Genomic DNA, 63,961 nt, shown 5'->3' on the forward strand with positions numbered 1-63,961 from the left:
TATCTCAATTCCTGTTGAAGATAGAGTGATTACAACAGACAGACGGACGGACATGGCTAGATCGTCTTAGAATTTTACCCTGTTCAAGAATATATATACTTTATAGGGTCGGAAATGAATATTTCGATGTGTTACAAACGGATTGACAAAATTAATGTACCCTCCATACTATGGTGGAGGGTATAAAAATTAAATATCTATGAAGATCCTTTAAAAATCTACTTTTAATGGAATTTTTTAATAATATTTCTCAAAAATATATATTTTTAAAATGGAAAGCTATGAAGGTCTTTGAACAATATTTTTTCAAAATATAATGTTATGGAGGTCCTTGAAAAAAATAATTTTTTAATACAAGTCTATGAATGTTATTAAAAACCTTGTTTTAAAATGACATATGTGAAGGTCTTTCTGTTATTCCACACCTTATAGAGCATTTAAAAAATTAAAAAGTATTCTTAAAAAAATTCACGCCTTATAATCCTAAAAAATATTCAATACAAATCCCTGTCTAAATATTTGTTTGTAAAAATATTCGTTAAAAATTCACACATATGGAGGTCCTGTGGATGTCATTGAAAAAAAAATCTTTAAAAAATCCACTTCTATATATGTTTTTGATTTTTTTTAGGTCCACTCATTGTCTGAACCCTTATCCTCAAAGCTCAGATTTGTTTTAATTTAATTTTTATACCCTACACAACTATGTTGTCAGGGTATTATAGCTTTGTGCAGCCCCAAATGTTTGTAACGCCGCGAAATATTGGTCCTAGGCCCACCTTTAAGTATACCGATCGTCATATCTCGACTAGCTGAGTCGATCTAGACATGTGTGTCCGTGCGTCCGTCCGTCTGTCCATTATAATTTGTAAACACGATACAGGCCACAGTTATGGATCAATCTTCACGAAATTTTGCATGTAGGATGGGTTCTGTTCAATGAAGACCCCTATTGTTTTTGGGAAAGATCGGTTAATATTTAGGGGATGAAATGGACCAAATACTAAATTTTTGTCGGTTTTTCTGGTCGCTCCAGAGGTCCGAACCAATGGTCCGAACATCGTGAAATTTTGCATGGAGAAGCGGATCGGGCCAAAGAATAAGCATGCCTGTTTGGAGAAAGATTGGTCAATATTTAGCGGGTCAAATGGACCCTGACTTTTGTGTGAAAAATGACAAAATTTGTATTCTATGGCGTATATATTTACCCCTGAAGGACATATACCCGAAAAGTTGATATTATATCCAAGAGGAGTGGTTGACCTTTAAATTAAGACCAATTATATTGTTGTATGTGCTCGGATGTGGGAGTTACACCTAAATATTTACAGGTACACCTAAATATTTACAGGTGTTATTTTCGAGTCGATCTATAGACCTCAAATGAAAGCCGAACATCACAACACAACCCACGGTGAAAGGAATCTGGACAATAGCAGTACTGAATACTCGTAATATTCGGAAAATATGTCAGTGTGAGGAAGAGGTGCTGTTTACCTCTAATCGGGCAAGAGGGTGCAAATATCATGAAGTATTGCCCAGTCTCGAAATAAACATCCGCAGAAAATTTGAGTTCCGTGGTAGTTGTGTAGGGTATCGTATGGTCGGCCCCGTCCGACTATACTGCTCCGCTCACTCGTTTTTATTTTTTTTTTTTTTTTTGAAAAAGTAATACCCTCTTTTCCCCTTTTGTTAACTTGCCTCGAATGAGTACACTACAAAATGTTATTTTAAATATTTTTTGTTTTGGTATTAAAATATCATTTTCTCTTGTCATCAAGCCTTCGTCGTTGTTCTTTCTTTCGATTTATTGTGGAATTAAGCTGTTGCACGAGTTCTTCTCTTCATCTCTCCCTGCTGGGTAATTTTACAAAATGTTAAATGCATTTGTAATGGCAAAAACACAGTGGCTTTCCTTCCTCAAACAGTACGTCTTTTGTCTTCCCAACAGCCAGGCAGCGAAGCTGGCAGCTTGTGTGCCAGTCACCTTTGAGCAACGCCCTCATTGTGTGCCAACAATAAAAATTAAAAAAAAAAAGTTAACGTTGTCAGCAATTCAAGAAATAAAAATGAGAAAGAAAACTACAACACGCTGATGAGAGTGTGCTTGAATAATTATACAATTTTCATTTTAATTTAAGCAAAAGTTCCGTTTTTGTTCTTTTTGTTGTTGTTGTAGTTGCTGCTGTTCTCCATCCATATTTTGTTGTAGAATGTTTTTTCGTCCTTTCATTCCTTAGAGAAATTGCAGACAATTAAGAGCCATGTTTTGGAGGTAATGTTAATGGTGGTGGTGGGGCGTGAGTGTGTGAGGGAGGTCTGTGCTGAGCTGATGCCGCAGCGGAAATAGTGCCATAGGTCTTATTATTTTGAATGGCTCTGAAAATGGCTGTAATTTAATAAAAACGGAGGACGTGTTTTGGTTGCCTGCTCTTGTTAAACATAATTGGATTGAAGTGATTTGTTTTTGTTTCGTCTTCTATTTGCATTTTTTCTGTTGTTGTACCAAGGATTTAATGTTTTGGCGTTCTTGCTGTTTGTGTTAAAGCTACAAATTAAAGGTGGTTGAAAAAATTGGCCTATTAACCGGCGTGGATTTTTTAAAAATATTTTTTCAAGTCCTATAAACAGGCGTAGAGTTTTAAAAATTGTTTTCAAGGTCCAGATATAAGCGAGCATCTTTTAAAACTATCTTTTCATGACCTACATACAGGCCTGGATTTTTTAAAACTATTTATAAGGGCTTACATGGATGTATTAAAAATTTATTTTCGGGGTCTATACAAGGCGTGGATTTTTTTAGAACATTATTAAGGCCTAGATTTAATCGTGATTTCCTTAAAAATATTTGTTTAAGGCCAAGATTTAGTCCTGATTTCCTTAAAAATGTTTTTAAGGTCTAGATTTAGGCGCGGATGCCTAAAACATATTTTTTTAAATCGTAGATTTAGACGTGGATTCCTTACAAATATTTTTATACCCTTCACCACACTGTGGTACAGGTTATTAGGTCTTTGTGCATATGTTTGTAACATGCAAAAGGAATCGAGATAGACCCATGGTTCATTTTGAGAATATGCATAGAATCACTTTCTGAGTCGATTTAGACAGGTCCGTCCGTCTGTCTGTCTGTCCATGTAAAATTGTAAACAAAGTACACGTCGCATTTATAACCTGATTTTGCTGAAATTTAGCACAGTTTACTTATTTGGCCCAAGGACGAACCCTATTGAAATTAGGAAAAATCGGTTCAGATTTAGATAGATCTCCTGTATACATTTTTGTCCGATTTAAGGAAAATTGTCCATCAAAGTCCCCATATATCTTTCGATTTGCATGAAATTTGGCATAGAGATCTGAATTAGGTCCAGAATGATGTGTGCAAAGTTTCGTGAAAATGGCATCAGATTTCGATAGAGGTCCCATATATAGTTTTCTACGATTTTATGTAAATGGTGGACCAAAGACCCTATATATCTTTCGATTTGAACGAAATTTTGCATAGAACATTGAATTTAAGCTAGAATGATGTGTGTCAAGTTTCGAGAAAATCCGTTCAGATTTCGATATAGCTCCCATGTATATTTTCGTCCGATTTAAGGTAAATGGTGCACCAAAGCCTCTATATATCCTTCGATTGGCACGAAATTAGGCACAGCGTACTGAATTAAGTCTAGATAGGGGTGTGCTAAGTTTCGTGAAAATCGGTTCAGATTTAGATATAGCTCCCATATATATGTTCGTCCGATTTAAGAAAATGGTGCACCAAAGTCCCTAAATATCTTTCGATTTCCACGAAATTCGGCATATCGTACTGAATTTAGTCTAGACAGAGGTGTGCTACGTTTCTTGAAAATTGGTTGAGATTTAGATATAGCTCACATATATATTTTCGTCAGATTTAAGGTAAATAGGACTCCAAAGTCCCCACATATCTTTCGATTTGCACGAAATTTTGCATAGTATACTGAATTGAGGCTAGAATGATATGTGTCAAGTTTCGAGAAAATCGGGTCAGATTTATATATAGCTCCCATATATATTGTCGTCCGATTTGATGTAAATAGTGCACCAAAGTCCCTATATATCCTTCGATTTGCACGAAATTTGGCACAGCATACTGCGTTAAGCATAGCATGATGTGTGCTAAGTTTCGTTAAAATCTGGTCAGATTAGATATATCTTTCATATATATTTTCGTCCGATATAAGGTAAATGGTGCACCAAAGACCCTATATATCTTTCGATTTGCATGAAATTTGGCATAGAGTTCTGAATTAGGTTCAGAATGATATATGCAAAGTTTCGTGAAAATGGGTTCAGATTTAGATATAGCTCCCATATATAGTTTTGTCCGATTTTAGGTAAATGGTGTACCAAAGTCCCTATATCTTTTTCGATTTGCACGAAATTTGGTATAACCTACTGAATTAGGTCTGGAATGTTGTGTGCTAAGTTTCGTGAAAATCGGTTCAGATTTCGATATAGCTCCCATATATATTTTAGTCCGATTTGAGGTAAATAGTGCACGAAAGTCCTTATATATCCTTCGATTTGCACGAAATTAGGCACATCGTACTGAATTAGGTCTAGAACGATGAGTGTTAAGTTTCGATAAAATCGGTTCATATTTAGATATAGCTCCCATATATATTTTGGTCCGATTTAATGTACATTGTGCACTAAAGACCAAAAGTTTTCTAAGGCCCAGATTTAGGCGTGGATTCCTTAGAAAGTATTTTTATATGTTTTTTACTAATCTTAATCCACTCCTAAATGTAGGACATGAAAAATATTTGAAAATAAAATTACGCCTATTTCTAGGCCCTGAAATCATATTTTTAAAAGATCTACACCAATTTTTAGATCTGAAAAAAATTTATATTGTCATTAATTTTTATTTTTAATTGATTTAGTTTGGCTAGCATTTACATCATGTTCTCTCTCTCTCTCTCTCTCTCTCTTCCTATTTTCAGAAAAATTGAATGTCCTCTATGAACGCAACTGGACAATGTTGGTACACGAACAATTGAGACGTTTCGAGGGTACAATAGTGGCTGCCACACGCAATGGTGGCAATGCCGGTACCATAGCAGGTGCAGCTGGAGCATCCTCGTCCTCCGCATCCTCCTCTTCGTCACTGGGCGGTGGCAGTGGCGGTCTAGCCACAGATATATCAACAACAACATCTGTGGGTCGTTTCGGTGGCAATTATCCGATGGAAAACAATGATTTTACCGCAACGAAATGGTCGTTCAGTGAAGCATTGCTGTATTCCGTAACTGTGATAACAACTATTGGTGCGTAAAAATTGAAACCGTAACAGAGAAAAAATTCAACAACAACTACAAAATATGAAACTGAAATGCCAGCAAACGAAGAAAAAATCATAGTTAGCAAATAGCAAAATTATAATGCATGACGTTTCGAACGGGAGAGAAAAAAATTCTGAAACCATAAACCCATTTTTTTCTTCCCAGTTATAACCATGTTGCTATGCTTTGCCATATTGTGGTTGGCAAAAATTCGCGCGGAATGAAGGGCAGGAAAAACATGGAAATGAGAGAAAATAACATGAAGCTAATTAAATTTTTATGATTTTTAATGAAACAAAGTTTTGGCGAAGAATTACACAGTCGTCGGATTCTTTGTTCGCAGTCGCTTAGTTACTTTTGAGGGATTAGGATTATTAATAATAGAGGAATATGAGGACAAACAGAGGAAGGAGATAATTTAAATAAAATAACTGACTGAAAACTGAGGTTCCAGTAATTTTTTTTCTTTTGAAAAAATAGGAACTGAGGTTCCACGAATTTTTTATAGCAAAAAAATCGGAACTGAGGTTTAGGAATTTTTTTTCTATTGGCATTTACCCTTAGATTTTTTATACTCGCTGTGTCTTGTTTATATATTTGTTTATCATTCTCCTTTGTTTATTTAACCTTCCGCCATAAAATGAAATATGAACTAACCCTCAGGCAAACTATTTAATCTTTATTCTCCTTGGCTAACCTTCGGAGCCTTTAAAGTCCTTAGCATCTCATCCTCAGGTTTCAAGAAAATCTCCCTTCTTCTTCGTCTTCTTCTAAACAATTATTTACGCTTCCTTAGAAGCCGTTTTGTTGTTTCCTCTCATCTTCTTTTCCTCTTCTTATAATTTTCGATTAAAATCTCAATGTTATTTATCCATAGCCTGTAACTGTTATACTAGCTTAGATAAAAAATAACAACAACAACAATAACAAACATCGCTTGCTGTCTGCTATAAAAAAATATTTTTATTTTCTGCCCTGCAGCATAAAGAAGAAGAAAAAACTAAAACGTTTCATTTTGTCATTTTTTTTCTATCCTCTATTTCTTTCTTTTCATCTTCTACCGACTTTGATGTAAACCTTTGAACGAACGACAGGTCATGGCAGTCTAACACCGCGTACCACTGGCGGTAAAATTGCCACGATCTTTTATGCTTTAATTGGAGTACCACTAATGCTGATGTGTCTCTCCAGTCTGGGTGCCATCCTGGCCGAGGCACTACAGTGTACCTATGCACGGCTGTGTTGCCGTGGGCCACAATATGTTCACGATAATGGTGGCCATAGAAGACATCGTGATGGTGGAGGTGCAGGTGGTGCGGATGGTGAAGACAGTGATGTCGACGCCGATGTTGATGACCACATCGCCAATGATGGATGTGGACAAAAATCACAAAAACACAAACAGGGCCATTTGTCGGAGAAGGATGCCAGCTATGGCCTAAGGGATCATCATCATCAGCATCAATGTGAATTTGAAAATCAGCATAAACATGGGGTAAGTTGTTAATTTTTTATGGTTCTATTTTATTTTAATGATAATTTGATTTAGGTTCCAGGGATTTTTTCCTATAGAAAAAATTGGGAACTGAGGTTCCAGGTTTTTTCCTATAGAAAAAAATCGAGAACTGAGGTTCCAGGGATTTTTTCCTATAGAAAAATTTGGGAACGGAGGTTCCAGGGGTTTTTTCCTATAGAAACAAATTGGGAACTGAGGTTACAGGGATTTTTTCCTATAGAAAAAAAATTGGGAACTGAGGTTCCAGGAATGTTTTTCTATAGAAACAAATTGAGAACTGAAGTTCCAGGGATTTTTTCCTATAAAAAAATATTGGGAACGGAGTTTCCAGGGATTTTTTCCTATAGAAAAAAATTGGGAACTGAGGTTCAAGGGATTTTTTCCTATAGAAATAAATTGGGAACTGAGGTTCCAGGGATTTTTTCCTATAGAAAAAAAATTGGGAACTGAGGTTCCAGGGATTTTTTCCTATAGAAAAAAAATTGGGAACTGAGGTTCCAGGGATTTTTTTCCTATAGAAAAAATTAGGAACTGAGGTTCCAGGGATTTTTTCCTAAAGAAAAAAAATTGGGAACTGAGATTCCAGGGATTTTTTCCTATAGAAAAATTTGGGAACGGAGGTTCCAGGGGTTTTTTCCTATAGAAACAAATTGGGAACTGAGGTTCCAGGGATTTTTTCCTATAGAAAAAAAAATTGGGAACTGAGGTTCCAGGAATGTTTTTCTATAGAAACAAATTGAGAACTGAAGTTCCAGGGATTTTTTCCTATAGAAAAAAAATTGGGAACTGAGGTTCCAGGGATTTTTTCCTATAGAAAAAAATTGGGATCTGATGTTCCAGGGGTTTTTTCCTATAGAAAAATATTGGGAACTGAGGTTCCATTGGTTTTTAGCAAAAAATTGGGAACTGAGGTTCAAGGGATTTTTTCCTATAGAAATAAATTGGGAACTGAGGTTCCAGGGATTTTTTCCTATAGAAAAAAAATTGGGAACTGAGGTTCCAGGGATTTTTTCCTATAGAAAAAAAATTGGGAACTGAGGTTCCAGGGATTTTTTTCCTATAGAAAAAATTAGGAACTGAGGTTCCAGGGATTTTTTCCTAAAGAAAAAAAATTGGGAACTGAGATTCCAGGGATTTTTTCCTATAGAAAAATTTGGGAACGGAGGTTCCAGGGGTTTTTTCCTATAGAAACAAATTGGGAACTGAGGTTCCAGGGATTTTTTCCTATAGAAAAAAAAATTGGGAACTGAGGTTCCAGGAATGTTTTTCTATAGAAACAAATTGAGAACTGAAGTTCCAGGGATTTTTTCCTATAGAAAAAAAATTGGGAACTGAGGATCCAGGGATTTTTTCCTATAGAAAAAAATTGGGATCTGATGTTCCAGGGGTTTTTTTTCCTATAGAAACAAGTTGGGAACTGAGGATCCAGGGATTTTTTCTTATAGAAACAAATTGGAAACTGATGTTCTAGGGATTTTTTCCTATAGGAAAATATTGGGAACGGAGTTTCCAGGGATTTTTTCCTATAGAAAAAAATTGGGAACTGAGGTTCAAGGGATTTTTTCCTATAGAAATAAATTGGGAACTGAGGTTCCAGGGATTTTTTCCTATAGAAAAAAAATTGGGAACTGAGGTTCCAGGGATTTTTTCCTATAGAAAAAAAATTGGGAACTGAGGTTCCAGGGATTTTTTTCCTATAGAAAAAATTAGGAACTGAGGTTCCAGGGATTTTTTCCTAAAGAAAAAAAATTGGGAACTGAGATTCCAGGGATTTTTTCCTATAGAAAAATTTGGGAACGGAGGTTCCAGGGGTTTTTTCCTATAGAAACAAATTGGGAACTGAGGTTCCAGGGATTTTTTCCTATAGAAAAAAAAATTGGGAACTGAGGTTCCAGGAATGTTTTTCTATAGAAACAAATTGAGAACTGAAGTTCCAGGGATTTTTTCCTATAGAAAAAAAATTGGGAACTGAGGTTCCAGGGATTTTTTCCTATAGAAAAAAATTGGGATCTGATGTTCCAGGGGTTTTTTCCTATAGAAAAATATTGGGAACTGAGGTTCCATTGGTTTTTAGCAAAAAATTGGGAACTGAGGTTCAAGGGATTTTTTCCTATAGAAATAAATTGGGAACTGAGGTTCCAGGGATTTTTTCCTATAGAAAAAAAATTGGGAACTGAGGTTCCAGGGATTTTTTCCTATATAAAAAAAATTGGGAACTGAGGTTCCAGGTATTTTTTTCCTATAGAAAAAATTAGGAACTGAGGTTCCAGGGATTTTTTCCTAAAGAAAAAAAATTGGGAACTGAGATTCCAGGGATTTTTTCCTATAGAAAAATTTGGGAACGGAGGTTCCAGGGGTTTTTTCCTATAGAAACAAATTGGGAACTGAGGTTCCAGGGATTTTTTCCTATAGAAAAAAAAATTGGGAACTGAGGTTCCAGGAATGTTTTTCTATAGAAACAAATTGAGAACTGAAGTTCCAGGGATTTTTTCCTATAGAAAAAAAATTGGGAACTGAGGATCCAGGGATTTTTTCCTATAGAAAAAAATTGGGATCTGATGTTCCAGGGGTTTTTTTTCCTATAGAAACAAGTTGGGAACTGAGGATCCAGGGATTTTTTCTTATAGAAACAAATTGGAAACTGATGTTCTAGGGATTTTTTCCTATAGGAAAATTTGGGAACTGAGGTTCAAGGGATTTTTTCCTATAGAAAAAAATTGGGAACTGAGGTTCCAGGGATTTTTTCCTATAGAAAAAAAATTGGGAACTGAGGTTCCAGGGATTTTTTTCCTATAGAAAAAATTAGGAACTGAGGTTCCAGGGATTTTTTCCTAAAGAAAAAAAATTGGGAACTGAGATTCCAGGGATTTTTTCCTATAGAAAAATTTGGGAACGGAGGTTCCAGGGGTTTTTTCCTATAGAAACAAATTGGGATCTGATATTCCAGGGGTTTTTTTCCTATAGAAACAAGTTGGGAACTGAGGATCCAGGGATTTTTTCTTATAGAAACAAATTGGAAACTGATGTTCTAGGGATTTTTTCCTATAGGAAAATTTGGGAACTGAGGTTCAAGGGATTTTTTCCTATAGAAAAAAATTGGGAACTGAGGTTCCAAGGATTTTTTTCTATAGAAAAAAATTGGGAACTGAATTTCCAGGAATTTTTTCCTATAGAAACAAATTGGTAACTGAGGTTCCAGGGATTTTTCCTATAGAAAAAATTTGGGAACTGAGGCTCCAGGAATTTTTTTCTATAGGAAAAAATGGCAACTGAGATTCCACGAATTTTTTCCATGGGAAAAAATGGGAACTGAGATTCCTCGATTTTTTTGTATAGGAAAAAATGGGAACTGGGGTTCCACAATTTTTTTCTATAGGAAAAATGGGAACTGAGGTTCCACGATTTTTTTCTATTGGAAAAAATGGGAATTGAGGTCCCAGTAATGTTTTTCTATAGGACAAAATGGGAACTGAGGTTCCAGGAATTTTTTTCTATAGGAAGAAATGGTAATTGAAGTTCCAGGAATTTTTCCGAACTGAGGTTCTCCAAATTTTGTCTATAGAAAAAATTCCGAACTGAGGTTCTCCAATTTTTTATTCTGAAGTTCTCCAAATTTTTTCTATAGAAACAATAGAAATATAGAAAAAAATTCATGCAATATTTTGTATTGAATATATTCGAGGAACCATAGATTAGAATTTTTCTTCTATAAATTTAAAAGGCTGTCATAATCCTCCACACATACATACACACATATATTTTATCATAATATCTGTAAGCCATTTTGTTGCTTTAGCTGTTCCTCTTGATGCTGTCGTTGTTGTTTTAGTGCCGAGCAATTTGTATTGTTGCCCTGCAGGCGATACTTTGTGAAGAAGTATTGGGTGTCTGTGTTTATTTTGTGGGGTGAAACGAGACGAGTGGCTGAGGATATGTGTGGCATTAGTTTTCTTTTCGGTAAATATTATTTTTGTAGAAGATATAATAACATTCTTGGGTAATTTTTTTTTTTTTTTTTTTTTTTGATGTTTGAAAAGCAACGAAGAAAGGATTAGATATTAAATGTTATAGTCTTTGTAAGGCTTACACATAATTGTCCATAAAAGGGGTTAGAGATAATATGGGGGAAATATTTAAGATGAAAAGACAATTGATGAGATGTGTTTTTTATTAAAGAAAATATTTTTTAAAATTATGGAAGCTTATCGATAAATTGGAGGTCGTTTGATATTAAATTTTACGGCTCAATTTTAGCTCGGGGAACTCGAGGGCGTATTAGTTATAATAATTAACTTTACAAGGGAGCGTATGACTGTTGACAGCAATCATACGCACCAATGTTCTCCTTAATATCATACTCCGTAATCAGATTTGAAAAATAGGAAACTATGGAAACGTGTTTTACAAAATGTGTGTGTTTTCCTAAAATCTAACTTCCAACCCTTTTATTTTCGTTGTAACAAATATTCCCTCAAAATTTTGATTAATTGTTCCCTGGCTAATTTAGTTGTTTTTATGACTAATAAAAGTACAATTTAACATGAAATGCAAACAAATAAAGTTAACACGATTTGTATTTAAATGTGCTGTACATAGGTAAACATCCTCACATGCCATGGTTTATTGTGTGCGAAAAGAAAACGGTCACTGGTTGGTTTTACGGAAGTCGAATAGGAAATAATTTCATAAATCATTGGCTGGGTAAAAGTCAGCGATACGAGCATGCAACAAATCTAAAAAAACAAAGAAACATGTAAACTTGTTTTGGCTGACATTTATATTTTTGAAAATATATGGAGCTACTGATGCCATAATTAATTACTGGAAAAAGGGCTAAGCAATGCAAATGAAAATTTCATTTATTATTCTCAAAAAAAATGTATATATTTTTTTAAATTAATAAATATTTTGGAGACTTTGTGACGTATGATTAATAATAATATTTTGGAACATCCGAGCGTATACTTTATTTTATTCATACGATCTTCTATATTATTTAATACCCTTCACCACACTGTGGTACCGGGTATTATGTCTTTGTGCATATGTTTGTAACAGGCAAAAGGAAACGAGATAGACACATGGTTCATTTTGAGAATATGCATAGAATCCCTTTCTAAGTCGCTTTATGCATGTCCGTCCGTCTGTAGATGTTAAATTGTATACAAAGTACAGGTCGCATTTATGATCCGATTTAGATGAAATTTAGCACAGTTCACTTTTGTGGCCCAAGAACGAACCCTATTGAAATTGAGGAAAATCTATTCAGATTTGGATATAGCTCCCATATATAGTTTCGTCCGATTTAAGGTAAATGATGAACCAAATTCCCTATATATCTTTCGATTTACACGAAATTTGGTATGGCACACTAAATTAAGTCTAGAATGACGTGTGCTAAGTTTCATGGAAATCGCTTCAGATTTAGATATAGCTCCCATATATATTTTCGTCCGATTTAAGGTAAATGGTGCACCAAAGTCCCTAAATATCTTTCGATTTGCTCGAAGTTTGGCACAGCATACTGAATTAAGTCTAGAATGATGTGTGCTAAGTTTCATGAAAATCGGCTTAGATTTAGTTATAGCTCACATATATATTTTCGTCCGATATAAGGTAAATGGTGCGTACAGACCCTAAATATCCTTCGATTTACACGAAATTTCGTATAGCACACTAAATTAAGTCTAGAATGACGTGTGTTAAGTTTCGTGAAAATCGCTTCAGATTTAGATATAGCTCCCATATATTTTTTTCGTCCGATTTAGTCCCTAAATATCTTTAGATTTGGGCGAAGTTTCGCATAGTATACTGAATGGAGCTTGGAATGATGTGTGCTGAGTTTCGTGGAAATCGGTTCAGATTTAGATATATCTCCCATATATATTTGTCCGATTTAAGGTAAATGGTGCGCTACAGTCCCTAAATATCTTTCGATTTACACGAAATTTGGTATAGCACACTAAATTAAGTCTAAAATGACGTGTGTTAAGTTTCATGAAAATCGCTTCAGATTTAGATATAGCTTCCATATAGATTTAGATATAGCTCCCATATATATTTTCGTCCGATGGTGCGCCAAAGTTCTTATATATCATTCGTTCTATTTCATGTCGATGTTCTTTTGAAAAGGCGACGTCTGATAGGAGACTTTGTAGAATATACTCAAAGTAGTGAAGGGTATCATATAGTCGGCCCAGTACGACTTTACTACTTTCCTTACTGGTTTATGAATAGTTTCTCCAAGTACTTAATGGACGTCGATGTTTTAGAAGTACATTGTCTGAAATGTCGATTCTTAGGAATATTTTATTAAGCGTCTATAATGAGTGGGTTTCAGTCGAACAAAAAACCGTTTTTTTCAAGTCACTACAAGTTGTGAATTTTTTTACGAATATATTCTCAATCCATTGCAACGACGAAAGGCGTAGAATTACTGACACATATTTTTTTCAAAGCCCTCCACAAGAGTTGTTTTCGCCACAAATAATATTTTATGGCCCTTATGACGTATAAGTAATAATATTTTCTTAAAACATAATGACGTATACATTATGTAAGTGGTTATTACTCATACGACCTAGGGGTATATATATATATATATATTTTCTAGTACTTAAATTTAAATCCTTTTCATTTACGATAACTTAAAGAAATTATTTCATTATTCCTGTACATCATACAAACCTCAATCACCCATACAATAAATATTTTTAATTTTATTCAAAACCTGCATCTCGGTCTGTCACCTTAAGCTCCATTAAATCCGACATAAAATATTCTTATTTAAGTCAAAACCCCTTTAACTTTTAGTGTGTCATTTCATAATTCTATTTTATTTATTTTTTTGTTTTTTGTTTTTGCACTTCAAACTAATTTTAATATTCTGTCTGTATTTATATTTTAGTTTCCCCACATTTACTTCTCGAGAAGTGATTAAAAAATAAACTTGTTTCCGGTTAAAAGCATTTTGTATGTACATTTTATCTCCTTCTTGGAAACTCGTTAAATAAAAATATTTTAAAGAATAATTTTTAATAAGACCAACTTAGAATAAATGAAAGGATGAAGAGACTATGGTCGTACTGTGTTTTACCACCGGTTGGGGAAATGGGTTATGAGTTGTCGAGGAAAGAGTTGGTATTTGTCCAAAATGTAGCCAACTTGTTTGGGAGTTTAGGGAAAACTAAACTAACACACACATATACTCGATTTTCTCAGGAGAGAGTTTGTCGTAATAATTGTAGCCTAGAATTTGATATGAATAAAGACAAAGTTTTGAGATGTAATAATATCTGAAAAATTAGAAAATTAAAATTGCTTAATTATTAAAAAAAATAATTTTCGGAGACTCATTAGACGTGGATTTTTAAAATAATGTTTTTCAGGAATTTTTATGCCCTTCACCACTCTGTGGTACAGGGTATTATGTCTTTGTGCATATGTTTGTAACAGGCAAAAGGAATCGAGATAGACCCATGGTTCCTTTTGAGAATATGCATAGAATCACTTTCTGAGTCGATTTATGCATGTCCGTCCGTCTGTCCGTCCGTCTGTTGATGTTAAATTGTAAACAAAGTACAGGTCGCATTTATGATCCGATTTGGATGAAATTTGGCACAAGTCACTTATTCGGCCCAAGGACGAACCCTATTGAAATTGGAAAAAATCGGTTCAGATTTAGATATAGCTCCCATATATATATTTAACCGATTTAATGTAAACGGTCCCTATATATCTTTCAATTTGCACGAAATTTGGTACAGCCTAATCATTTAGGCCTAGAATGATGTCTGCCAAGTTTCATGAAAATCGGTCCAGATTTTGATATAGCTCCCATATATAGTTTCGTCCGATTTCATGTAAATGGTGCACCAAAGTCTCTATATATCCTTCGATTTGCACTAAATTATGTATAACGTACTGAATTGAGCCTAGAATGATGTCTCCCAAGTTTCGAGAAAATCGGTCCAAATTTAGATATAGCTCCCATATATAGTTTCGTCCGACTTCATGTAAATGGTGCACCAAAGTCCCTATACACCCTTCGATTTGCACTAAATTAGGTATAACGTACTTAATTTGAGCCTAGAATGATGTCTGCCAAGTTTCGAGAAAATCGGTCCAGATTTAGATATAGCTCCCATAAATAGTTTCGTCCGATTTCATGTAAATGGTGCCCCAAAGTCCCTATATATCATTCGATTTGCACGAAATTTGGCATAACGTACTGAATTGATCCTAGAATGATGTCTGCCATGTTTCAAGAAAATCGGTCCAGATTTAGATATAGCTCCCATATATAGTTTCGTCCGATTTCATGTAAATGGTGCCCCAAAGTCCCTATATATCTTTCGATTTGCACAAAATTTGGCATAACGTACTGAATTGAGCCTAGAATGATGTCTGCCAAGTTTCGAGAAAATCGGTCCAGATTTAGATATAGCTCCCATATATAGTTTCGTCCGATTTCATGTAAAGGGTGCACCAAAGTCCCCATATATCCTTCGATTTGCACGAAATTTGGCATAACGATAATGATTTAGATATAGCTCCCTTTTATTATAGATTGATTTTAACTAATTGACGCGACAAGGAACCAATAGGCTGATAGGAACAAAACGCTCTGAAATTAGTATAACCTAACCTGTGACAAGTTTGTGTGAAATCGCTTAATATTTGGATAGAGCTTCCATATATATTTTCGCCCGATTTCAAGTAAATTGGGCATCAAACTCTTCATGTTAGTCAGATTGACATCAAATTCTGCACAACGTACAAAATTGAGCCTAGAATTACGTAGTTGCGTTTTATAGAAGTACAGACATTCCCCAACGGATGACCTATTTATATTTGTTTGAAGTCGATTTACATACCTTTGTCCCATTGTAACATACGAATGACATGTTGATGGATAGATCTAGGTAGATTCACCTTTAGATAAATATCACATATTTTATTTCATGTTAATAGTCCTGTTTAATATACCCATAGTGGTGAAGGGTATCATATAGTCGGCCCCGTCCGACTTTACTACTTTCCTTGCTGGTTTTAAAATAATATTTTTCTAAAGCCTCCAGGAGGCGTGGATTTTTAAAATAATATTTTTCTATAGCCTCCAGTATGCGTCGATTTTTAAGGATGCATGGATAAAGCCTCCAGGATGATTACGATTATTTTTCTAGGCCTCCACTAGGCGTGGATTTTTATACGATTATTTTTCTAGTCCTCCATTAGGCGTGGATTTTTAAACGATTATTTTTCTAGGCCTCCATTAGGCGTGGATTTTTAAACAATTATTTTTCTAGGCCTCCATTAGGCGTGGATTTTTAAACGATTATTTTTCTAGGCCTCCATTAGGCGTGGATTTTTAAACGATTATTTTTCTAGGCCTCCATTAGGCGTGGATTTTTAAACGATTATTTTTCTAGGTCTCAACTAGGCGTGGGTTTTTAAACGATTATTTTTCTAGGCCTCCACTAGGCGTGGAATTTTAAAATAATATTTTTCTAAAGCCTCCAGGAGGCGTGGATTTTCAAAATAATATTTTTCTAAAGCCTCCAGGAGGCGTGGATTTTTAAACGATTATTTTTCTAGGCCTCCACTAGGCGTGGATTTTTAAACGATTATTTTTCTAGGCCTCCACAGGGCCTTTCAAAGCCTCCACAAGGCGTGGATTTTTAAAAGGATACTTTTTCAAGGTCTCCACAGGGCCTTTCAAAGCCTCCACAAGGCGTGGATTTTTAAAAGGATGCTTTTTCAAGGTCTCCACAGGGCCTTTCAAAGCCTCCACAAGGCGTGGATTTTTAAAAGGATAATTTTTCAAGGTCTCCACAGGGCCTTTCAATGCCTCCATAAGGCGTGGATTTTTAAAAGGATACTTTTTCAAGGTCTCCACAGGGCCTTTCAAAGCCTCCACAAGGCGTGGATTTTTAAAAGGATACTTTTTCAAGGTCTCCACAGGGCCTTTCAAAGCCTCCACAAGGCGTGGATTTTTAAAAGGATACTTTTTCAAGGTCTCCACAGGGCCTTTCAAAGCCTCCACAAGGCGTGGATTTTTAAAAGGATACTTTTTCAAGGTCTCCACAGGGCCTTTCAAAGCCTCCACAAGGCGTGGATTTTTAAAAGGATACTTTTTCAAGGCCCCTACAAGCCATGGATTTTTAAAAGAATATTTGTTTAATTCACATTTTCTATTTTACATTTAAAAATATATCAAAATTTTCGTTCGCTTACTTAGGCGTATAAGTAATAATAATCCACCCAGCCATGTAAGCGTATGAGCTATATATAAATACCTAGCTCATATTTCACTCATACGCCACAGATTCCTATTCAACGAACTTGAACGCAAAATTAACTAACATTGCAAAAAAGTTAGCTGGAAAGGCATTCTAGTAACATAATATGGTGGCAGTGGTGGAGTAACCAGGGCTACCAAGGAGGTTGGTGAGCAATGCCATGGTACAGAAGAAACCGATTTAAATTAGGAAAGTTAAATTTCCCAGATGGTTGTTGCTCACATTGGATAGTCAACATACCAGAAATTATTAAAATTTTGTATTGCATATTTTTCCCTCCCTCACAAGTTATCCTGCCTACGTCCATGTCTGCTGCATCTTGGCAAATTAAAGTTAACCACTAAGGATTTATGTTACTACGTTTCCTTCGTTTCATTTTTGTTTCTTTTCTCCTTCTTTGAAACAAACTGCAAATAAAAAAGTGAAAGGATGCGTGTTCGAAAGAGATTACATTCATCAAGGTTAAAGATTTTTCTAAGAAAAGAAAACAGAAGAAAAAAAATGCAATATTTTTTTCGAGAATTTTGTTTTCCTAAGTTCAAGGGCACATCATGTCATATGTAAGTTTTGGAATTCTTTACTTGTTTTTCTTACGTTCTGACATGACATGCCAGTGAATATAAGATACTGTGTTGGGGTTGGAAAAAAATAAAATTGGTTTTGTTGTTCAACTACCAACATCTAATCCCATGGGGAATTGAGTTTCTGTACTTAATAGTAATTTTTTGGGGGAGGGAAATTTCGAAAACATGGCGTTCGTATCATTAGGAAAAGGAAGAAAACTTGTAATTTGAAAATTTTTAATATTTTAAATGAACAAATTTTCAGGAATTCCGTAATTACTAATTAACACATATCATTATGTATAAGTTACGACAGTACGTATACGACCCCAAGGCAAAACATATTTTATATTAATAAGAGAGTAATTATATCATTTATTTGACATTAGGAAGGATAGGAATAGATTGTTAAGTCTTGTCAAGGCATGGATTTATTTATTTAAAAAATAATTTTGAAGGTCGAAACAAGGCGCTGAAATAGCTAATTAAAAAAATCAAATTGTGAGGTCCTGAAAGACGTGGATTGAATTTTTTTAAATCCTAAAAAGAATTTATTAAAACAATTTTTTTTTGTCGTCCGAAGAAGTCGTGTATTTATTAAAACATATTTTAAAAAATATTTTTTGAAGTCTTGACAAGACGTGGATTTATAAAAAAATATTTTTTGAAGTTCTGAAAAGGTGTGAGTTTATTACAAATTAAGTCCAGGGAAGAGGCGTGCATTTATAAAAAAATATATTTTGAAGTTCTGAAAAGTTGTGAGTTTATTACAAATTAATTCCAGGGAAAAGGCGTGGATTTATAAAAAAATATTTTTTGAAGTTCTGAAAAGGCGTGGATTTATTAAAACATATTTTTTCAAGTCCCGACAAGGCGTGGATTTATTAAAACATATTTTTTCAAGTCCCGACAAGGCGTGGATTTATTAAAACATATTTTTTGAAGTCCTGACAAGGCGTGGATTTATTAACAAATATTTTCTGAAGTCCTGACCAGGTGTGGATTTATTAACAAATATTTTCTGAAGTCCTGACCAGGCGTGGATTTATTAACAAATATTTTCTGAAGTCCTGACAAGGCGTGGATTTATTAACAAATATTTTCTGAAGTCCTGACAAGGCGTGGATTTATTAACAAATATTTTCTGAAGTCCTGACAAGGCGTGGATTTATTAACAAATATTTTCTGAAGTCCTGACTAGGGATATGTAAATCGACTTTTGACTTATCGATTAATCGACTTTTTGTACTGAAAAATCTCAAAGTCGATCGAGTTTCGATCTTCTTCATAAATACTTGGTTTGTTATCACAAAGCCCAAATTGCCCAAAAATTACGCAAATCCAGAAATTTATTTTATCTGTTAACAAAATTTATTTTTAGTTAATTTTGTGTTAGTCGGTAAATATCGAAAATCAAGTTTGAACAGGTTTTGCAAAATCGAAAGATCGAAAAGTCGACTTTTTATTCAAAGGCAAAAGTCGAAAAGTCTAAAAATCGACTTTGTGGTCTGAGCCAAAAATCGAAAAGTCTAAAAGTCGACTTTTGCGCTCGACTATGTATCCCTAGTCCTGACAAGGCGTGGATTTATTAAAAAAATATTTTTGGGGCCTTGAAAAGATGTTAATTTTGTTAAAAAAATATTTTTGAATGTCCTGAAAATGCGTGGATTTATAAAAAAAATATTTTTGGGGCCTTGGAAAGGTGTGAATTTATTAAAAAATATTTTTGAATGTCCTGAAGAGGCGTGGATTTATTAAAAAGTATGTTTTGACGTCCGAAGATATCCTGAAAATGTCGTTTGAAGTCTTAAAGGTGTGGATTTTTTTTCAAATTCCTTATTTTGTATTTCTCCCATTATTGTGTAAATTCTCCTGTAGTCCAAGGTGACGTATAATTGTTGTATGCTATTATTCCCTATATATCATACGCAACCTTGTCTTGGTTTAATAAAATTACTCATACGTTACAATGGTCAAATTTATTTATTTTTCATTTAAAAAAAAAAAATCGATTTCCAAATGGATATTAATAAAATTGAGTTATTTTTCCATTTTTTTTTTTTAATTTCACTTTTATTTTTATTAACTAATTTTCCGACTAAGCAAATACTATTACCATTATGATAATATGATACCTTTGTCCTGACTTTGAAGTCCCTGCTTCATTTCATTTATCTCAATTAACTAAATGATATCATTAAATGGACACTTTAAGTCTTGTATTCAAAACACTTCTCATTATGGAAGTTAGCAGTCATTGGTCATGCCATATTACACGGAAACCTGGCGTACGTGCGCCAAGTGGTGCCATGGTAACTTGGCGTGAGGGGAGGGGAGGAGAGAAGAAAAAACAACACCAAAAATAAAACTTTAAGTAAAAACAGGGAATTATTTGTATTACTTGTATTTACTTTTACCTTAATGAATTTTTAGTAGGAGTCGTACTATGACGATAAGGGTCTGCAGGTAAAATGTCATTCTGGTGGCTACCTTGTATGGTGGAGAGAGAATGTTGGTCGTATAGCTGATGTCATCGTATTACTGTCAATTTAATGTAAGATTTTTTGTTTGTTTTTATGTGATTTTTCTTCTTCATCGTTTTCGTTAGTTATTTACTTGCATACTTTGTGTGTGTGTGCGATTTCCACTTCCGTTTCCGTTGCGTAAATGTACCCAGGGGAAAAAGACATAACAAAAATTACAAAAAAAAAAATATCTCCACATACCTAGTGAAGCTGGACAGCATGACAAGAAAATCCATAAGGCTTTTAAGGAAACTACCCAAAAAAAGAAAAAGTGTGGGAAGAGGAAAGAAAAGGCAGGGAAAAAATTGGAAGCCATTAAATTCAATTGAAGTCTGAGACACCATACATATGTTGTTGTGACAACAACCAACAACATTCCTGAAAGTTGTGTCCACCAATCTCAGGGATTTATTGTAAGGTAAACAAACACCAACACAAAAAAATAATACCAGACACGGTATGGCTTCTTTGGAGATTTTTTGTTTTATAAATTCCTTTATCTCTGAGGTTTTTCTGATCTTTCTGTCTTTATTACTTTTTATTGTTTTATAACCAAGAGTACACACAAAAAATTTCAAAACTTTTCTTCCAACTAACTAAGGTAGGTTCACTTAGAAGGGCAATTGAATTTTCTACTTCAAATTGGTATGGGAACACTTCTCCTCCTTCGATTGACTTTCAATCATAGGCAGCTGAATGCAGATGCCTGAAGTAATTCACTTCAAACTTGAAAACTTTTAGCCGTACCGAAAAATAAAATAAACAACAACAAAGACACACCCAGCTTTATAATATTATGCAGTTTTTTTTATATTACTTCCAAGTCCATTCTCAGAGCCCTAGAAGACTCCTCATAAGGGTCACCCTGGTTTTAAATTCAATTTTTCACTTTTTTATGTTTTCAATTAAGGCAGCAGCATAGTTTCTCAATATTTCTTCTCCTCGGAGAGGCTGTCCCCACCCAATTCCACATTGAGCGGAGTGAAAAATTACCCAACAACATATGGAGTGGCTTCTTCGACTTTTCCTGTTGGAACTTCAATTTTTTTTTTTTTTTTTTTTTTGTTAGTCCTGTTCTTGGCCAACTTGAATTTAAGTAAGTGCTTCCAACTGAAATTTATTGTTTGTGTATTTTGTTGTCGTCTGTTTTATGTCAGCCATTTGTTTTGTTTCTACCGAAAAAAAAAAACAAGAAAATATGTTGGTCATTAGGTTAAGTGCTTATTGTTGTTTTGGACAGAGTTTAAAAAGGAAATTGATGACGTTTCAGGAAAATTCTGAAAATTAAGAGGCCCTTGAAAAAATTAAACAATTTTTGTCCTTGTCGGGACTTATCCACGCCTCAGTTGGCCCTTGAAAAATATTCTTTAATAAATCCACGCCTCAGTTGGCCCTTGAAAAATATTCTTTAATAAATCCACGCCTCAGTTGGCCCTTGAAAAATATTCTTTAATAAATCCACGCCTCAGTTGGCCCTTGAAAAATATTCTTTAAAAATCCACGCCTCAGTTGGCCCTTGAAAAATATTCTTTAATAAATCCACGCCTCAGTTGGCCCTTGAAAAATATTCTTTAATAAATCCACGCCTCAGTTGGCCCTTGAAAAATATTCTTTAATAAATCCACGCCTCAGTTGGCCCTTGAAAAATATTCTTTAATAAATCCACGCCTCAGTTGGCCCTTGAAAAATATTCTTTAATAAATCCACAGTTGGCCCTTGACGCTCGTTGGCCCTTGAAAAATATTCTTTAATAAATCCACGCCTCAGTTGGCCCTTGAAAAATATTGTTTAATAAATCCACGCCTCAGTTGGCCCTTGAAAAATATTGTTTAATAAATCCACGCCTCAGTTGGCCCTTGAAAAATATTGTTTAATAAATCCACGCCTCAGTTGGCCCTTGAAAAATATTGTTTAATAAATCCACGCCTCAGTTGGCCCTTGAAAAATATTGTTTAATAAATCCACGCCTCAGTTGGCCCTTGAAAAATATTGTTTAATAAATCCACGCCTCAGTTGGCCCTTGAAAAATATTGTTAATAAATCCACGCCTCAGTTGGCCCTTGAAAAATATTGTTTAATAAATCCACGCCTCAGTTGGCCCTTGAAAAAATATTGTTTAATAAATCCACGCCTCATATGGCCCTTGAAAAAATATTGTTTAATAAATCCACGCCTCATATGGCCCTTGAAAAAATATTGTTTAATAAATCTGTTACAGCAACACCATCAAACTGGTTGTGAGTTGCAAACAAAACTATGTAGCTATTCGAGGTCCTCGACTCGGGCTGGTCATCTCTCTCTCCCTCCCTTTCACTTTGCAGCACATTCTTAACAATTGATGTTGTTTTCGACGTCATCCGCCAAACTCAGCCAGCTGACCAGTCATCTAGCCAAAGTGAAAACTAGCACCCCAGTAAGAAAACATTGAAGAGGCCATCAGGCTAGCAGGGCAAAAACAACCCAGCGAAACAAAAACAAAACAACGAGAATAACGCACAAAATGGAACGTCGAAAATGAAAAATCTACAATACGAGCAAAACAAACTTGAGAAAAACAATGAAATTTTTACTATGCCAAAAAAAAAAAAAAAAAACAGTGGACTCTGAGCTAGTGAGTGTTTGGGTGGAATAAGCGATCGGGGTGAGAACAGTGGTTTTAAAATTAAAAATAAATTGAAACAGAATTTAAATATTATTTCAGCATCTGAAAAAGACGGCTAAGTGCCAATAACTCTAAATATAAATCATACGCCACCATGTCATCTGGAATTTATATTACTAATACGCACCACCACACCTACAATATTAAATTTAAAATTTTTAATTAATTTTTATATTGTTTTCGAAAAGTTGGATTATTTTTTATGTGTACCACTGTGCCCCTCCGCACCACAGTCCACAGCTGTGTCCAAAGGCCACCCGAAAACATTGAATTGTTCAAAATTTGAAATGTACAACTAAATGGGTAATTTAAAGTTGGGCGCGAATTGCCGCCATCCAAGTATCCTTTCGACACTTGAAGATACCAGAAGAGCAGGAAAAATTGCTTTCTGGCGAAAAGGAGGTTAAGTGGCCTCGCCATGAGAATGGGTTGAAGAACAACAGGCAAACACACACAGCAACACAGCTGATTCATTATTACAAAAAACTGGAAAAGTATTTAGCAAATATTTTGTATTGTTGTTGCTGCTGTTATTTTCTATTTAAACAACAATTTCATTAACTGTTAAATAGCCAACAATAAAGTATTTACTCTGTCAGTTGTGTTTTGTGCTCTGATCTTCTCTCACTTTGGGGCTTGAAGCTCTTCAGTTTTCAACAGTTGACAGCTTAATTTGATGTTTTGCGGAGGAAATTATATTTTTTTCTCGCGCTTTTTTGTTTAATTTCCTAACATAAAATTAACCGCACTTCTGACAAGTTTAAACAAAATGAAGGATATATTTTTAAAGGATAATAAGAAAAGGACAGGAAAATAAAAAATAGACTACTTGAAGAGGAATCAGGAATTAGAATAATTTTTTAAGGTCCCTGCAAGGCGTGAATTTTTATAAAATAAATTTTCAAGGCCTCAACAAGGCGTGGATTTATTAAACGACATTTTTTCAAGGCCTCACCAAGGCGTGGATTTATTAAAGAATATTTTTTCAAGGCCTCACCAAGGCGTGGATTTATTAAAGAATATTTTTTCAAGGCCTCACCAAGGCGTGGATTTATTAAAGAATATTTTTTCAAGGCCTCAACAAGGCGTGGATTTATTAAAGAATATTTTTCAAGGCCTCAACAAGGCGTGGATTTATTAAAGAATATTTTTTCAAGGCCTCAACAAGGCGTGGATTTATTAAAGAATATTTTTTCAAGGCCTCAACAAGGCGTGGATTTATTAAAGAATATTTTTTCAAGGCCTCAACAAGGCGTGGATTTATTAAAGAATATTTTTTCAAGGCCTCAACAAGGCGTGGATTTATTAAAGAATATTTTTTCAAGGCCTCAACAAGGCGTGGATTTATTAAAGAATATTTTTTCAAGGCCTCAACAAGGCGTGGATTTATTAAAGAATATTTTTTCAAGGCCTCAACAAGGCGTGGATTTATTAAAGAATATTTTTTCAAGGCCTCAACAAGGCGTGGATTTATTAAAGAATATTTTTTCAAGGCCTCAACAAGGCGTGGATTTATTAAAGAATATTTTTTCAAGGCCTCAACAAGGCGTGGATTTATTAAAGAATATTTTTTCAAGGCCTCAACAAGGCGTGGATTTATTAAAGAATATTTTTTCAAGGCCTCAACAAGGCGTGGATTTATTAAACGAAGATTTTTTCAAGGCCTCAACAAGGCGTGGATTTATTAAACGAAGATTTTTTCAAGGCCTCAACAAGGCGTGGATTTATTAAACGAAGATTTTTTCAAGGCCTCAACAAGGCGTGGATTTATTAAAGAATATTTTTTTCAAGGCCTCAACAAGCCGTGGATTTATTAAAGGACATTTTTGCAAGGTCTCAACAAGGCGTGGATTTATTAAAGAATATTTTTTCAAAGCCTCTCCAAGGCGTGGATTTATTAAAGAATATTTTTTGCAAAGCTTGACAAGGCGTGGATTTATTAAAGAATATTTTTTCAAAGCCTCTCCAAAGCGTGGATTTATTAAAGAATATTTTTTCGCGGCCTCAACAAGGCGTGGATTTATTAAAGAATATTTTTTCAAGGCCTCACCAAGGCGTGGATTTTTTAAAGAATATTTTTTGCAAAGCTTGACAAGGCGTAAATTTATTAAAGAATATTTTTTCAAGGATTCAACAAGTCGTGGATTTATTAAAGAATATTTTTTCAAGGCCTCAACAAGGCGTGGATTTTTTCAAGGCCTCAACAAGGCGTGGATTTATTAAAGAATATTTTTTCAAGGATTCAACAAGGCGTGGATTTATTAAAGAATATTTTTTCAAGGATTCAACATGGCGTGGATTTATTGAAGAATATTGTTTCAAGGATTCAACATGGCGTGGATTTATTAAAGAATATTTTTTCAAGGCCTCAACAAGTCGTGGATTTATTAAAGCACATTTTTTCAAGGCCTCCATAAGGCGCGAATTTTTAAGAATACTTTTTTCAAGGCCTCAACATGGCGTGGAATTTTTAACGAATATTTTTTCAAGGCCTCAACAAGGCGTGGAATTTTTAACGAATATTTTTTCAAGGCCCATGCCCTTAAATATTTAAAAACATCCGCATTTATACCTCCGTTAATTATGCTATTAATTTAAATTCTTCCCATTATCTCTTCGAACATATTTCTAATAACTTACACCCCCACCACCCACATATCTTCACCTAATCTCCTTATTTGGTGAATATTTCACATTTCAGTTCTTTTCATTTGCAAAATCAAACTCACACACATACACACACATGCCCACATTCTAAAATTGCAAATTATATTTAGTTCCAAAAGTCTTTATCACGTATCCGATAGCAGACGTTCTATATTAACCAAATCAAATAGAAGTGTGCATATGCCGAGGGTTACATGTTATTTTAGCCACAAAGCTATGTATGGACTTATTACATATAAATGCAATCGTATGTATGTGTGTGTGAGTGAGTGTGCGATTGTGTGCATTGTGGTTTATTTTCAGTTGTAAGATGGCCTGTGGCTATGAGGCTTTATCTTGTTGTTTGTTTGTCTGTCGATCGGTCGGTCGGTCGGTCGGCCTGTCCTGACTGAATGCCTGTCGAATTGAAAATCGAAAACCTCAAACTTAGACAAGTGGAAAAATGATTATTTATTATTTGTCAAATAAAAGGTGTGTCAATGTGTAATGATGGGTTATTTTTATATTATTCTGCCAGAAATTGAAAATGGGTTGCTTCGAAATCCTATCATGCCAATTATTTACCATACACCCATTGCTTTGTATTTGGTTTGCGGAAATTATTTGAGTATGAAAATTAATAATAATTGCAAGGATTCATTTGCCTTAGCTGTTACACATGTGTTGATAAACACGAGTGTGTGTGTGTGTACGATTTCATTTACTGTCAGTTTGCTATGACATTGACATTTTCATTTCCTTTCCAAGTTATTTTTTGATTTTTATAAAATATTTCATAAATTAATTAAATAGCTAAAAATCGATAGAGAGTTCAATTAAATATTAAACATTTATAAATAGAAAGGAAATTGGGAAATTAAGGACATTAAAAGGAAAAACATTTTTCAATTTTAAATGTGGATTTTTTTAAAATTTTTCCAAGGTCCACAACAAGGCGTGGACTAAGGCGTACTTTTTATACCCTACGCAACTATGTTGCCAGGGTATTACAGCTTTGTGCAGTCCCAAGAGTTTGTAACGCAGAGAAGTATTGGTCCTAGACCCACTTTACCGATCGTCATTTCTCGACTAGCTGAGTCGAACTAAACATGTGTGTCCGTCCGTCTGTCCATTATAATTCGTAAACGCGATACAAGCCACAGTTATGGACCAATCTTCACGAAATTTTGCATGTTGGATGTGTTGTGCCCAATGAAGATCCCTATTGTTTTTGGTGAAGATCGGGTAATATTTAGGGAATGAAATGGGCCAAATACTTAATTTTTGTCGGTTTTTCATCGCGGAAATATGGAAATTTCCTCCACTAAATCAATAACCAGCTCTGAAATTAAGCCCCCACAGCAATTTATTATCTTGGACAACAGCTGAAAGGAACATCAATGCTAAAGAAATGCGAATGTACTCTATCTGTCTATATCATAAGAACCCTGCATACAGTAGAAACACGTAATACGAGAGAGAATTATCGGAAAACGTGAGTGGGAGCAAATCGAGATGTGCAATGCGGGCAACACCAACTAGGGCACTGGAAACTATACTGTATATACACCCAGTTGACATCCAAATAAAATACGAAGCGGCCATCGCAGCTTTAAGACTTAAAGCCATGAACGAGTGGATCGAAAACGGACACTACACACCGCACGAAAACATACTGCAGGCTACGATCGGAAACTCAATTAACCACTTTCAGTCAGATCGAATACCTGAAACAAGAGCAATCACGTTGTGTGAAATCCTGATACCGGACAGAGATTCATCCGAACCCAATTCTTGAAAACCGACACTATTCCTGAACTTAATGACCTAAGGGGGTGTGAATGGAAAATATTAAAGGACTTCTGTAAAAACACAGAATTCATAGAAGAATAGGGAGACCAAACAAAAGACTTAAGAATAATTCCAATCTAAATACTTTTCCTTCCTAGAGCGCACAACAGGCCTACTATGGCTTAAGTGTATGTCCCATAATGGACATGTGGTGGTTTTTTTTAAACCACCCCTCTTTCAAACTAACTAACTAACTAACTAACTAAATCGAGATGTACAGGAGCCATTCCCAATGGTCAATGAAATTATCGGACCATACCAATGCGGCTTCAGACCTGGCAAATCCACCAATGACCAGATGTTCACTCTGCTCCAAATCCTGTAAAAGACCCACGAACAACACATCGACACATTCCATCTATTCGTCGACTATAAAGCCGCATTCGACAGCCATATCCGTTCGGAGGTATTTTGAAATCCGGAGGAGAATTGTATTGGCTACTATGGTCTAAGTAAGCTGTTTAGAAACAAGGCCACCTGCCGCCAGATCGAACTCACACTCTACAAGGCGCTGCTACTACCCGAGATGTGTAACAGATGTGACAGCTCTTGGAGTGTATGAGAGAAAAATTCTCTGAAAGAGGACTGCTATTAACATACGCTGATGATGTGTTACTTGCTCTACGAGGCCATTTTGGAAGCAATGTGGATAGAAGATTGAATGTGTACTTGGAAAAACTTCATTCACAACTACTTCCAAAAATGGGGACTTAAACTCAATGTTGGATAGTGTGTATCGGTAGTTTTCAAGGGCAAACCCAAGTCCATTGCGAAGAGCTTACGAAAGTACATTCCAATATAATAAAGGTTGGAAATGAATTCATCGGAGTGTCAGACAGGATAAAATACCTTGGAATCATCCTGCAGCAAAGATTCTACTTCTGTCGTCGTGTAGATTATGTGCTTTCGTAGGCCAAAAGATAAACTTTGCCTATCGAATGCGAGGAGGACTTTCATCGGAGGTAAAGTTGCTAATATACAAGAAAGTGATTCGACTCATAATCACCAACTCCACTTAGAATGTCGAAGAGAAATATATTGGCAACATGCGTAGGACTGAGACCCACACGGGATACCAATGGAATTTATGGATATCCGGCCGTATGGACTCGGACGTGGGAGTTACACTTAAATATTTACAGGTGCTTACGTATTCATATAATATTTAGTAACCCATTACCACACTGGAGGGCGGAAATATAGCGCTGATCGCTTTGAAATTTTCCATGAGGTTCCAGTTATGGTTAAGGACAACTCCTAAAATTTTTGGTAATGATCAGATAATAATATTGGGATGAAGTGAACTGAAAACATAATTTTTTATTTATTTTTTTTTCGAGTCGATCTATAGGCCACAATTGAAACTCAGCCACGTTGAAAGGAATCTAGACAAATAATTAGAAGGCGTGGACTATTTAAAAATATTTTTTCAAAGCCAGACATAGGAGTCGATTCTTTAAAAATAGTTTTCAAAGCAAGACATAGGCGTAGATTCTTTAAAAATATTTGTTCATGGTGCATAACAAGGTGTAGATTATTTAAAAGTATTTTCCTTGTATTTACCTATTTTCCAAATAAGCTTCCAAGTTTTTTTTCGTTTACATTCCACCACTACTCCAATGCATTTAGCCAAAAGCCCATTAGAATCCATATCCGAGTAATTTAAATCCTATGAAAGCTATAAAACAAAATGCCAATTATACCTTTACAGCTAACAACCGACTAACATTCCCACACGGTCTCTCACACTCAATCACACACACATTCACATGCACACATCCTCATAAATACAATTGTGTGTGTCTACATAAATGTCTATATAATCAAACTATACAACTCTATTAGATTGCAATTGTCTATTATGGATGAGAGAACAATGCAAGTGGATTTGTTAGGGAAAATCCCAACAACAACACCGCCAGTAACAATAACAACAACAAAAGGCTAAAGAGAGATATCTAAATGGAAAACAATTTTTAATGGAATACAAATCCTTTTTGATACAAACAAAACAAAAACACAATGCATTTTATTTACATATAGAAAAGTGAGTGTGTATAATGACACTCACACACACATATATACACCCTTAAATGTTATTTATTCAAAACGGCGTGTGTGTGCGTGGGTGGGGATTTACCACAAAAGAGCTTTCACACTCTGCCTGCCTAGCTAGCAAGATTTGTGCCACTATAACATTGAACTAGTTTTCATGTCGATATTTACTTCCATCTACCCCTCCCGTTTTCCCCGCTCATGTTTCTTCTTCTTCTGCCACTAATATTGAATGAACATTTTATTTCCATTTACAGATAAATTGTAAAAATTGTAAATATGATGCCATAATTGGCGTTAGTAGTGCCACGAATCCGACTAATGTATATGACAGCTACAAATGTCAGGGGATTGTGTCAGAGGATGGATTGAAGGTGTCATCATCGGCAACGGCCTCACCAACCATGGCAAGCAAAAGTGGTTACAAGGAGGGTAAGTAGAGAATTTTTTTTTTATTTTAAACAAGGACTGGAGAGGTTCCATAATTTTTTTTTTTTTCAAAACCCATAAAAAGTTTTGGGTTTTTTTTAATATTTCAAGGCCCTTCGTAGGAGTGGATTTTTATACCCTACACAACTATGTTGTCAGGGTATTATAGCTTTGTGCAGCCCCAAGAGTTTGTAACGCCGCGAAATATTGGTCCCAGACCCACCTTTATGTATACCGATCGTCAAATCTCGACTAGCTGAGTCGATCTAGAAATGTATGTCCGTTCGTCCGTCAGTCTGTCCATTATAATTGTAAACACGATACAGGCCACAGTTATGGACCTAGAAAAAGGCGGGGATCTTTTAAAAAAAATTTATCAAGGCCTTGACATAGGCGTGTACTATTTAAATATTTTTTAAGACCTACCTAAATTTGGATTTTTTTGAAGTCCTATTAAAATGTGCATATTATTTCTTTGAATTTTTGTTAAGATTTACAAGACCCTCTTTAATCCTTTGAATTGTAATTCCAATAAAAATAAATATTTAATTAATTATTTTCTCCATTCTCTTCATTTTCTTCCATTCTTTTCTCCATTCATCAACTGACCACATAACACCATCGCCCTCCACCCACCATCACCAGGAAAACTCAATCAACAAGCACAGCAACAACAGCATCAACAGCCGCCGCATCCGTCATATGGCAATTGTATGCAATTGAAAATGTCACCAGCCATGGCAGGCACAATAACAAGCCAGCAACAACAACAGCTGCAGCCACAACAACAACCAACCTACTATCAGCAACGACCAGACGTCATGCTTATGGCACCAACAACGGGACACAAATTGTCTTCGCCTGGGTCAAGTAATTGTCGTCTGCTTATACCGAACACTTCGACGTCGGCAGGTGTTGTAGGTCCAACACCACGTTATTATGCACCGCCGCCCATGGCCACATATCACATTGTCTCCTCAAGCTCGGCGAACTCCTCACCGACCCACCAACAGTCAATAAGACATTACATTATACCACCAACGGCAGTTGGGGGGCCAACATCGGCCACAGCCACCCAGCATTTTATGGCCGTACCCTCGAATATGTTACGTTTCCAAACATCTGCGGTTTATTGTGCCGGAGCAAATGGTGGCGGTACCTCAAATCTTAGCATAAATCCATTGGCAAGTGGTTCAACCACAACAGTCTACTTTCCAATTGTAACACCAGTTGGTGGCGGTGGTGCCCAAAATCCATTAGCGTTATCTGCTACAGGAGCACAAGCAACACCAGGCACGGTCACCACCAACGCCACCACCACTAATAACACATTTTTGGGTACAATAACGGGTGGTGGGCCACTGCCCACCATGCTGAAATATCACACCATACAAATGCCACATCGAAGAAAACAATGTCTAACCCTGGCCAATGGCCCAAATTCGGGAGGAGATTCGGCAGCCTCACAAGAATCGAATGAAATGTTACCACCACCACCGCCAGCTTATCAAACGGCCACCGTGCATGGTAAGTGAAAGGAAAAGAAGAAGAAAAATTAATATTTATTATTCGGGTAAATGGATTATAAAAGTATAAATAAATGAATGGAAAGAAAAAACTTACGGGATAGCATTTTGTAAAGGACATGGAAGGATATTTCTTGAGGAACAGAGGATATTTCTTGAGAAACAGACGAACATTAACAAATATTTTTTAAAGGCTTATCTATAGCTGTGGGTCTGCTTAAGGCCAGGATTTTTTAAAAATATTTTTTTTTTTTTTTTTTGAGATCTGCATTTTTCAAAATACTATTTTTCAAATTCAAAAATTTTCAAATACCAAAAATTTTTAAAAATATTTTTTTTAATTGTATTCCATTTTCTATTTAGTAAATTGTCTCTAATTTGATATCTCCCAACAATGCCCCTGACATTCGTCAATTTTCATTCATTCAAAACTTTTCGTTCGAAACAAATTTACAACTATTTTCGTGTTAATTTTGGTGTATCATTTCCCCAGCTGCAAACAGCTGCAGTGTCGGAACCATTCAATGAAGTGGTGCAAAAAAATTATCACCATTTAATAAAAACAAGAACTAACTGCATTTGTCACATTTTTCCGCAAAATGTTGTTACATTGAGTTAGGAGGACGAAAAAAGAAGAAGAAGAACTAAAAAATCGCTTGGCTGGCGTTGTAAACGACAGCATAGCAGAGAATCGAAATGAGAAAATAACCAACATTTTTTAACTTTTCCCAATGCCAGGCATCAGCCAGCAATCCATCGCTTGCTCGTCCATGTTTCTGTTTTTTGCCCCCACAGTTGTTGGCTTTAAGCATCAAATGTAATTAAAACAAACGTTAAAAGTTTACCATAAAGAGAAGAGAAAGAAGCCAAGAATGAGAAGAGAGAAAAAATACCAAAAACACTAAAATAACGTTTCATTTCGTTTCGATGCCAAAGGGTGGGCAAATAAACAACCGCAGGTTTGCCAATAGGACCCCATAGAGAAGTTGGAATACCACACACACACTGACACATAAACTATACGAGTATGACAAAACATGGTCGAGCAAACAAAAACAACAAAAATAGGGAAAGGAAATTCCCAACTTAATTCCAGTCGGAGCTCTTTAAATGACATTAACATCCTCAGTGTGGTAGAGCATTGCTCCTGCCGCCCATAGATGGCTCCGCTAGTCGGTTTCATTTTCAAGCTCTAAAACGTGGCATTGGGAAAACAAACTCGTAGTAGAACAACAACAACATGGAGAAAAACTATGGGAAAACTAAATTAAAAATCAACTCAGAAAGTTTTTTTGCCATCGAACAACACGTAGTTAGCCTGATGAGTCCTATGTGGCAAATGTGGGGGTGCAGCATGCGCTTGGTGGGGACCCTCAACGCTCAACGTCCAGCCAAGCGAAAAACGGAGTGGTTAAGAAGTGTTTAACGAGTTTACAAACGGCTGTGCGATGACGTGACCATGTTATGGCTGGTTAAATGTGTCGGGAATGCTAATCAGAAATTCAAGTTTGAGATAGAGCTAGGTTTGAGAAAAGGCAGCCAGGGACTGTGATTGTTATTTTTTGTGATTTTTATGTTTTAATAATAAAACAAGAGGGCATGATTTAAAGAGAGGGCAAAAAGTTGGTCCTATGGGGGAACATAATTAAATTTAATATGTGGTAAAAATTATGTTGCATGTAAATTGAAATATAGCTTGTTGCAAGTTAATTATATTTTTTTGGTATAATAAAAACGGAGTTAAAATCCTGCACATAGGACAACAAGTGTGATGCAGAACATGATCATTTATGTAGGACTTGAAAAAAATTTTCACTTTAAATACAAGCCAAAATTTTTAAAAATCCACACCTTTTGTAGGTTCATAAAAAATATTTTTAACTGGTAAGGAAAATAGTAAGGTCGGACTATATGATACCCTTCACCACTTTGGATATATTCAACAGATGACTCCTAACAGACGTCGCATTTTTAAAGGACCAGTAAAATGAAATTGGATCCACAAACATGTCATTCTGCAACCGATACTAAATTTTTCATTTGGTCAGATATAGAAGCTATATCTAAATCTGAACCGATTTTCAGGAAACTTAACACACATCATTCTAGACCTAATTCATTACGCTGTGCCAAATTTCACTCAAATCGAAAGATATATAGGGTCTTTGGTGCACCATTTACATTTAATCGGACGAAACCATATATGGGAGCTATATCTAAATCTGGACCGATTTTCCCGAAACTTGGCAGACATCACTCTAATCACAATTGAGTACGCTGTGCTAAATTTCGAGCAAATCGAAAGATATGTAGGGACTTTGGTACACCATTTACATTAAATCGGACGAAAATGTATATGGGAGCTATATCTAAATTTGAACCGATTATTCACAATTTCAATAGGGTTCGTCCTTGGGCCAAATAAGTGACCTAAGCCAAAGTTCATCCGAATCGGATCATAAATGCGACCTGTACTTTATTGACAAGAAAGTGATTCTGTGCATATTCAGAAAGTGATTCTGTGCATATTCTCAAAAGGAACCATGTGTCTATCTTGTATCCTTTTTAAAAAGTTCACGCCTAAATGTAGGCCTTGAGGAAGACCGTAGACCTCAAAAAATATGTTTAACAATTCCACGCCAAATGTAGGACTTAAGGAAGACCCTAGAAAAATATTTTTAAAAAATCCACGCCTAAATATAGGTCCTCATGAAAACCCTAGAAATAAAGTTTAAAAATACACACCTATGGAAGACTCTTGCAAAATATTTTTAAGAAATCCCAAAAATCTCCGCCTTATAAGGGTTCCTAAAAATATTTAAACAAAATCCCCGACTTATAAGGGTCCCTAAAAGTCTTTAAAAAATCCTCGCCTATGGCCATGCCCTGAAAATATTTTTAAAAATTCCAGCTTAGAAATTCTTCGAAACAAAATATTCTCTTCTCCTCACCAAGACTCCGTCATGGCATCACCTGTGCCACCCGTAACCATAATCCTTAGCAACGTTATCACTCTCAATTTGAAGCATTTAATGACACTTTGGGTATTGGAAAAATAAGTACTCTCGCTCCCACTCTGCACCATTCAATTCGTCCCTCTACCACGACAGTGGCATTTTATGGGTAGCACGTGAAACGCCCATTACTTGAAGTGCTTCGATGGTAACTCCTTAATGGCATTTAAAATATTCAACTGTTTCCTTTCTAATTTCCTTAAGGCACTGGCTCAAGACAAAGTTCAACGTAGTGGTGAAAGGCAGTGAAAGGTTGGGTACGTGTATGTGTGTGGTGCAAGTGTGTGTGGCGGTGTGTGGGTGTGTGATAAATGCCACAGTTTTAACCGCATAAAAACTTGTACAGAAAGTGTAAATTAAATTCAATGATTGATTATCGTGTTTTATGAGACAGGCAGTTGATGTTTTTCTATTTTTCATTTCTAAACCTCCTCAAATAAAAGAGGTGGTATGGAGGAGAGAGAGAGATAAAAATAATGTGTAAACTTTATTTATCGCTATTTAAACTTTAAATATTGACAACATGTGTGCAAAGTGGATATTGATTATTTTTGCCCGACACCTGTAAAGTCCTTAGAGAAGATTTTTTATTAAAAATAATCATATTGAAAATATTTTAATTAATAATTTTTCACTCAATGTGATTTTGAAAAAATCATAATCATTAGTGAATTGCTTTTCAATATTTTTTTTATTCCAATTGCTACTTAAAAATAATTGCGGTTTGCTGCACTGCACTTATGTATTACAATTTATTTACATGTTTACGATTTTTTTCGATTCGAAATAATTCTGCGGTACAGCCCTCAAAGACTTTGTAGGGCTGTCGTTAAATGTAATGAATGCCAATCATACCAATTCCATTAACGTTATATATCGTACACACATACACATTTATGCTAATCGGCTTACCTATCATGTTAATGGCATTGCTCTTGAATTTATGTAGGATAGAGTAGAGGTATATCAGAAGTCTTGGGGCACATGTAAATTGAATAAAAATTGTATTTATTTGAATGTGAAAATGTATATGAAAAGGGGGATGGAGGGGGGAGAGAAGTATAAAAACAGGTTTCTGCTATAAAAAATACCTTGATGTCAAAGTTAATTGAAGGTCAATATTCCAGAAGCATTATGCAATTTTTTTAATGAATTAAAAAAAAATAATATAAGAAAAATAGTTTTAAAAAATCCACGCCTTATGCAGACCCCTAATGTCAAAGTTAATTGGAGATCAATATCGGTGAAGGATTATGCAATTTTCAGTTAATTAGAAAAATAATATAGGAAACATATCTTTTATACCCTTCACAACACTGTGGTACAGGGTATTATGTCTTTGTGCATGTGTTTCTAACAGGCAAAAATAATCGAGATAGGCCCATGGTTCCTTTTGAGAATATGCATAGAATCACTTTCTGAGTCAATTTATGCATGTCCGTCCGCCCGTCTGTCCATGTTAAATTGTAAATAAAGTACAGGTAGCATTTATGATCCGAATTAAATGACATTTTGCACAGCTTATTTGTTTGGCTCAAGGACGAACCCTATTGAAATTGGGAAAAATCGGTCCAGACTTAGATATAGCTCCCATATATATATTCGTCCGATTTAATGTAAATCGTGGACCAAAGTCCCTATTTATCTTTCGATTTGCACGAAATTTGGCACAGCGTACTGAATTAAACCTAGAATGATGTGTGCTAAGTTTCATGAAAATCGGTTCAGATTTATATATAGCTCCCATATATATTTTCGACCGATTTAAGGTAAATGGTGTACCAAAGTCCCTATATCTATTTTCATTTGCACGAAATTTGGCATAGCATACGGAATTAAGTCTAGAATGATGGGTGCAAAGTTTCGTGAAAATCGGTTCAGATTTAGATATAGCTCCCATATATATATTCGTCCGATTTAATGTAAATGGTGCACCAAAGTCCCTATATATCTTTCAATTTGCACGAAATTTGGCACAGCGTAATGTATTAGGTCTAGAATGATGTGTGCCAAGTTTCGTGAAAATCAGTTCAGCTTTAGATATAGCTCTCATATATATCTTCGTCCGATTTTATGTAATTGGTGCACCAAAGTCCCTATTTATCTTTCGATTTGCATGAAATTTGGCACAGCGTACTGAATAAGGTCTAGAATGAAGTGTGCAAAGGTTTGTGAAAATGGGTTCAGATTTAGATATAGCTCATATATATAGCTTCGCCCGATTTTAGGTAAATAGTCCACTTAAGTCCCTGAAAATATTTTGATTCGCACGAATTTTGGCAAAGCGTACTGAATTAATACTAGAATGACGTGTGTTACGTTTCGTGAAAATCGGTACAGATTTAGATATACCTCCCATATATATTTTCGTCCGATTTTATGTAATTGGTGCACCAAAGTCTCTATATATCTTTCGATTTGCACGAATTTTGGTATACGGTACTGAATTAAATCTAGAATGATGTTACTAAGCTTCGTGAAAAGATCCATAGCTAGGCCGATTGACACAACGTACTGATGTAATATAAATAATGTAATATAAGTCTCTGCTAACCTTCTTCCACATCCCAGTACATACGACAATATAAATGGTATCAATTTAAAGATCAATCACTCCTCTTATTATCACTCCTCTATTAGAAAAATCTACGGCTATATGTAGACCTATGTGGAAGACCCTAAAAATATTAAAAACCAGTGAGCGGAGCAGTATAGTCGGACGGGGCCGACCATATGATACCCTACACAACTACCACGAACTCTAACTTTCTGAGGATGTTTATTCCGAGTCTGAGTAATATTTCGTGATATTTGCCCCCTCTTGTCCGATTAGAGGTTAACAACACCTCTTCCTTACTTTTTTCGAATATTCAGTACAGTCATTCTAATTACTTGTCCAGATTACCTTCACGGTGGGTTGTGTTGTGATTTTCGGATTATACTCTACTCGAAAACACACAAAAAATTATGTTTTCGGTCCATTCATCCCAAAATTTTAATCTGATCATCACCGAAAATTGTAGGCGTTGTTCTTGACCAAAACTGGAACTTCATGAAAAATTTCAAAGCCATCAGCGCGATATTTCTCCCTCTAATATGGTAATGGGTTACTAAATAATATCTGAATACGTAAGCACCTGTAAATATTTGACTGTAACTCCCACATCTGAGTAGATACATCACTATATTTGGTATGAATTTAAAGGCCAACGACTCCTCTTGGATATGCTATCAACACCTGGGGTCTACATCCTCCAGGAGTAAATATATATGCCATAGAATACAAATTTTGTCATTTTTCACACAAAAGTCAGGGTCCATTTGACCCGCTAAATATTGACCGATCTTTATCAAAACATGTATGCTTATTCTCTGGCCCGATACCCTTCTCCATGCAAAAATTCGCGGTGTTTGGGCCATAATTGCGGCCTCTGGAGCGACTAGAAAAACCGACAAAAATTTAGTATTTGGTCCATTTCATCCCCTAAATATTAACCGATCTTTTCCAAAAACAATAGGGGTCTTCATTGGCCAGAACCCATCCTACATGCAAAATTTCGTGAAGATTGGTCCATAACTGTGGCCTGTATCGTGTTTACAAATTATAATGGACAGACGGACGGACGGACGGACGGACACACATGTGTAGATCGACTCAGCTAGTCGAGATATGACGATCGGTATACTTAAAGGTGGGTCTAGGACCAATATTTCGCGGCGTTACAAACATTTGGGGCTGCACAAAGCTATAATACCCTGACAACATAGTTGTGTAGGGTATAAAAATCCACGCGTATAGAAGACCATAGAAAAATATTTTTAAAAAATCTACGCCTAAATATAGGCCTTCAGGAAGACCATAGAAAAATATTAAAAAAAATCCACGCCTATAGAAGACCATAGAAAAATATTTTTTTAAAAAATCCACGCCTATAGAAGACCATAGAAAAATATTTTTTTTAAAAAATCCACGCCTATAGAAGACCATAATTTTTTTTTTTAAAAAATCCACGCCTAAATGTAGGCCTTCAGGCAGACCATAGAAAAATATAAAAAAAATTCACGCCTATAGAAGACCATAGACAAATATTTTTTTAAAAAATCCACGCCTATAGAAGACCACAAAAAATATTTTTAAAAAATCCACTTTTAAATATAGGCCTTGAGGAAGACCATAGGACGGGCACACATGTCTAGATCGACTCATATAGTCGAGATATGATGATCGGTATACTTTAAGGTGGGTCAAGGAGCAATATTTCGCGGCTTTACAAACTCTAAGGGCTGCACAAAGCTATAATACCCTGACAACATAGTTGTGTAGGGTATAAAAATCCACCCCTTGTATGTGGGGTGGTTCACATCTGATACCTATCTCTGTTCGGAAGTTGTGTGTGTGTGAAATTTACTTTATTGATTATGATAATGCTGACAAGCCGTGACATGACATCAACCCCTACCACACTACCCACAAAGTATTTGCAAAAATAAAAAATCTTGCCAGTAAAAATGTGTTGCAATAAAACTGATTGAAAAAGTTTCAAGTGATGGCGTTTGGAAAAGTTTTTTTTAGCTCCAGCTTCGGCATAGTTCAAACAAAAGACCAACAAAAAAAGTTGGAAAAATCAGTGACAACACCAGTGATTGCAAGTTCAATAAACGCACGAAACGTCATATTTGCTGGTATCGACAGGCGTGAAAAAACACAATGATTGATTATTCGAAATTTATTAAAAAGGCGATATTGAAATGAGTTGAACTTCTGAAGAACAATTTTTTTTCTGCGGTTAACAATTTTTATTAATAAAAACTTTTTTTGCCATTGTTCGTTGATTTGATAAATTATTAAATTTCTTATGGTTGTTTTTTTATTCTTCTTCTTTTTATTTCTTTAGGTATCAGACGTGCAAAATTCTTAACAAAACCTCCATTACCACCCGAGATCAATACATTGCTGCATGAAAATGATATATCCTGCAGGCATGATTTATCACAGAATTCTTCTGCGGCGTCGGTGTCGTATCCAAGTGGTGGAGGAGGAGGTGAACAGTCACAGCAATCTGTAATGGCAACAACACTACCACCATCATCATCATCATCTGTTACAACTTCGGGAGTATCAACCATCCAATCCCAGTCAGTCACCTTGTCAACGGAGCAGCAGTACTCCAACACCCATCAGCAACACCATCAAAACATTAACAATTTGTACAGCAATACACCGGCCATTTGTTCGGCAACAGTGGCAACATCATCAACATTAACCAACAGCAGCAACAACAACCCAGGAACGTTGTTTGAATCAACATCGGCATCGGCATCACCATTAACACACATGTCATCCCATCCACATTTCAGTCAAACGGGAACGGCGACAACGACGACGACGATGATGACGACAGGCGATATTGGTAACACCCCAGCTCAGGGTTCAGCAACGGCTGGTGGAGGACCATCAACTATGGCAACGGTTGTCGACATCATGGAAGATGAAGAAGAGTTGGAACAACAACGCCTAGGGTAAGTAGAACACAATCGATGAACCGAAAACAATAAAAACAAGAACAACAACAAAATAACATGAAGACTACATTGGACTTAAAAAATAAATTGCTTTAAGTGACCACTTGTGTTGGGTGCAAGACGAAAAAGTCAATAAAGGAGGGGAGGCATAACAATTCAAGAAGAAGTTTTTTAAGTCCTGAAAATCGTTTTTAAAAATTCCCACCTTGAAAAAATTATATTTAAACCAGTAAAGAAAAAGGTAAAGTCAGACCTGGTCGACTATATGATACCCTTCGCCACTTTGGGTATATTCTACATATTTATCCTAACAGACGACGCCGAATCGGGGGAAAATATATATGGGAGCAATATCTAAATCTGAAACGATTTTCACGAAATCAAAAGATATATAGGAGCTTTGGAGCCCCATTACCTTAAATCGGACGAAAATATATATGGGAGCTATATATTAATCTGAATCGATTTTCTCAAAACTTATCACACGTCATTCTAGACTCAACCGAGAACACCGTGCCAAAATTCGTGCAAATCGAAAGATATATAAGGACTTTGATGCCCCATTTACCTTAAATCGGACGATAATCTATATACGAGCTATATATAAATCTGAACTGATTTTCTCGAAACTTGACACACATCATTCTGGACCTAATTCAGAAGTCTATGCCAAATTTCATGCGAATCGAAAGGTGTATAGGAACTTTGGTGCCCAATTTACCTTAAATCGGAGGAAAATATATATGGGAGCTATATCCAATTCTGAACCGATTTTCACCAAACTTAGCACAAATCATTCTGAACCTAATTCAGTATCCTTTGCCAATGTTTGTGCAAATCCAAAGATATATAGGGACTTTGGTGCACCATTTACCTTAAATCGGACGAAAATATATGTGGGAGCTAAATATAAATCTCACCCAATTTTCTCGAAAGTTGGAACACGTCATTCTAGACTCAATTCAGTACACTATGCAAAATTTCGCGCAAATCCAAAGATATATAGGAACCTTCGAGCCCCATTTACCTTAAATCTGATGAAAATATATATGGGAGCTATATCTTAATCTGAACCGATCTTCACGGAACTTAGCACACACCTTTCTAGACCTAATTCATTACGATGTGCCAAATTTCATGCAAATCGAAAGATATAAAGGGACTTTGGTGTACCATTTACATAAAATCGGACAAAACTATATATGGGAGCTATATCTTAACCTGAGCCGATTCTCTCGAAACTTAACACACGTCATTCTAGACTCAATTGAATTCACCGTGCCAAAATACGTGTAAATCGAAAGATATATAAGGACTTTGGTGCACCATTTACATAAAATCGGACGAAAATATATACGAGAGCTATATCTAAATCAGAACCGATTTTCACGAAACTTAACACACATCATTCTAGACCTAATTCATTACGATGTGCCAAATTTCATGCAATTCGAAGGATATATAGGGAATTTGGTGCACCATTAACTTAAAATCGTGCGAAACTGTATATGGGAGCTATATCTAAATCTGAACCTATTTTCACGAAACTTAACACACATCTTTCCAGACTTAATTCAGTACGCTGTGCCAAATTTCGTGCAAATCGAAAGATATATAGGGACTTTCAAGCATCATTTTCCGTAACTCGGACGAAAGTATATATGGGAGCTATATCTAAATCTTAACCGATTTTAAGGAAACTTAACACACATCATTCGTGACATTCTAGACTCAATTGAGTACACCGTGCCAAAATTCGTGCAAATAGAAAGATATATAAGATCTTTGGTGCCCCATTTACCTTAAATCGCACGAAAATCTATCTATAAATCTGAACCGATTTTTCTCGAAACTTGACACACATCATTCTGGACCTAATACTCTCTGTGCCAAACTTGGTGCAAATCGAAATATATATAGAGGCTTTTGTGCACCATTTACTTAAAATCGGACAAAACTATATATGGGAGATATATCTAAATCTGAATCGATTTTTACGAAACTTTGCACACATCATTCTGAATCTAATTCAGAACTCTATGCCAAATTTCATGCAAATCGAAATGTATATAGGGACTTTGGTGGCCCATTTACCTTAAATCGGACGAAACTATATATGGGAGTTATATCGAAATCGTAACCGATTTTCACGAAACTTTGCATAAATCATTCTGGACCTAATTCAGAACTCTATGCCAAATTTCATGCAAATCGAAAGGTATATAGGGACTTTGGTGCCCCATTTACCTTAAATCGGACGAAACTATATCTAAATCTGAACCGATCTTCTTCAATTTCAATAGAATTCGTCCTTGGGCCATATAAGTGACATGCACCAAATTTTATTCAAATCGGATCATAAATGCGACCTGTACTTTGTTCACAAAAATACATGGACGGACGGAGAGACGTACATGCAAAAATCTACTCAGTAAGTGATTCTATACATAGTCTCAAAAGGAACCATGGGTCTATCTCGTTCCCTGCCTGTTACAAACATATGCACAAAGACCTAATACCATGTACCACATTGCGGTGAAGGGTGTAAGAGGTAAACAAGAGGTATAACAATTAAAGGAATTTTTTAGGTCCAGAAAACAAAAATTGAAAATTCCCGCTTAAATAAAGGCTCTTGAAAAAATATTTTTAAAAAATCCACACCTATGGAAGACCCTTGAAAAAAAAATATTTTTAAAAAATCCACGCCGAAATGTAGGCCTTATGTCCTCGAAAAATTACTTTTAAAAACTTGTGACTTATTTCTGGTTATTTCTCAATTGATTATCCTTCTCCCATCTCCTTTCTTCTTCTACCTCTTCTTGAAATTGATTAGATTATCCTTTGTCTCAGCGACATGGTTCACACCACAAATACAAGAAGTAGAAGAAAAAAGGAAAAACAAAAGGACCCTGTCAATGAAAGTTCATTTAGTCAACAAATTGAAACTTCTGTCGATTTAATGTTAGACGACCCCTTGTTTGTCCTGGGTCAATCTCTGCACCATCGAATCATATATTTTATAGCAAATACAATGTCTCTGTAACCAGTCAGACAACCAACCAACCAATCAGCTGGACATCCCAGCCAGTCGACCAACAACTACTACCTACAATTATTTTGTAACCTTAGGTGTGATAGTGAAACGACAACCTTTTTTGCTGGGGGTCATTTGTTTTCCAGCAGGACACTTTTTTCTGCTTCTTTTCTTTTTTGCTGTTTGCCAGGACAAAAAAAGGTGTTCAATATTTACCAGCTTAAATGCCACAAAGTTGTTGGTTCTCTGAGGCTTTTGTTGCTCTCACTATGCCCAGCCACAGCCACAGACTCTTAAATAAAAATAAAGGATAATAGCTGTGTCGTATCTGTGTGAGAATATTGTATTAGTTGTCGAAGGTGAGGGGAATGATGAGGGGTTGTGTTTTCCATGTTTTCAGTTTGTCATGTTGGGACACACTTGATTTATTGTCCTGTCATAGTCATGTTAAAAGGTCTAATGGTCTCAAATAGTTTTTTTCCTTCGTTGAAATGAAGGAAACAAAGGAAACTAAATCGAACGGAAAATTACCACAAATATAGTTCGGATTGTTGGAATTTTAAGCAGCTACAAGGAAGTGATTTGTTAAATGTATGAATAGAAAGTGGCGTATGAGTATTGAACACACTTATACGTATGAGAGGCAAACATGTGGCGTATGAGTATCAAACACACTCATACGCACCAGGGGACATGTAATTTAAAAAATAGAGCACATAAATATAAAAAAATCGTCTAGGGGAAAAACTATTACGGAAAATCTGCGCTTTAAAAAAATTTTATGTTATAAATTCTTAAATCCTCATTTGCTTAATGCCCGGCAGTTCTTCTCTCTTTCCTTTAATTTATTGTTTAACCTCCCTTTTAAAGGTTGAACATTTAATGTTCATGGCGAATGACCGTTCGTCGGGTAACAACAACGCTTGGAAATTAATTCAATTTTCTTTATTATATTGTAATTACTTTTATATGATCGCAGCATCTGGCTGCACAACATTATAATACATATTAAAATCAAATAAAGAGTTCGTTTCCATTCTCTGCCATCCTGTTTTTGTCTGATAACCGTTCAATATATTTCAGAATAAAATTTTTATTTTCCATTTTATGAGGAACAATTTCTGGGTGGTGTATTTTTTATACCCTTCAGCACACTGTGGTACAGGGTATTATGTCTTTGTACATATGTTTTTAACAGGCAAAAGGAAACGAGATAGACACATGGTTCCTTTTGAGAATATGCATAGAATCACTTTCTAAGTCGATTTATGCATGTCCGTCCGTCTGTCTGTCCATGTTAAATTGTAAACAAAGTAGAGGCCGCATTTATTATTCGAATTCGATGAAATTTGGCAAAGCTCATTAATTTGGCCCAAGGCTGAACCCTATTGAAATTGGGAAAAATCGATTCAGATTTGCTCCCCTATATATATTTTCATCCGATTTAAAGTAAATGGTGCAGCAAAGTCCCTAAATAGCTTTCGATTTGCACGAAATTTGGCACAGCGTACTGATTTGAGCCTAGAATGATGTGTGCTAAGTTCCGTGAAGATCCGTTCAGATTTAGATATAGCTCCCATATATATTTTCGTCCGATTTAAGGTAAATGGTGCAACAAAGTCCATATATAACTTTCGAATTGCACGAAATTTGGCACAGCGTATTGGATTAAGTCTAGAATGATGTGTGTTAGTTTTCCTAAAAATCGGCCCAAGTTTAGATATAGCTCCCATATATATTTTCGTCCGATTTTATGTAAATGGTGCACCAAAGTGCCTAAATAGCTTTCGATTTGCACGAAATGTGGCACAGCGTACTGAATTAAGTCTAGAATGATGTGTACTAAGTTTCTTGAAAATCGGTCCAAGTTTAGATATAGCTCCCATATATAGTTTCGTCCGATTTTATGTAATTGGTGCACCAAAGTCTCTATTTATCTTTCGATTGGCACGAAATTTGGCATAACATACTGAATTGAACCTAGAATGACATCAGCCACGTTTCGTGAAAATCGGCTCAAGTTTAGATATAGCTCCCATATATAGTTTCGTCCGATTTTATGTAAATGGTGCACCAAAGTCCCCATATATCTTTCGATTTGCACGAAATTTGGCATGGCATACTGAATTGCACCTGCAGTGATGTCTGCCAAGTTTCGTGAAAATTGGTCCAGGTTTAGATATAGCTCCCATATATAGTTTCGTCCGATTTTATGTAAATGGTGCACCAAAGTCCCTATATATCTTTCGATTTAAACGAAATTCGGCATGACGTACTGAATTGAGCCTAGAATGATGTCTGCCACGTTTTTAAAAAATCGGTCCATATATAGTTTCGTCCGATTTTAGGTAAATAGTCCACTAAAGTCCCTGGAAATCTTTTGATTCTAACGAAATTGTGCATAGCATACTTAGTTGCGTCTATAATAATGTGTGCTAAGTTACATGAAAATCGGTTCAGATTTAGATATACCTTTCATATATATTTTCGTCCATATATATTTTCGTGGTGTACCAAAGTCCCTATATATTTTCCGATTTGGACGAAACTTGGCACAGCGTAATGAAAAAGGTCTAGAATGATGTGTGTTAAGTTTCGTGAAAATCAATTCAGATTTAGATATAGCTCCCGTATATAGTTTCTCCCGATTTTAGGTAAAAGGTGCACCAAAGTCCCTATATATCTTTCGATTTACACGAAATTCGGCATAACGTACTGAATTGAGCCTAGAATGATGTGTGCTAAGTTTCGTAAATATCCGTTCAGATTTAGATATAGCTCCCATATATAGTTTCCTCCGATTTTAGATAAATGGGGTACCAATGATGTAGTTACCCCCTGCTGTATCAGACAGTCTAACCGACTAAGTATCGGTTCCTCCAACACACAAATCATGACCAGTCACCAACAATAAAGAATATGTATTTTTGTGGCAACATAGAAATCATCATCAACAACAACACCCCTCCCTACCAACAACAATAAAAAAATACAAAAACAACAGAATGAATAAATAAAAGTATGAAATTACATTACGAACAGAGAGCAGCAAGCAAGCAGGAAAAGGGAGGCGAGAAAAACGAAGTGAGAGATGAGAAAATTAATTGACCCGATTCAACGAGTCGAGTTACAATTAATTACCAACACCACCCCCAAAGGCATGGACGAATGGTTGCGATACGAATGATGGTGAAGATGATGAAAAAAGTAAAGCAAAACTGGCTAATGAAAGCCGTAGCGAGGCACATGCCTTATTACAGGACACAGGCAGAGTGGTGATGTTTCTGTGGGCACCCTACTGCCACCACTATCAGCAACGTCAATTGCTGTAAAGTAGCTTGTAAGATATACCCATTAAATGGCTGCATTAATAAGTAGAAGGAAGGGATGGAGGCACGGCAGGAATAAAAGGTTGCCTGGTGGCATTACTCTGCAGACGTGGTGGTAATTCGTAATGGTTTGCCATTGCCGTTTTTATTTTGTTCTGTTCGTCACCATGAGACCATAAAGTATCACTTGATTATCATAAATCTTTGTACCGAACACATGTTCGAGGCATTTGAGCGTAAAGAGCATAGGGTTCTTTGTTTTTAGAATTACTAGGATGGAGGAAGATGTGGAGATTGGGTATTCCGAGGAAGGAGTTATTTTTACCGTCCGCTATAAAAATTACCTTAAATACTTAATTAATTAAAGGATATTTTAGGTGTGAGCTTAGACGTGAAAAACAATTGAGATTTAGCATCACTTCGAATGTGAAAGATTACAAGAAAACACAACCATAAAAAGAAGGGATAATTGAAATTCGAAAATAAAGTAATTGTAATGGTTGCGGAAATTGTGCAGGTGACGTATGAGTGATAAACACAGTTATACGACAGGGAGGTTACTTAAGGAATCCTTTTTCAGAAATTTATTTAATTTATAAATATGAATTTAATTTATAAATATTAATCTATGAATATGCCTTGAAAAATCTACAGAACACAGATTTTTTTACTTTTCAGATCATTTGCTATTCTTAAAAAACATTCTACAAAATATCTGAAATTTCTGGTGATCCTTGAAAATTTATACTTGAAACTACCAGATTTTTGATGATATTCGTTTAAAAATCCCAGTCTGATAAAGCTTTAAAAATTCTATTTAAAAATCCATGATAGTAGGATTAATGTGGGGCTATCTTTAAAATGCAATCAAATTATCTCCCAAACCCAACTCAAATATTTACCACTGCTCCTGTCTTCACACAGCATAGACATAAACCAAGAGTGGAGAAATAGAGATAACACCCTGTGAAATTCCACAAGGTAGGTAGATCTCTGATTTTTTTTTACTAAATCCAAATCAGATTTGCAGGTTCCTTAAGAAAATATTCTACAAAAGTTATACTTGAAACTGCCAGATTTTTGATGATGTTCTTTTAAAAATCCCAGCCTAATAAAGATTTAAAAATGCTATTAAAATATCCATGATAGTAGGATTAATGTGGGACTATCTTGAAAATGCAAGCAAATTATCTCCCAGACCCAATTCAGATATTGTTCTTGTTTTCACACAGCATAGACATAAACCAACAGTGGAGAAATGGAGTTAACACCCTGTGATAGCTAGTAAAGCCACAACCCATACAGGAGATGTCGATAACATTACTATCGATAACTCCAAATCAGAACTGAATGAAAAAATAGTATTTTAAAAATTCTGTAGAAGCCTTTAACAATGTTATTTACAAAAATCCACGATAGTAGGGTGAATGTGGGGCTACCTTTAAAATGTGATCAAATTACCTTTCAAATCCAATTCAGATATTTACCGCAGTTCCTTTTTTCACATAGCGTAGACACAAAATATATAAATTTTAAAAAATCCCTGTGATGATAGTTAGTAAAGCCACAACTTATACAGGCGATGTTGATAAAATCTATCGATAACTTCAAATCAGAACTGCTGGAAATTTTTTTTTACGGGAAAAATCCACTGAACTATTTAAACTATTTTATGAAATAATTTGAAAACTCTTTGGTGGCCTTCGAGCCTTCTGCAGGCCCAGTAAAAATTGTTTTTTTAATTTATCCATGCTGGTGATCCCTGGTATTATTCTCAAAAATACCAGATTTCTGATGAAATCCTTTTAAAAATCCCAGTCTGTAGAAGCCTTAAATAATGTTATTTACAAAAAATACACGCTAGTTAGGTGAATGGTGGACTACCTTTAAAATGTGATCAAATTACCTCACAAATCCAATTCAGATATTTGCCGATGTTCCTGTTTTCCCATAGCATAGACACGAACCAGAAGCCGAGAAATGGAGTTAACACCCTGTGATGATAGCTAGTAAAGCCACAACTTATACAGGCGATGTCGATAACATTTCTATCGATAACTTCAAATCAGAACTGCTGGTTCGTGTCTAGTATACGGGAAAACATGAACCACTGAACTATCTAAACTATTTTTATTACATAATTGGAATTGATTTTTATCGAAATCCCTAATTCACCCTATTTTATACGCTTTTAGCTGGAGTTCACAAAGAGTCCTTGAAAAAAAAATTATTAAAATAATTTTAAAAATCCCTTTAAAAGGATGTTTATCCTTTTATTGCTAATTGTCTTTTATCCCTTGTGGAAACAACCAATAAATAAACATTCAGGCCACATATGTTAATTCAATTAGCCATTTTAAATTTCACACAAATATTTATCTAAACAATAAACAACAAAAACAAATACCCCTGTTAACGAATAGCCTTTATAAAGATAAATAAAAAAACCAATAACAAAAACATACCCCTTCACAAAAATAATCCTTTTCTCTCGTTTGCTTTCTCTCCCTTTTCATTACAGTAACTGCCCACATGGAACCCCCTCACGAGTACCCCTGCTAACCTGCAACACCTCGACCAGCACCCATGAAGATAAATCCTCGGCACGTAGTTTTTTTCAAGCCACCGCCGCCAGCTTTCAAAGGCATACCAGCAGCTTCCAAAGGACCAGCAGCCAGCAACAACAACAGCCTGCCGTTGCTACAACGCTGCAGCGCAAATCAATGATAATCAACCACAAAGGCGAATGTAATCTCCACATAACGCCCAAGCGAAGAAATTCGGCAATTTGTTATCGTGACCATCACGATACCTCCGAGGATGACGATGAATTTATGGAGGGCCAACAAAATGTGTATAAACTAAAAGATTTACAACAACACCAGCAACAACAACAGACTGATAAACTTTTACCCTCTTCCACGAACGCGAACGACTTGGAATTGGATAACAATTCTTTGGTTTCATATGACGGCGATTCCGTATGCAGTTCACAACAGCTACCTCAGGTCCCTCTCCTGTTGGTCCTCATCATTTTGGTCTTCTACGTATGCCTGGGCACCGTTATCTTTGCCCTGTGGGAAAATTGGTCACTGATCGATGGTGCATATTTTTGTTTTGTCACCCTGACAACAATCGGCTACGGTGACTTTATGCCAATGCGTACCTTTCAAGGACCTGAAATTCAGCTATTTGCTTGCTGTGCCTATTTATTATTGGGCCTCGTTCTCGTTGCCATGTCATTTAGTATTTTGGAAACGCAACTGATATGGAAATGTAAACGATTGGCGGTGCGACTGAAATTGACTCGGGAATGATGCTGCGGTCAGCATATTCAATTTGTATAGAGATTGTTGATTTTGTATTCGAATGCTTTTGTTGGTGTTGTTTTTCGTTATCGGTAAGGATTAAAAGAAGAAGGATATGTGTGAATAAAAATATTTTTCTTTGCGAAGAATTTATGTATTTTGAAGGGTATAATTTTTTACTGCGGGGCAGATTATTTTTTTGGTTTGTGGAGATAATTGCTGAAGGGGGCATGGAATAAAAATAAAACGGTCTTATGTTAGTCCTTGCAGAATTATTCCTTAAAAAATCAAGGTTATGGCGATCTATAGAAAATATTGTTTAAAATCTCCAGGATTACGAAGGTTCAGGACAAATATGTTCAATAATTTCCAGTCTTCTGGTAATTCCTGAAGAGTACATAACATATCTAGGCTTTTGAAGGTCTTACAAAATAAGATTCTTGAAATTCCTCAGGCTTTTGTGGGTCGCGACCTTTGAAATGTTCAGACCCTTTTCTATTCTTTAAAAAATTTATCCAGAATTTCCGAGCTTCTGGTGATCCATGAAAAATGATTCATGGAAAAAGCAGATTTCTTGTTTAAAAAGGCCAGCCTCTTGAAACTTTTAAATATTATTTACAAAAATCCATGGTACTAGGATAAATGTGGGACTACCTTTAAAATGTAATCGAATTACGTCCAAAATAAAACCAATTAAATATTTGCAGTTGTTCTTGTTTTACCGTAGCATAGACACAAACCAATATCAGAGACGTGGAATTAACACCCTGTGATGGCTAGTAAAGCCATAAACTACACCGATGTTGATAGCGTTACTATTGATACCTCCAAAACCAGAACTGTTGGTACTGAAAACATTCTTTTAAAAATCCCAGCATTTTAAAGCCTTAAAAAATATTAGTTACCAAAATCCATGCTAGTAGGTTTAGTATGACACTATATTTAAAACATGATCAACTTACATACCAAAATCAAATCAGATTTTTACAGCTGTTCTTGTTTTATCGTAGCATAGACACAAACCAATGATAGCTAGTAAAGCCACAACCCATACAGGCGATGTCGATAACATCACAATCAATAACTTCAAATCTGAACTGGTGGTTGGTGTCTAGTATAGGACAAAATATGAACCACTGAACTATCTAAACTATTTTTATGACATAATTGCATTCGAATTTTATCGAAACCTCAAATTCACGCCTATATGTAGGCCACAAAAAATATTTTTAAAAAATCCATGCCCATATGAAGGCCATGAAAAAATATTTATAAATATTTGCCTCTGTTCCTGTTTTACCGTAGCGTAGACACAAATCAGAAGCCTAGAAATGGAGTTAACACCCTGTGATGTGGCTAGTAAAGCCACAACCCAAACCCAAACAGGTGATGTCGATAATAACCCCATCAATAACTTCAAATGAGAACTGCTGGTTCGTGCCTAGTATACCGTAAAATATGAACCACTGAACTTTACGACATAATTGCATTCGAATTTTATCGAAACCTCAAATTCACAAAAAATATTTTTAAAAAAATCCACGCCCATATGAAGGCCATGAAAAAATATTTTTAAATATTTGCCTCTGTTCCTGTTTTGCCGTAGCGTAAGCTTTGTGTCTACGCAAAGCCTAGAAATAGAGTTAACACCCTGTGATGTGGCTAGTAAAGCCACAACCCATAAAGGCGATGTCGATAACATCACCATCAATAACTTCAAATCAGAACTGCTGGTTCGTGCCTAGTATACCGTAAAACATGAACCACTGAACTATGTAAACTACGATATAATTTGATTCGAATTTTATCAATACCCCAAATTCACCCTACTCTAGCCTATAGCTTTATAGTCTTTGACAAAATATTATTTAACAAATCTGCCCTTAAAATGGTCCTTGAAAAATATTATTTTAAAAATTCCAATTTTATAAATACCCCAAATTCACCCTACTTTAGCCTATAACTTTATAGTCGTCGAAAAAATATTATTTAACAAATCGGCGTCTAAAATGGTCCTTGAAAAATAGTATTTTAAAAATCCAATTTTAGAATGGTACAGAAAAACCACGCTATAAACTGCAGGTTTCTACAGCTCACCATAAAATTTGCGTATATAAATCTCCTGGCTTCTGGACATCACTGAAAACCGATTATTTTAAATCGCTAGCCTTCTGGGAGTAACTGTGAAAAATGCTTTAAAATTTCCAGGGATCTGGTTGTCCGTTTAGACTTCGGACTTAAGCAATTATCTCAGAAAACCACAGCGTAATATGTCCCACATCTAACTCTGATTCTAATACTTTCCTCCTTAAAACTTAAAGCTTTATTGCTTTCATATTTCGTACTGCTATTAATAATTGTGTATACAAAAATTAAAAAAAAAATAAGTACGTGTACAAAGCTTTATGTAAAATATATACAAAATATAATATATATATATAATTAAAATAATTATATCAATAATTCCTATGCTAGTTACAATAACCCTAACAAAATTAATAATATAATATACAAAAAATGTTACTGTAAAAATTATAACAATAATTTCCATAAACATTTCTCTAAACAATACTATTAATGGCTTCATAATAACGAAATAATAATACAAATTGTATAAACATTTATCACAAATAATTAACATTTATTGTGTTCTGCCAACAACAGAATTCAATCCCATTTCTGTGTAAATTAACACCTTAACAAATAATTAAAATAATAATAGTGGTACAATATATATTATAATATAGTTATGTATTAAATAATATAAAATTAAATAATAATAAATAATAAAAAAACCAAAACAAAAGAAATCAAAAACAAAAATAATAATAATTAACTCTAGCAATATTAATAGAATTATAGGAAAATAATAATAATTATTATTAAATAATAAAATAACTATAACGCAAAAGAGCAAATAATAAAATAGAAAATTTTTGAAAAAATAAATAACCGGTTTTTAATTTAATTTGTATACACAATAGAAATAGAAAACGTAAGTACAAATATGTTATAAAAATGCCATGACTATGAACGAATTCTAAAATATTAAACACAATTTTGGAAGGCATTTTTTTTACACACAATAGAAATCCAAAACGTAAGTACAAATATCTCACAAAAATCCCATTACTATAAAAGATCTTTAAAATGATAAAATAAAAATATCATTCTTATGAAAGTTATTAAGAACCCACTTTTATAGAAGATATTAGAAAACTTATTCCTACACAAATCTGCGCTTTTCCATAACAAATTCACGATAGTAGTTGATATATGGGACTACGTACGAAATGTGTTCAAAATAAATATAAAAAAACCAATTCAGATATTCGCCGCTATTTGTGTGTACCCGTATCGCAGAAACGAATCAGCAAATCTACACTTTTCCATTACAAATTCACGATAGTAGGGTATACATGGGACTACGTACGAAATGTGTTGAAAATAAATATAAAAAATAATTCATATATTCGCCGCTATTTATGTGTACCCGTATCGCAGACACGAATCAGCAGTGTATGAATGGAGTTACCAACCTGTGATCGCTAGTAAAGCCACATCCAATAATGGTGATAACGAAAACAAAATTAGGATCAACGTACATGCCAAAACCAATGAGGATATTTGCACCTATTCCTGTTTTATCGTAGCATAGACACAAACCATCGGAAGAGAAATTGAGTTACCACCCTGTGATCGATAGTACAGCCACAACTCGTAAATGCGATGACGATATCAATGCTTGCGATAACAGGGTGATAATTGCATTTTAACACCACTGATTTGTGTGCACAATATGACACCGACTGAATCACATCTGAATTATTATTACGATGTAATTTGATTTGATTTTTAATGTATCCCCAAATTTATCCTACTCTCGTTTATAGCTGGGACAATGCTTGAAAAATATGCTCTTTTTTAAAAATATTATGTTGATAGCTGGAATATATAATTTTTTTTAACATTTTTAATTAATTTTCAAGGGTCTTCCACTGGCATACATTTTTTGTGAAAAAATTTTTTTCAAGGCCTTCAAAGGTCATAGGCGTGGATTTAAAAAAAATCAAATGTCTTCCATAGGTGTGTATTTAAAAAAAATATATTTTTTCAAGGCCTTCAAAAGGCGTGGATTTAAAAAAATCAATGTCTTCATTTATAAAATCAGAATCAGCAATGGATGAAAAATCAGAACCCCATGGTCGCTAGTAAAGCCACATCCAATAATGGTGATGTCGGATAAAAAAAAGTTAGGATCAACGTACATGCAAAAAACAATGAGGATATTTTCACTTATTCCTGTTTTATCGTAGCCTAGACACAAATCATCCAAAGAAAAATTTAGTTAGTACCCTGTGATCGATAGTAAAGCCACAGCTCATAAATGCGATGTCGATATCGATGCTTGCGATTACAGGATGATAATTGCATTGTAACACTACTGGTTTGTGTGCACGATATGACACAGACTGAATCACATCTGAATTATTTTTACGATGTAATTTGATTCGATTTTTAATGTAGCCCCAAATTTAACCTACTCCCTTTTACAGCAAAAATATTAGATTGGGGAAAAAGAAATCTGTTATTTTTTCGGCAGATATCTGTACTGATAGATTTCTCGTAAAGTATACATCAAACAATTTCAGATTTATGCTCGTTGGAAGGGTGACATTTCACAGTAAAAAATACTTTGCTGTTTTATTTTTTTTATTTATTTATTTTTTTTTTTTTTTGGTGCATTCAATTGTGAGTTACAGGATGTTTAAATGGAAGTGAATAAAGAGAAAATTCGCATTTTACAGTTTTTCATTGACAAAGGGGAAATGCAAGCAAAGCGGCTAAAATTGTTAATGGTGTTTATTGTTCAGAAACTATAACTGCTTATTATGTGCAATTTAGGTTCCGCTCAGCAATTTTTGATATTAAAGATGCACCTCGCCAAGTAGGCCGGTCGTCGAAAATGTCGATAAAAACGGAGACATTATCGAAGGTCTTCCATAGGCGTAGATTTTTTAAAAATAATTTTCAAAGGTCTGTCATGGGCGTGGATTTTTTTAAAAATAATTTTCAAAGGTCTGTCATAGTCGTGGATTTTTTAAAAATAATTTTCAAAGGTCTGTCATAGGCGTGGATTTTTTAAAAATAATTTTCAAAGGTCTGTCATAGGCGTGGATTTTTTAAAAATAATTTTCAAAGGTCTGTCATAGACGTGGATTTTTTAAAAATAATTTTCAAAGGTCTGTCATAGACGTGGATTTTTTAAAAATATTTTTCACAAGTCTGTCATAGGCGTGGATTTTTTAAAAATATTTTTTGTCCATGGGTCTTTCAAAGCCGTGGAACATTTAAATATATTTTGTCGATTACTTCTTTTTTAAAACTATTATTTTTAAAACCTCGTTTTTAATGACCTTACAAAAATATTTAAAAAATCAACGCTTGTTATTTCCCTTAAATAAACATTTATTTATAAAATCCACGCTTATAACTTCCCAGCTTTTAGAGGTTACAGAAAAACTTTATTTTAAATGTCAAGACTTCTAGGGCAAAATCCCCTGGTTCCGGACATCGGAAAAAAATTCAGATGTCTATTGTTTACCTATTTTACAATAGCGTGGGCAGAAACCAACGGCGCGAAATAGAGTTTTCACCTTGTGATCGCCAGTAAAGAAACATCCCATTGCTAGCTATGAAAGGGTAATAATTCATTTACCATACTGTTGGTTCGTGTCTTGAATACGATAAACCATGATCAACATCCGCAAAATGATTACGTTGAAATTTTATAGGATTTTTAATGGAGCCCCATACTTACCCTACTCGAATTTTAATGTAGCACCATATTTACCGTAATCGTGCATAGTAGGACGAGTCATACAATATTATTTAAAAACTCCACGAATATTATGGACCCTTTAGAAATATATCTCAACATATCATATTTAAAACATCCCCACATAGAGAAGGACTTCAAACAATTTTTAAAAAAATCTGTCTTATGACAGATTCTTAAAATACAATTTAAAAATTCCAAATGAACCTCAATAAATAAAAAATCGTATGTATTAAGTCCCATACATATTAACAAGGCTATTGATGGCAACTTTAGCGTCACGACAAAACATGGTTGGAAAGATAAATTGAATTTGTTTAAGAAACAAAAAAACAAAAGCCAAATTATAAATTCAAAATCAATGGAATCACCACCACTGCACATACCAAATGCTAAGCCACAATGCAAACAAAGTTCAAACCAAAAAAAAAAAAAAAAAATAAATTTCATTTCATCCCTTAAGGCAGATGCGATGATATGGTGCGTTGGGCGTTACATTGACTGTCTATTAAAAGCCATCGAACAAATTCCTTAAGGACTTTAACTTAACAATTTAACAACTGCTGAACAAATGGAGCTAAGGCAACTCATTTCTCCGGTCCCATATTGGTATTGGTGCTGACATCGATACCAACACGGATATTATTGCCGTTGTTGCTTGGTGATGTTTAAATTGGGCATCAACAATATTTTCCGATATTTTTTGTTGTTGGTTCTTTATTGTTTTCAATACTTCCGGGTATCGAATGTCGTCATCGGAAAATATGGCTAAACAAAATGTGAAATCTTTATAATGGCCTAAATGGGGAAAGGAGGATGGAACGCGATATGCTGCAAGCCCATTTAAGTTTTTAAGCACGTATTTAAGCGAGTTTTCCCTTCTAATATCCTCTTACCCCTGATGATACCGCTGCTTGATTGGTAATAAGGAAGGGACTTTGGTTTTTAATATATTCTTGTTAGCCGCCTAATCCGGTGTATTGATGTTGATTTCGAAACTGAAAAAAAAAAAAATTCGTCCCTTTTTTCCAGCCATATTTAAATGCAAACGTGTGTGTGTCGCTACAAAGAAGGTCGTTTATTTTTTATCTCTACGTGGAGACAAAAAAAACGTCATCAACAATTTGTCATGAATTCGAAATTTAAATTTTTCGTTGTGTTGACTTCCCTGCCCGAGGACATCGTTTTAACAGTTTATTTGGTTTATTAACATTTATTTTATGAAGGGATGCTTTGTGGCGCCCAATGGTTGAGATGGGGGGAAGGTATTCATTTAAATGATTATTTCGTTACCACAAGGTTTATTTAAAAAGTTGAAGTTTTTTTCCAGTAATTAAGATAAAAAAACAAATGTTAACTTAGTTGGGTAAATTAAATTGTTGCTGCGATAAAAAATTCGAAAAAAATATATATAAAAACTTTGAAATGTTTCAAAATAAAGTTAATTATGAAAATTTTTGGATAATTTTTTAATTAGCTTAAGTTGTATGTAAATTTGTCTAAGACAAATATTTTATCATAAGTTTTTCAAAAATATTTGTCTTTCATAGGCGTGCATTTTATAAAAATATTTTTTCTAGGGTCTTCCATAGGCGTGGATGTTGGAGGTGTTGGATTTTTTAAAAATATTTTTTAGAGGTTTTCCATTGGCTTGGATTTTTTAAATATTTTAAGAGGTCTTCCATAAGCATGAGATTTTTAAAAAATTTTCCATAAGCTTGGGATTGAAAAATATATTTTTTTCAATGACTATTCCGTTTTTAAGCGAGAGTAGGGTAACTTAAGGACTACATTAGAAATCGGATCAAATTAAAAATTTTAAATAGTTCCGATATTGTTCACGTTTTACGGTCTCCTAAGCACAAACCAAGAGTATTGAAATGAAGTTGGCACCCTGTAATCGCAATGTTATCGACATCGCCTTTGTGAGTTGTGGCTTTACTAAAGATCACAGGGTGATAACTCAATTTCTCCACTGCTGTTTTTTTGTCTACGCTACTGTAAAACAAAAACAACGACAAATATCTCAGCTAATTTTATGATGTAATGATGATCAGTTTTTGATCGTAGTCCCGTATTTATACTACTTGTGTTTGTTAAAGATCTCCCTTAGTTGTGGACATTTTTATATCCCACTCAACTATGTTGTCAGGGTATTATAGCTTTGTGCAGCCCCAATAGTTTGTAACACCGCGAAATATTTCTCCCAGACCCACCTGTAAGTATACCGATCGTCATATCTCGACTAGCTGAGTCGATAAAGACATGTGTGTCCGTGCGTCTGTCTGTCCATTATAATTTGTAAATACGATACAGGCCACAGTTATGGACCAATCTTCACGAAATTTTGCATGTAGGATGGGTTCTGGCCAATGAAGACCCCTATTGTTTTCGGTAAAAATCGGTTAATATTTAGGGGATGAAATGGACAAAAACTTTATTTTTGTCGGTTTTTCTGGTCGCTCCAGAGGCCGCAATTATGGCCTGAACATCGTGAAATTTTACATGGAGGAGGGAATCGGGCCAAAGAATAAGCATATCTGTTTTCATAAAGATCGGTCAATATTTTGCGAGTCAAATTGACCCTGACTTTTGTGTGAAAAATTAAAAATTTGTATTCTATGGCGTATAGATTTACCCCTGAAGTGCATAGGCCCGAGAAGTTGATAGTATATCTAAGAAAAGTGGTTGACCTTAAAATTCATACCAATTATACTGTCGTATGTACTCGGATGAGGGCGTTACACGTAAATATTTACAGGTGCTTACGTATTCAGATATTGTTTAATAAACCATTACCACACTAGAGGGCGGCAATATAGCGCTGATCGCTTTGAAATTTTCCATGAGGATCCAGATATGGTCAAGAACCAAACCTATAATTTTCGCGGATTATCAGATTATAATTTTGGGATGAAGTGGGCGAAAACGTATTTGTTTGTTTTTTTTTTCAAGTCGATATATAGGCCATAGCTATAAACTGAACATCACAACACAACCCATAGTGAAGGGAATCTGGGCAAGTAATTAGAAGGGCTGTACTCTAATAATAGTTATATTTGTTTATCTCTAATCGGGCAAGAGGGTGCACATATTGCCCAAGCTCAGATTATAGAACCGCTGAAAGTTATATTTTCGTATAAGTTGTGTAGGGTATCATATGGTCGGCCCCGTCCGACTATATTGCTCCGCTTACTGGTTTAAAAAATATTTTCAGAGGTCTTACATAGGCGTGGATTTTTTTAAATATTTTTCAAGCTATATTAAAGCGTAGGGTAAATTTAGTCCCAAATTTACCCTACGTTCGCATTAGAAATCGGATCAAATTACAAATTAAAAATAGTTCCGATATTGTTTAGGTATTACTTTCTAGACACCAACCACAGTATTGAAATGAAGTTGGCACCCTGTCATCGCTAGGAATGTTAACGACATTGCCTTGATCGCTTGTGGCTTTGCCAGCGATCACAGGGGGTTAACTGAATTTATCACTTACTGCAAATTAAATTTGGGACTACATTAGAAATCGGATCAAATTACAAATTAAAAAAATAGTTCCGATATTATTTAGGTGTTACTTTCTAGACACCAACCACAGTATTGATATGAAGTTAGCACCCTGTCATCGCTAGGAATGTTAACGACATCGCCCTGATGGCTTGTGGCTTTGCTAGCAATCACAGGGGGTTAACCTTATTTATCCCTTACTGTTTCGTGTCTATGTTACAGTAACACAGCGGCAAATACCTGGACTATGTTGATCGAAGTTCCGTATTTATCCTGCTAGTGTGGATTTCTTTTGTCCAGACAGTGTTAAAGCTCTTCCTTATATTTTTAAAGCTCTTCTAAAACCTGTATTAATAAAAAATATTATTTTAATCTTCAATAAAAGATAGAAAAAATATCAAAGCCCCTCTCATAGACGTAAAATGTAAAAAATAATTTCTTAAAGGTCCTTCCATAATTGTGGATACTTTAAAAACATTTTTTAATAGTTTCTAATAGTAGTGGATTTTTAATAATAATTTTTGAAGTTTTTCTTCATATACGTTTGTATAAAATTTGCCTCGTTGGTATTTTTTAAATTCTTACCACATATTCAATAATTTAATTTATGTATTTATTTATAAAAAACATTGTTTATCTTCCTTTCCCTTAAATACATATTCGATTCTATGCATATATTATTTAATTTAAATTAAAATTCACACTTAGTATAAAAAACACAAAAACAACACAACATACATAAATACATAATGCCATCTTGTTTGATTTTGTAACTATTCATTCCAAAAACAACATCAGATCATACAAATTTGTATTCAATTTTTTCTGCTTTTTGTGTTTTTATTCCTAATTTAAAATATTTGCATAATTGAAACATACTTTGCATTCTCCAAAAAGCAACAGCCACATAAAAATCTGCTGTTTGTTTACCTTCGGTCAAGATTGAATTCTGATATGATTGAAATTTCATTTGGCAAATTTTTATTATTACATGGAACAATTTTCCAAATGTTTGATATTTCATGCAAAGAGAGAGATTTTGGTTGGTTCATTTGATGAGGACGATGATGCTACAACAGGAATAACAACAACATCGACATGATAATGTTTTATACAACAAATTACGTATAGTGTATAATAAATAGAATTGATGATGATGCTGATAATATTTACTAAAATAAGAGGGAGAGAGATAAATAAAAATTAGATTTTGTATAATTTGAAATGTACTCATTCCTCTTTGCGTGTTGCAGGAAAATATAATATACATAAGAGCCACTTGAAAAAGTGGGTAAATATTAATCAAGGTATAGATGTGGCTTCATGAAATTTTGCATAGGTGGAAGTGATGTGTTGCTCAAAAAATAAAAATTATTGTGGACCACAGTGGATCCAGAGCCTGGATTTTAAAACATATTTTTGAATGGCATTCCACAAGAGGGAATTTTTTGAAAACAATTTTTTTAACAATAACAATAGAGGTATATTTTAAATACTGTTTCAAAGGTATTTTTTTTTTCATAAATGTGCATTCTTTTAAATATTTTTGTTAAATATTTTTGTTTTGAATCCTTGCCTAGAAAAGTTCCTTAAAGGCTATTTTCTAAAAATCCACATCATTCAAGACATAGTTTCTAAAATCCACCCCTATGGATGACTCTTAAAAATGTGTTGTTGTGAAGTTTTTATAAAGGCTACCTGATTTTATAAGCTATATACGAGAGTAGTGTAAATTTTGGGCTATGTTAAAAATCATATTAAATAACATCGTAAAAAAGGTTCAGATGTCGTTGAAGTTTCACCATATCCAAGGTATGAACCAACAGTTCGGATATAAAGATATCACCCTGTCACCCTGCGGTTACTAACGATCACAGGGTGGTAACTTAATATCTTCGCTGTCGATTTGTGTCTATGCTAAGGTAAAACAGGAACAGCGAGAAACGTCTGAACTGATATAATGATATCACCCTGTCATCCTAGCAATGTTATCGACATCGCTTTTTGGGAGGTGGCGTTACTAACGATCACAGGGTGTTAACTAATTTTCTTCGATGTCGATTCGTGTCTATGCTAAGGTAAAACAGGAAGAGCGATAAATATCTGAACTGTTTTTAACGATGTAATTTGATGAGATATTGAACGTAGTCTCATATTTATCCTATTATATTGGATTCTTTTAAAAGTATCTCAAACAAACAAGCAATATTAAAAAAATCGAAAAATAATTAAAAATGATGAGGGCTGAAGAAATATTTTAAAACAGAGTCCAATATATACGCACATATTGGACTCTGTTTTAAAAAATTTTTATGAACGTGACTTTTTTAATTTTTTCCGAGTAAATTGAAAATTGATTTGGATTTTTATACCCTACACAACTATGTTGTCAGGGTATTATAGCTTTGTGCAGCCCCAAATGTTTGTAACACCGCGAAATATTCGTCCTAGACCCACCTTTAAGTATACCGATCGTCATATCTCGACTAGCTGAGTCGATCTAGACATGTGTGTCCGTCCGTCCGTCTGTCCATTATAATTTTTAAACACGATACAGGCCACAGTTATGGACCAATCTTCACGAAATTTTGCATGCAAATGGACCCTGACTTTTGTGTGAAAAATGACAAAATTTGTATTCTATGGCATATATATTTACTTCTGGAGGATGTAGACCCGAGGAGTTGATAGCATATCCAAAATGAGTGGTTGGCCTTTAAATTGATACCAAATATAGTGATGTACCAAATATAGTGGGAGTTGCATCAAATCTTTACAGGTGCTTACGTTTTCAGATATTATTTAGTAACCCATTACCACATTAGAGGGGGAAATATCGCGCTGATGGCTTTAAAATTTTTCATGAAGTTCCAGTTATGGTCAAGAACAACGCCTACAATTTTTGGTGATGATCAGACTAAAACTTTGGGATGACATGAACCGAAAATTTAATTTTTTGTGTGTTTTCGAGTCGAGTATAATCCGAAAACCACAACACAACCCACCGTGAAGGTAATCTGGACAAGTAATTAGAAGGACTGTACTGAATATTCGAAAAAGTAAGGAAGAGGTGTTGTTGACGTCTAAACGGGCATAAGGGGGCAAATATTACGAAATATTACTCAGACTCGGAATAAACATCCTCAGAAAGTTAGAGTTCGTGGTAGTTGTGTAGGGTACCGTATGGTCGGCCCCGTCCGACTATACTGCTCTGCTCACTGGTTATAAAAATATTTTTTGAGCAACCACACATAGCTAGTGGATCTAAAATAAAATAATATTAGAAAGCTTACAAAAGCCTGAATTTTTAAAAATATTTTCAGTGCCTACAATTAGGCGTGTATTACAAAAAATATATATTTCTAAATATATAAAACCAGTGAGCGGGGTAATATAATCGGACGGGGCCGACAATATAATACCCTTCACAACTTCCACGAAAATCTAACTTTGCGTTATTTGCACCCTCTTGACACCCGACTAAAAGTCAACAAATATTATCAATATTCAGTAGACGAGGGCTGTACTTGTCCCGATTCTCTTTACAGTGGGTTATGTTGTGATGTTGGGCTTTCAAGTGTGGCTTAAAGATTGAGTCAAAAAAAAGCACAAAAAGTTAAGTTTTCGGTCGACTTCATCCCAATATTATTATGTGATCATCACCGAAAATTATAGGCGTTGTCCTTGACCATAACTGGAATTTCATGGAAATTTTCAGAGAGATAAGCGTTATATTTCCGCCCTCTAGTGTGGAATTGGGTTACTACATAATATATGAATACGTAAGCACCTGTAAATATTTAAGTGTAACATACGACATACGACCATATAATTGGTATCAATTTAAAGGTCAACACTCCTCTTGGATATACTATCAACTTCTCGGGTCTATGTCCTTCAGTAGTAAATATAATAGAATACAAATGTGGTCATTTTTCACACAAAAGTCAGGGTCCATTTGACCCGATATATATTGACCGATCTTTATCAAAACAGGCATGCTTATTTTTTGGTCCGATCCACTTCTCCATGTAAAAATTTGCGATGTTTGGGCCATAAATGCGGCCTCTGGAGCGACCAGAAAATCAGACAAAAATAAATTGTTTGGTCCATTTCATTCCCTAATTTTTTAACCGATCTTTACCAAAAGCCAGAACCCATCCTACATGCAAAATTTCGTGAAGATTGGTCCAGAACTGTGGCCTGTATCGTGTGTAATTATAATGGATAGATGGACGCACACACATGTATAGATCGACTCAGCTAGTAGAGATTTGACGAAATGTGGGTCTAGGACCAATATTTCGCGGCGTTACAAACTCTTGGGGCTGCACAAAGCTATAACAACCTGACAACATAGTTGTGTAGGGTATAAAAATAATAAGGACTGAAGAAATATTTTAAAACAGAGTCCCATATGTGCGTAGATTTTTATGGACGTGACTTTTTTTAATTTTTTCCGAATAATAAAAATTAATTTGGATTTCTATAAAAATATTTTTTCCGAAACCACACATAGGTATAGTTGTGGATCTAAAATAACATATTTTTAGAAAGCTTACAAAAGCCTGAATTGTTAAAAATATTTTCCAGTACCTACAAATAGGCATGGATTACAAAAAATATATTTTTAAGGAGTAAATATAGGCGTTGATATAAAAAATATTTTTTTCAGGGACCACATATAGAGGTGAATTTTTTACTAATTTTGTTTATGCATCTCAACAAGGCGTAGATTATTCAAATATTTTTTCTAATTTCTACCCTCCACTACCCTCACAGTTTCTTAACTTTATTCCACTTCCAAATTTTCTTTGATATTTCCCTATTAATAAAATCTCATTTATAATTTTCGTATCTATTTATAATATATCCGTATGTTTACAACACACTTTAACATATACATATTTACATATTCTATATTATAGAATATATATATAAATGATGCTCTAATCATATTTACCCCAAAAACTGTTATTTGGCTAAAACATTTTATTCGGCTCAAACCCACATCGAGA

General features: G+C 34.9%; 1 protein-coding gene across 1 annotated transcript; it reads left to right on the forward strand.

Annotated features, from left to right (window-relative positions):
• Window positions 1–4,966: 4,966 nt before the first annotated feature.
• On the forward strand, window positions 4,967–49,645 carry LOC133332385 (uncharacterized; the record flags this gene model as incomplete). Its single annotated transcript, XM_061540785.1, has 6 exons — window positions 4,967–5,300; window positions 6,410–6,810; window positions 29,692–29,866; window positions 30,509–31,390; window positions 39,299–39,923; window positions 48,811–49,645. Coding segments are annotated over 6 exons (3,213 nt in total), but the record flags the coding sequence as incomplete, so codon positions are not given.
• Between the last annotated feature and the right edge of the window lie 14,316 nt (window positions 49,646–63,961).

This window comes from Musca vetustissima, unplaced genomic scaffold, assembly GCF_032173495.1.
Source record: "Musca vetustissima isolate MV318-11 ecotype Yass unplaced genomic scaffold, APGP_CSIRO_Mvet_v1 utg22754, whole genome shotgun sequence".
Lineage (NCBI taxonomy): Eukaryota > Metazoa > Arthropoda > Insecta > Diptera > Muscidae > Musca > Musca vetustissima.